Source organism: Erpetoichthys calabaricus, chromosome 12 (assembly GCF_900747795.2).
Source record: "Erpetoichthys calabaricus chromosome 12, fErpCal1.3, whole genome shotgun sequence".
NCBI lineage: Eukaryota > Metazoa > Chordata > Cladistia > Polypteriformes > Polypteridae > Erpetoichthys > Erpetoichthys calabaricus.
The window spans coordinates 10108863-10164257 of NC_041405.2; the positions used below are offsets into that span (position 1 = coordinate 10108863).

Consider the following 55395-nt stretch of genomic DNA (forward strand, 5'->3'; position numbering starts at 1 on the left):
CTCACTCAGGATGGGAATCATAAGGCATATCTATCTATCTATCTATCTATCTATCTATCTATCTATCTATCTATCTATCTATCTATCTATCTATCTATCTATCTATCTATCTATCTATCTATCTATCTATTGTAAGAAATAACACAAAATAGCATAAAGATTTGGGGTATCAAATGATGAACCCTGTATAACTGGTTGGGGATTTTAGGGTTAGGTTTAGGCTTAGGGTCAGGGTTAAAATGTTTTATCTATCTATCTATCTATCTATCTATCTATCTATCTATCTATCTATCTATCTATCTATCTATCTATCTATCTATCTATCTATCTATCTATCTATCATAGTGGGTATGTAAGGCTTTTTTATAAGCAAACCTCTCTGTTTTTGAATTATAGCCCCTGTCTCTAAATCTTTGCATTAAATAAATGGCACAAGGTGTGCATTCAGGACATGTGCAGCGAATCGACCAGTATCTAAAATATTGTGAAAGCAGTAAGTGGTTGATTTGGGACAAAAGATGATAGCTGGACGTGTGCAGAAGAGTGTTTCTACCTGTGGGTTTCCAGTTAAATGTACATGTAAACACACGACTGTTGCACTTGATCTATACATCCAAAAATCAACTTTGGATGAACAAGTTATTTCTTTATTCCATGACCTACCACTAGTTTTCTATTATTATTATTATTATTATTATTATTATTATTATTATTATTATTATTATTATTATTATTTAATTAAGTGTGCCCAATTTTAAAGAAAGTTTTGCTATCTTTATATGTGCTAATTTATTATGTGCAGCAGGTTATTATTTGGGATGGTTAACTAAGCCTTAAACTCTTACCCTATGTAAAACTGAATTGAATTATCTTTGTATAAATAAATTTTTCAAAACTTCACTTTCAATTGAAAAAAAATGAAAAGTAAAACATTGAAGTTAGTTCTGATTCTTAACCCCAGGTTAATCAAATAATTAAGAGTAACTGAATAACATCATTGTAACACTTTGATAAAGTAATATTGGCACAATGGGCAGAGAGGGTAGCGGATGCCACCAAGGTGAAGGTGTTAGTCTTTTAGCCACAAGAATGGTGGAGAGTCATGTCCAAGTTCTGTTCCACCCTCCATCTAGTTGAAATGTAACAATTCAGCAGTATAAATAACTTACTTAGTGTCACATACAGAGTGGGAGGCTAAGACCAAACTTTAACCACTAGAAGAAGAAGCTCCTCCATGTCCCCAATTATCATAAACAAAAATTTCATGAATCCATTAGAGCAGTGGTTCTCAAACTGTGGGGCAGGCCCCCCTAGGGGGGCACAAAGTAACAAAAAGGAGGGTGCGAAGATGTGAAAAAAAGAAAACAAGAATCGAAAATATGAAAAATACATCTATTGAAACCAAAACAAATGAACTTAAACTACATTCTGATACTAGAAAAATAAATATAGAGTTAGATAAATGTCAATAAAAGTTAAGTAGATATAATAAAATATACACCTATGATATATCATTAATTAAAAAGAACAAATTGGTATTAGTGGGCTCCTTTCAAAAAACTGTTAGGGGGGCGCGATTAAAACTGTTATGAAAACTCGGGTCACAAATACTTAAAGGTTGAGAAACACTGCATTAGACAGAAATTAAAACTGTTTAGCAAAGCAATCAGGATATGAACAGCACTGTAAAGTCAAAGAGCAGATTTTAAAGAACCACACGCTTATCGATTTAGTTATCATTAGGACATATCTAACTTACCTATGACCGTCAGGCTGACCAAGTTGTTTGTCTCTGTGACTCTCATGTTCTCTGGTGTCATTGTCCCATAGAAGCACATGTAGTTGCCCGCTTGTGCCATTGTGATGCCCTTCAGCTTGAAGGTGGTAATACCCAGCTCTATGTCACTTGGCTCTATTTCCACTTTCTCACCGTTTCTGTACAGGTGAACTAAGTTGTTGACTTCTGAGTTCTGTGATTCTGTTCGACATTTAAAGGAGACCGTGTCTCCTTCTCTGACAAAGTTTTTATCCACTAGAAGATTTCCTAACTGGAAAGGCTCTGAAAAAAAAATGTTTTAGTAGACCAATGTCTAAATCCACCATTAAGCTTTTGAGTATGGAAGACCTCTGCTGTGCTAACTCTTGACATATCCAAGTCATCTTTTAAGAATGTTGGCTTTCCTGTGTTTTTAAAGTATCCAATTTATAAAGGATAAGATTATCATTTACCAGAAAACTTGTAATTAAATCTCACTGTAGTGCTTGCATTCACTTAAGCTTTACTGTGCATAGCTGGTGGTTACAATTTCAATGAAGGACCTAAATACAGAAAAGCCCAGCAAAGACTAACTCGGTGTTACTCATCTACTTAACGTGACTACTTCAGAAACGCACTTACCTGCTGGCACGATCAGAATCACTGCAGCTGTAAAAATCAAAGAATTATTAATATGAGAAAGCAAGTAACAAGCCTTTTAAACCCAAAAATGGAAAGTAAAGATGTCAGGCTCACTAAGAGTGACGAAGAAAGCTGCCCACAGGACCACCTTTGGTCCGTCAGTTTCTGAAGGTCGATATGAACGCTGAGACATTGTGAAGTGTTGAGCTTAGCACAAAGTGAATAGAAGGTCTACTCACACACGGGGTTAAATGGTCCCACGTTATCAGCTCTGGGCATCATACTTCCTTCTGGTTAACTTTGCTCTCAGTCCATCTCTGTAATGTATTGTGCACTTCTGACATACTTACCAGTGGTTTGGCACGCAAGTCTAACTTTTATTTTTGTTTTTTTTTTGCAAATAATACAGCTTTGTGTAGGCAGTTGGAATAACTGTGGAGCAAATCTGATGGTTAGTTAGATTAAAAAGTAGTCAGATAAATCATTAGGACTGCTATGTCACACTTCCATGGGCCTAGCCCCAAATCTCAGCCCAGTTGTTGCCTAAATGAAACGTACATCAGACCCTCCAACAGGCTATTTTATATTTCATATTTATAATTTAGAAATATTTAATATTTATATCATATTTCACTGCGAGATGAAGTTAGGCCTGGACATTGACTGCAGTTTTGTAAATTCATATTTAGGATATTGATAATTGTTTGTAAATTGCCATATAAGAATTAATCTTGACTTTAAGAAAGAAGCAGCTTCCTAGAAATAAGCCATTCTAATCTTCTTCCCTCTAAGCTTTAGGAATGCTACATTTAAGACTTTATTACTGGCCATTTGTGACACAAAGAGTTAGTTTTTATGGCCCAGTAGTTTCTTTGAAGTTGCATTTGTGCATTCCTTTTAAATAAGAGAAAATATCAGCAAGGAAGGCTACTGAACAAACCAGCTAGTGAATGGTTTGTACCTCAGGAAAGGAACAAGTAGACTCATTCTATTTGTCACTAGAAATAGATTGTGATAGAAATAGGATTAGATGAACCAAGGGAGCTGCCTGCTCCCATTGATCTAGAGACACAACAAACGAAGTTGGAAAAGTGTAAGACCAGGCTCACCCACCAGTCTCTCTCTGTCCTCTCCTGTGTTCCCTCCATGAAGAGAAGACAACTCTGTATGAACAGCCTGGACTTGTGCAGAGGATGAGTTGACAAGGAGGAATCAAATGTAACTACAAGTTATTGTGCCATCTGAAACTTCACACCTAATACATCATTAGATTGTAACCAACACTCACTGCATTCTGCTTCCTTACATATTGCACATATTATCCATAATAGATTACAACAACAACAACAGATAAATAATTAAAAGTGTCACTCTCTCTTGTTTAATCTATTGCTCTATCTTGTTGCCTGAGGCCATAGGTATTAACTGTGGTGTAACATATGAAGGCTAAAGGCTAGGAATGGAGACATTTTGATGGGGTCGACACAATAAGGAGTATAAAGATAGATAGATAGATAGATAGATAGATAGATAGATAGATAGATAGATAGATAGATAGATAGATAGATAGATAGATAGATAGATAGATAGATAGATAGATAGATAGATAGATAGATAGATAGATAGATAGATAGATAGATAGATACTTTATTAATCCCAAGGGGAAATTTGCATACTCCAGCAGCAGCAGATTGATAAAAAACAATATTAAATTAAAGAGTGATAACAATGCAGGTATACAGACAGACAATAACTTTGTATAATGTTAACGTTTACCCCACCGGGGTGGAACTTAAGAGTCGCTTGGTTTGGTGGAGGAACGATCTCCTCAGTCTGTCAGTGGAGCAGGAATTGTCAGCAGTCTGTCGCTGAAGCTGCTCCTCTGTCTGGAGATGATCCTGTTCAGTGGATGCAGTGGATTCTCCATGATTGACAGGAGTCTGCTCAGCGCCCGTCACTCTGCCATGGATGTCAAACTGTCCAGCTCCGTGCCTGCAATAGAGCCTGCCTTCCTTACCAGTTTGTCCAGGCGTGACGCGTCCCTCTTCTTTATGCTGCCTCCCCAGCACACCACCATGTAGAAGAGGGCGCTCGCCACAACCGTCTGATAGAACATCTGCAGCATCTTATTGCAGATGTTGAAGGACGCCAGTCTTCTAAGGAAGTATAGTCGGCTCTGTCCTCTCTTACACAGAGCATCAGTATTGGCAGTCTAGTCCAATTTATCATCCAGCTGCACTCCCAGGTATTTATAGGTCTGCACCCTCTGCACACAGTCACCTCTGATGATCACGGAGTCCATGAGGGGCCTGGTCCTCCTAAAATCTACCACCAGCTCCTTGGTTTTGCTGGTGTTCAGGTGTAGGTGGTTTGAGTCGCACCATTTAACAAAGTCCTTGATGAGGTACCTATACTCCTCCTCCTGCCCACTTCTGATGCAGCCCTTGGACAGGATCACCTTGGACTCTATACATCAGTTGACTGTATCAAGACAACAGTTGCTTTTCATACTGTACCTGAGTCTGTCTGGGTTTTTCTTGTCTTTACTTCATACATCCTAAAGACGTGTTTGTTAATTAGTGACTCTAAACCATGTGGAGATGTGCAACAGCCATACCACATGCACTTCAGAACAGGTCATCCTCCTGATGCTAACTAAACATGTTTGGGCCTGGACAGTACTTGGATGGGAAATCAACCAGGAAAAGCTTGGGTTGCTGCTGGAAAAATTGTTGGTGAGGCCAGCAGGGAATGTTTACCCTGTGGTCTATGTATGGACCCCAGTGCAGTGACAGGGACACTGCTGTAAAAATGGCACCGTCCTTTGGATGAGACTTAAAACTGAAATTCTGACAATCTCTGTGGTAATTTAAGATCCCTGGGCGTGGTTAGTAACGAGTTGGGTGTATCCTCGTGTCCTGGCTAAATTGCCCTCCATGGCCCAGTCATTCTGGCCCCCTAATCATCTCCTGACTCTAATTGGCTGCCTCTCTCACCACTTCACCACCTAAGAGTGCATGTGTGGTGAGCATACTGACACAAAAATGGCTGCCGTCTCATCATCCATGTGGATGCTACACATTAGTGGTGGTTGAATTGTCTCCCCACTCACTATGTAAAGTGCTTTGAGCAGCGAGAAAAGTGCTATATAAATGTAAAGAATTATTATTTATGATTATTATGAGTTAATAATAATAATAATGCACTGCGAAGGAATGGCACCCCATGTAGGGTTGGTTGGTTCCTGATTTGTTCCCATTGACCTAGAGATGGTCCAGCTGCAAGCCTGTAATGAAATAAATAGTTTCAGTAAATGAATGGAAGGCACGTTCTTCAGTTTTTCAGAACTTCCTTATTTCCTAGATGAGGTTGCATATTTCCAACACAATGCAAATCCTATTTTAATTATCGTTTTCAATTTTCTTCTTGCCAAGCTCAGGAAGTCTTAAAAAACATGAGCCTGTCTTCAGATTTAAAGCAGGGTTGTCAAACTCAAGGACCGCGTGCCAGATCCTACCCTTGGATCTTTTTAATGCGGCCTGAGTCCTCAATATTCAAAACACTTTACTTACGGCCTGCAATTTTCTCGAAAATGTCTTTAATATGCAATTAATATGTAAGCCTGACCTTTAAATGCCCGTCTAATGGTCAACGCATTTGGTGCACAGAACAACACACTGCCGCCCCTAAACCATAGTTGGACTGAAAATAGGCTGTTTATGATGACCCAATAAGTAAAGGTGAAAAGGAGGTGAAATTCTACGCTGCCATAAATAAACTTTAGTGTTTTAACAAGCTGAAAAAGATGCAAACACCTCATGAAGGAAATGCTAGCGCGATTTCACACATGCCACTGCATTCGCTTTTTAAAGCTGCACAGGACTCAGAGCTTCCACTGCCTGCCTGCACTATAAAAAATTTGACGGTAGATTCATCTTTAAAAAAAAAGTCAAGGTGCTAGTAAGTACTGTAAATATAACAACAAGAAACGGTGGCATTGTATGTGGATAGAAACTTCATTTGCATTTCCACTCAAGTTAAATGTTTTTTTGACCAACTCCACATGTGGTCTGTGTGCTCGATCACCAGCGTATTTACAGTACATCGCTTTTCTTAATGTGTTCAGGTGCCATTGATCATGGTGCACAGAGTAATGCCGCTGTAAACGGATTTTCTTTGCTTTAGCAATAAATTCCTGCCTGTGTCCAGACTGCCACTCTCTCTCTCTCACGACTTGTTGTACTGGCCAGGGCACCCATCACAGATGGTCCTCCAAATCCCAAGGTACAAAGTAGAGATTGGGATTTGCTATAATATTAATATTATTCTTAAGCTTTTGCAAAGATTTCATTTCCCTGTGGGGACAAAGTATTGTAACTCCCACAACTAGGCAGGGATGAACAACACCACTACATATTCCAAGTTTAAATCACTGATTAGCCATTATTAATTGCCTTCTGACTGCACTCTCACTATTCTAGCCATGATAAATGCCTTAACTTTTTAACTTTTCACTCAGATTTTTTCATCTCCTCTACACTGTGCATCTTCTGTTTCAGTGTTACAGCCCCAAAATACGCCACTCTTTGGCTCTCATTCTCCACTACTCATTCATTCATTCCATGCTGTTCCAGCACACTGCACTACTTGCTACTCCGTCACCAACAACCTCCACTCCACCATTTTTTCTCCAAGATCTACTCCTCTCCTTTCCACTCTCCCAAGTTCTCCGAGATGTTTCATTTGCTTAATGTGCTGCTCCTTCTGAAAGTACAGTGCTCAGTAGCTGTGCAGCCACATGGCCCTCTGAATACCCAGCAAGATCATTACAATATTATGTTTCTATGTACAGTCATATGAAAAAGTTTGCGAACCCCTCTCAGCCTGCATAATAATTGACTCTCCTTTCAATAAAAAAGATAACAGTGGTATGTCTTTCATTTCCTAGGAATATCTGAGTACTGCGGTGTTTCCTGAGCAAAGATTTTTAGTGAAACAGTGTTTAGTTGTATGAAATTAAATCAAATGTGAAAAACTGGCTGTGCAAAAATGTGGGTCCCCTTGTCATTTTGCTGATTTGAATGCCTGTCACTGCTCAGTGCTGATTACCTGCAACACCAAATTGGCTGGATGAGCTCGTTAAGCCTAGAACTTCATAGACAGGTGTGTCCAATCATGAGATATAAAGGTATTTAAGGTGGTCAATTGCAAGTTGTGCTTCCTTCCCTTTGACTCTCCTCTGAAGAGTGACAGCATGGGATCCTCAAAGTAACTCTCCAAAGATCGGAAAACAAAGATTGTTGAGTCTCCTGGTTTAGGGAAAGGCTACAAAAAGCCATCTCAGAGGTTTAAACTGTCAGTTTCAACTGTAAGGAATGGAATCAGGAAATGGAAGGCCACAGGCACAGTTGCTGTTAAACCCAGCAGGTCTGGCAGGCCAAAAAAAATACAAGAGCGGCATATGAGCAGGATTGTGAGAATGGTTACAGACAACCCACAGATCACCTCCAAAGACCTGCAAGAACATCTTGCTGCAGATGGTGTATCTGTATATCGTTCTACAATTCAGTGCAATTTGCACAAAGAATATCTGTATGGTCGGGTGATGAGAAAGAAGCCCTTTCTGCACTCACGCCACAAACAGAGTCGCTTGTTGTATGCCAATGCTCATTTAAACAAGCCAGATTCATTGTAGAACAAAGTGCTTTGGACTGATGAAACAAAAATGGAGTTATTTGGTCAAAACAAAAAGTGCTTTGCATGGTGGAAGAAGAACACCGCATTCCAAGACAAACACCTGCTACCTACTGTCAAATTTGGTGGAGGTTCCATCATGCTGTGGGGCTGTGTAGCTAGTTCAGGGACTGGGGCCCTTGTTAAAGTCGAGGGTCGGATGAATTCAACCCAGTATCAACAAATTCTTCAGGAATAATGTTCAAGCATCAGTCACAAAGTTGAAGTTATGCAGGGGTTGGATATTCCAACAAGACAATGACCCAAAACACAGTTGGAAATCTACAAAGGCATTCATGCAGAGGAAGAAATACAATGTTCTGGAATGGCCATCACAGTCCCCTGACTTGAATATCATCAAAAATCTATGGGATGATTTGAAGCAGGCTGTCCATCAAATTGAACTGAACTGAAGAGATTTTGTATGGAAGAATGGTCAAAAATACCTCCATCCAGAATCCAGACACTCATCAAAGGCTACATAGGAGGACAGCGTCTAGAGGCTGTTAGATTAGCAAAAGGAGGCTCAACTAAGTATTGATGTCATATCTCTGCTGGGGTGCCCACATTTATGCACCTGTCTAATTTTGTTATGATGCATATCGCATATTTTCTGTTAATCCAATAAACTTAATGTCACTGCTGAAATACTACTGTTTCCATAAGGCATGTCAGATAATAAAAGGAAGTTGCTACTTTGAAAGCTCAGCCAATGAGAAACAAAAATCCAAAGAATTAAGAGGATTTCCCAAACTTTTTCATATGACTGTATCTATCTATCTGAAAAGGAATAAATGTAGGATTTGGTAACAGCGGTGCCAAAAGACCAGCTCTAAAAAGATGCTTTTGCAGGATCTAAATAAATACCATCTGACATGACAGAGATGGACAATTCTCTGAAGATGAGTGGGTCTGATTAACATCCAAACAATGTGTCCATGTCAACGCTCCCTTGAAGACATTTAATTCAAGTTCCTGTCACCAAAGGGTTGCTGTAAGTGACTGAGCAAAGAACAATATTGACTGGTTAACTTTTGCAATGAATAATGAAACTATGATATGCTATCAAATCAGGTTACTTTAATGTCTACAGATATCACACAGAAATCTAGCAATGAGGTGGCCCAGTATTTTCTTTTCAACACTATTTGAGTCCGTTTATGAAAGCTTCAACCACGAAGCAAAGCATTAGAATGAGTGCCAGACCAGTGAAGATCAGCCGGATTATATTTCCTAGAAGATAGGACTCTGCAAAGAAAAGGGAATAGAAAACAAAATTAAAAACAAAAAAAAAACTTAACTTGAATGAAATTTCTGCCCTGTGTGGCAAAGAATGAAATTTATTCTAGGCACCTCACTAAATGTTTTATGAAATGAGCTAAAAATCAGTCCTTTCTTTAAAAAAAACCACAGCAACAATGCAAAACACTTTATGATACACACTAGACAATAATAGAAGAAGAAGAAGGTGTAAAAGAAGATCCTTCAGACCCAAGTTAGCACATACAATTAAAGATGAAAGTGACCAGTTATTAGATTTAAAATATATATATATATACACATAATGTAGAAGCCAGGATGGATGGACTGGTATTCTGACCAGAAGGGAGTGTGATCTGGGCGGGAGGCCATAAGGGAAGCATTTGGATGGACTGGCATTCCTACCAGGTTGATTGCAGGTACCTTCCCTGGCCAGGAAGATATATTGGAAGGACAGGGAAAGACTGTCTCTTGGGGCCACATAGTCCTCCAGTATGTCAGGTGGCAGCATCCCTCAGGTAGAGCTCCTTTTTGTACACCTGCAGCGAAATCTTGGGAATTGTTGTCTACCTCCCTCCTGACTCTGGCTGGTTGATTTTATTTAATACCCAGCAGTGGTTCCAGTGAGTTGACATTGCATGTCTCAAGCACTTCCAGGTGAGGTTGGAGCCCCACAGAGTAGGGACTCCCATATCTCACAGCCCCCCCCTGGCGGCCCACACGGGACCCAACAAGGCCTACAACATCCGCATGCTTTGTGGGCACCCATGCAGGGATTCAAGGGGAGATAATGTCCTGTGCATGCTCTCTCCACCTTTTCTTCCATCCGAAGGACGTCTCGGCCGGGTAGGAACATGGGCCGTCCCTCACAATATACAATGTATCTATATATATAATTCACTAAGCCATCAGCGAGCAAGACACCCATGGAGCATGCAGGATGGAGCCACGCCCACCAACTCTAAGACCATTGGATATGATGACAACTCGCAGAGCCATACCCACCAACTCGGACGCAGCAACTCACAAAACAGGGCATCATTCGCATTCGTCTCTGCTACACTCCACATGCACCTCTGAGCCATGTTGACTTTTCATTATTCTTTTCGGTTACGACGCACGACCGCGTCCACCATCGCAAACTGTTTTACACGCCATGGTCTTAGAGTTGGTGGGCGGGTCTCCGTGAGTTGCTCTTGTGAGCGGGCACATGACCAGGCGGTGTGTATGCTTCGAGAACGAGGGTGGACACGGCAGGACCATCTAAGAAGAAGCATGTTTGTCGCGGATGTGAATCGCTGTATGCAGCGTGTAAAACAGTTTGTTTGTCGCGGATGTGAATTGCAGAATGAGCATGCGATGGCGGTCATCCAATTGTCAGTCACGAACAATTGTATGTTGCCCTCTCCAGAGTTCCATCTTTTCATTCACCTACAGTCGTATCCTCAAACCCACCCCATTTAGACAACTGTGTCTTTCAGGAAGTGTTCACCCATCAATACATAATTATGTGGCAGGGGTTGGCTAGTATATAATAAAACACTAAAGTCAGTGTGTCCAGTCCCTTATACTGATCTGACTGCTTAGTATGATTGGTCAGTTTAGCTTTGATGATGCAATGTGAGACACACACTAGGAGGAGTAAAGGCGCGTACTGAAAGAGTCATCTTCAAAGACAAAATATAAAACCAGACAGGCTTTACAGGGAAACATCTGAGAGAAGAAGTGTCGGTTAAGAGACGTTCACACGCACAGATACAGGCAAAAGGCACTGAAAGTACATATTGGGTAAGAGAGGGCTAATATTTTTAAATTACTCTATTAGTCTGTTTTCAATAGGTACCGTGGCTAGTATATATAGTGTATATACAGTTTATGTGTATATATATATATATATATATATATATATATATATATATATATATATATATATATATATATATATATATATATATATATATATATATATATATATATATTCAGCATCCTAGATTTGAATTCTGCATTAAGAGGCATTGACTCCATGAGCAGTCATGAGTTTCACATGCACTGTATGCCAAATGCGCTTTGCTTTTGATATTCACACTGCAGCTTTAAAATAATAAAGCCGGTTTGCTCACCTGTGATTGCAAAATAAATTGAGGGACTCCATTGGCTCAGACCTGGTGTTTCTCTGTAAGCACATTGATAATTTCCACTGTGGCTTTGGTTGATGTTTTTCAAGTAGAAGGTGCCGGTTGAGGAGTTTCCAGTAGCCTGTGAAGAAACCAGTTCTCCGTTCCTGTAAAGCTCAAAGGTACTGCTGGGAAGGTGAGGCACGATTCTGGATTGGTTATGGCTGTTCACACACGTAATGGCTAAATCTGTCCCATAAACTGAAGTGAGTTTGTGGAAATGAATGTTGAGGAGATTTTGAGCATCTGAAATTCAATAAAATAATGTGTTTAAAGAGCTTTACCTTGGTTTTGGCAGATCTGTAACAAAACTGAGAATTATATGTCACAGGTGCAAATCACAACAGGAGTAGCTGAAACAAGAAGAAGAAGAAGTATGTATATATACATATGGGGTATTTTCTTTAAGGCTTTGTATTACATATCAAAAAGGTGTTCAAACGTGTAAATTTGGCATCTTATACCGGACATCTGTGTAGTTAATCTAGGTAGGGAAAGAACGTTGCATATCCTAAAAATGTGAAATTAAAAAAAATTACATATTGAATCAACTGTTTATATGCTTAAAAATATTGTGACTAATTGTCCAATAAAGTTATTATAATCCAACAAAATGTGTCACCTGTCAATCACAACAACAGATTGTAACAAAACAAATAATATACTGTATGTGATATGTTGTATGCCATGTATGATTTATTTATTTATTATTTTGTTTCCATTGCATTGTAGGAAATTGGAGCATATGGTATACGGCAATTATGTCTGATTCAGCAATAAAGAGCTCCAGGGAAGAAAGAGTTCCTCTTATCTTACAAGAACTGTTTAAGTCCAAGACGTTTTCTCAGCTGTTCCAAGTCTTCCACTACTCAATTAAATAGACATTCATCCAGTTTTAAGTCTTCATATATCATTGGAATTAATTTAAGAATTTCTATTGTCTGTGCAATATTGTCATACACTCTTAAAAATGGTGGATCTCTAATCGCTCTGATAATAGCCTTTTCATTCTCAGAAAGGTTCTTTGCATATGCATATGTTTTTTTAGCTTTGAAAAGGTTCCTAATATCTGGAAAAACAGAAATCTTTAATGTCCACTCTTAAACTTGCTGGTTCTTTAATGGCACATTATGGTTCTTTACTGGGTTGAGTGGTTCCACATAGAACTATTGCTTGACCAAGCACCATTTTATTCTGGGAAGGGTTCTCTGCATATGTGCTTTGAAAAACTTCCTAATAAATCCTAATAGTATCCTTCCTAATAGTATGTGGAAAAAACTGAAATGTTTAATGTTTGGTAGATTACCTAGCAGGACACTAACAGATCAAGAAAACCTGAATTTAGCTTTTATTATTGTATACAGCGAGATTCCTTTTAAAATCAGAAACCCATTGGTGATTCATAAATCTGTTAGCATCTCTTCATGGCTATTTACTGTATGGAGCATGTTACACATCTAAATTAATAAAGGTTAGGAGACCCTGGAGAGGTGGAGATATGCTCTAGAAAGGAGAAGAATGAAGGTCAGTAGGAACAGGACAGAATACATGTGTGTGAATGAGAGGGAGGTCAGTGGAATGGTGAGGATGCAGGTAGTAGAGTTGGCGAAGGTGGATGAGTTTAAATACTTGGGATCAACAGTACAGAGTAATGGGGAGTGTGGAAGAGAAGTGAAGAAGAGAGTGCAGGAAGGACGGAATGGATGGAGAAGAGTGTCAGGAGTGATTTGTGACAGACAGATATCAGCAAGAGTGAAAGGGAAGGTCTACAGGATGGTAGTGAGACCAGCTATGTTATATGGGTTGGAGACGGTGGCACTGACCAGAAAGCAGGAGACAGAGCTGGAGATGGCAGAGTTAAAGATACTAAGATTTGCATTGGGTGTGATGAGGATGGATAGGATTATAAATGAGGATATTAGAGGGTCAGCTCAGGTGGGATGGTTGGGAGACAAAGTCAAAGAGGCGAGATTGCATTGGTTTGGACATGTGCAGAGGAGAGATGCTGGGTATATTGGGAGAAGGGTGCTAAGGATAGAGTGAAGTGAAGGTTTTTGGATGTGGTGAGAGAGGACATGCAGATGATGGGTGTAACAGAAGAAGATGCAGAGCACAGAAAGATGTGGAAGAAGATGATCCGCTGTGGCGACCCCTAACGGGAGCAGCCGAAAGAAGAAGAAGATTTCTGAAACCTTCATGTAGAAGAGACTTTAGGGAGCCAAAAGTGGTTGCCCTATAGCATCGCTCTGAAGAACTGCTCTGGCACCTTCATTTTTAAGAGGGTATAGCAGGCTGCTTATAGGATGGTGATGAATCAAGAAGACCTGAGCTTAGCTTGTGTTACTGTAGACAGCAAGAGATCTGCCTTGTGGTATTGCACAAATCTGTTCTCATCTATTCCTCAGTATTTGAGGAACTTGTTACAAATCTAATAAAACAGAAGTTCCTTCTGGAACCTTCATGTGGATGTTTCTTTTGGGAAACAAAAATGGTTCCCCTATGGTATCACTTTGAGGAACCACTCTGGCACTTTTGTTTTTAAGAGTGTTTGGTCTTAAATGAATACTGATGTTATGGTGAATCTTTTGGAGTATGCTTTTATGATGTTATCTCTGAAAAAATCACCCAATAATTACGCAGATTATTGAAGCAGACCCCAAATATGTCTTCTCAGTGGGAAAATGGTGGGTTTTCTGATACGCAAAGTGCCAGCCAGCTTCCACTCTCTTTGTATTTGTGGGATGGAGACTGAATTCTTCTTCAGGGTGCTATTATTAATTCTGATTGTTTTTAACTGTACAGCCCCCCAGTTTGGCAAGTCTGCATGTTTCTAATAATTAGTTATTCTGTGTTCTGCATGTAAAAGTAGAGCACCACGCTTCATCTCCCTGCCACCAGCCTCATGTCATACAAACCTAGCTGTCACCACTGTTGACTGCATTTTATTTATAGGAATTGTGTTGGTCTTACCCACTTAGAGTAAAATGTTATACTCTTCAAAAACTATCCAGTTCTGTCCCTTTGTTGCTGTTAATTTGCTTAATTGTAGAATGTTTTACCCAAATTCAGTTAATACTCCTCCAGTTAGCTAACTGGAGAGACAACAGATAAATCTAGAATCTTCATTTATTTATTTTTACAGAGAACTGCTACCGTGATAGTTACCAGTTATGATACTGATTGTCATCAAGGGGCTTTTCATTATAAAAACTTATGAGGACCACATTGCGGCACATGCATAAGGGCGTTGTTCTAATTCCTTACCACTTTCACCATCACTTCCCCTAAAAAATTCCACATGTGGCTTCGGGGACGTGATATTATACACACTTGATAGGCTGGCTTACAATATGAGGGATATCTTTTCACAAACTCCTTGATCTTTTTATGCATGTCCATTTCTCAAGCAATAAAGTAATCAACACTGCCAGCTTAAGTGAAAAATTAAGGAAAATGTATTAAGTAATTGCAACACAAACACTGACATAATCAGTTTTAACTCGAAAAGATGTCGAGTGCAAGCGCATCAACCTCTGAGCAAACGAATGGTAAACGTACAGAGAAAGAGTCTGAAACCTAGGAATGCGCAAGTCAAGTGTAACGTGCAGTGCACCATTACAGTTTCTAAAATAAAGTGACAGGTTAATGTGTTTATTAGCGTAGTAGTTTAATCCATTGATTAGCTACTTGACTGCTCAAGTACTTCTCCTTATGGATTGATTAAATGGTAATGTAAAGTGCATCTTACCTGCGCTTGTTTCTCTTGAGGTGCTGCTTTCTGTTACCTTCTCTGCTTCTGAATTGCAAAACACAGTTTTAGGTTATATTTAATAAATGATGAAAAACATTCAATATTTCAACCCAGCCCTCTCCTTTGAAAACTTTAGAGTGTGTGTGTTTTTATCCCCCTCACCTTCATTCCCTACAGACTATAGGAAAATGCAGACTGTTACGTTATCAGCTTAACAAAATGTTTTATTCCATGCTACTTTCACAATATATAGTGTCGTGTGTGTGTGCGTGTGCATGTGTGTGTGTGTGTGTGTGTGTGTGTGTGTGTGTGTGTGTGTGTGTGCATGTGTGTGTGTGTGTGTGTGTGTGCGCATAAGGGACAGTTTAAGTGCTCTGATGTTAGTAATTCTCCACCGCTCCAGGGGTTGGCGTTGTGCTACAATGCCTTCTCTTTTCCTCCCTCTGCAAGCCAGAAGACTGACAGCTTTTCTACCACTGACATCTCTTCTGGTGTCGGTCGGCCTGGACCCGCCTCTTCCTGCCGGAAGTCAATATTTTTGAGCAGTCAGACCCAGACTCCAGTCTGAAAAGATGTCTTTGTTAATGCTATTAATTGTGTTTTGTTTTCTTTCCTAAAGCCAGTTATACACGGTTTGCCCACTGATGGCTCAACACTCTTTACTATCTCTGCTTGTTATCTCTGCTCTGTCTAGGTATGTAATGAACCGCAAAACCAAGAGGGGGCACTAAAACCCTTATGCTATCTTCTCTTACTCTCCCTGCAGTACCGTGAAACAACCCAGAGAGGGCACCTGACTCTGCTCCTTCAGGTACCACTGGACTCCCAGAAAGAGGTGTCATTTCCCAGTTGCCGCTAGACAGCCTCCCGTAACTGACTGCCAGAGAGAACTTTGCTCTAATTTTTGTTCTTATTTCTTAGCCCAAAACCAGGGCAGCTTAACGCCATGAAGGGCAAAACTTCACTTTTGGTGGCCCAAATCATTACTTGCCGGTCTGTCATTCCTGCACCTGGCCACAACATATATATTTATATATACTAGCCATCCTCCATGGCTTTGCCCGCGTATTAATGAAACAGGACAGTGAGGAGAGCCTGCCCAGCTTCCTATCCGCGACGTCACTCTTCTCCCTCCCCTCAGCCCACAGTCTCTGCCTCTGATTAGCACAAATATATCGCTCCTGCAAGCAAACTATGATACTTACAGCAATGAGAGAAGTCGCAAAATCAATGTTCAAGCAAATTATAGAAAAAAAAAAGATCTGAAATCCGTTAAGTAGTTCTCTCGTTCGCTGACTAAGCGGAGTTAAGGTTACGCCCTGAGGCAGACACGTGAGTTTGGAGGGCCTGTGACGATCTTGCTTCTGGGAGCTCTGAACCCGACACCGTCGGTAATGTCACCGATGAGCTGGACAGTGAGGCACAACAATGAAGCAAGGGGATGGTGCAAAAAGTGCAAAAGTACTTTTATTTAAAATCAACAAACCAAAACAAAGTGTCCAGATTAAATAGTGCAGTGCATCAAAGTTAATAAATAAATAATCCATAAAAACCAGTGAAGTGTGGAGGATAAAAACACACTAGAAAAAATCCTTTTAAAACCAACGAGGTTAAAACAATGGCTGGAAGTAGTCTTTTAAAACAAATTCCAGTTCCTTCTTTTACTGGTGACTCCCCTGTTTCTCCCATCCAGGCTATGCGACAGGGTAGTCAGCCTACATGCAGGTGACCTTCTTTACTTCACTGGTCTGGTGGCCTTTCCAATCCCTGGCTCCGGTTCTGCTCACCCAGACCAAGACGTGGGTTCCCCAGCGACCAGGACGCTCCACTGGGGCTTCCACTTCCCAAGTTTCTGACTCCTGATGCCTTCACTGCGGCGAGCCAACCTTCTCTCAGTCACTCCTGCTCCAAACAAGCGCTCAGCAGGAGCAACCACTACCGTCGGCCCTCGGGTGCTGGCCAAACACCCCACTCGGGCTCACCTCTCCCAGCTGCTTGCTAACAGCGCGAGTCTGCACTCTCTCACCGGCTTTCTCCATCCTGCTTCCTTCTTCTCCATTAACCTCCCATTCTTTTTTTTTCTTTCCCCTTCTCTCATCCGTCTTGCTCTTCTATTATATGATCTAGGGACGTGGATCAGGAGTGGCAATCAGCAGTTCCCAGAAACAATTACGGATGCGGACGACTCCTCACCTGTGCATTTAAGCGAGGACCGTCTGCATCACGAATCACATGGGAACTGTTTCGGCCACACTACCACACCCCCTCTCTAAGCCATGAGGGCGGCGATTATTTATTTAAAAAGTGGCCTTTTTGAACTTGAGCCAAAGAGTCTCTCTCGGATTCATGCTAATAAATCGGTACCGCAAGTGAACTATGATACTTAGTGCGATGAGAAAGTCACAAAATCAACGGAATGTTCAAGCAAATTATAGAAAAAAACCCGATCTAAATCCGTTAAGTAGTTCTCTTGTGAAAGGCGGACAGACATACAAACGGGTCTAAAAAACTAAAAGAAATTTCACGCTTGGCCAACGAAATTTTTAAAACCGCTTTTTAGCGAGCACCTATGGGCCAAGGGTAACCTACATTCCAAATTTCAAGTTCCAATTCCTCATGGTTCGGGAGATGTTGTGATGAGTAAGTCAGTGGTATTTGGCTTTTATTTTTATATATATATATACGAGCTGTATATACCCGGCGTTGCCCGGGGCAGAAGTAACCTAATCGGTCAAACACTTATATATATACCAAAGTAAACCTAATCGGTTAAACAGCTTCATATATACAGAAGCGAACCTAATCGGACAAACAGCTAATCTATATACATAAGCAAACCTAATTGGTCAAACAGTTACATAAATACAAAAGCAAACCTAATCGATGAAACAGCTTCATATATACAGAAGCGAACCTAATTGGTCAAACAGTTATGCATGTGCAGAATAATTTTACAAAGATTATGCGTGTTAACAATCATTAAAAAGAAAAGATTGAGGAACTCTTCTTCTATATGTGATGAAGCTGGATGAAGCTGACTTGACGAAGACGTAGGTGGCATAGATTGGTTTTTCTAAAACAGAAGAAAAAAATGAGTATCTATTATTATTTTAAATTAGAATGAAAATGAGAACCTTGATTAGAGATAGATTATCCGTATTAAAATATGTGCATGAATAAACTTTTGGTAACTCTCTAGCAAAAGTTTATTCATACAAATTGGCCATGGGATGGCTTTGTGAAAAAGTAAAAATTAGATAAAAATAAATTGAGAATGCGTACTTCGATTTGACTGAGATTATCTGTAATGATGAAAAAAAAGTTTAGTATGTTTTTTTTTCCATACGGGAAGGATGTAAAACCTTACATAGGCACCCTTCAGCCCGTACTGAAGGGTACTGTCAGATTGTTACTGACTAAAAAACACCCTTTTTATTCCACAGCTACCCCAAAAACCAGTATTAGGCATTACTTTGGGGTGGCAGTAGTTTAGTTATGAAACAGCTGGGTCCTGAAAAAAATCTGTCTTATTAGTGGCTTCATCACATATAGAAGAACAGTTCCTCAATCTTTTCTTTTTAATGATTGTTAACACGCATAATGTTTGTAAAATCATTCTGCACATTCATAACTGTTTGACCAATTAGGTTCGCTTCTGTATATATGAAGCTGTTTAACCGATTAGGTTTACTTTGGTATATATGTAAGTGTTTGACCGATTAGGTTACTTCTGCCCTGGGCAACGCCGGGTATATACAGCTCGTATATATATATATATACATATACACACATACATGCAGTTTTAATAACACAGAAATCAATATAAACATTAACATCATTATCATATGAGAATATGAAGTAATATATAAGAAGCACATTTCATATAAATATAAATTATTAAACAGTAAAATCTTCTGTAATTTGCTACCATGGCAATTTGTGTGTCTGTCCAGGATTTTAAATGACCTGTAGCTCGCAAACCGTTGCACCTATACACTTGAAATGTGGTACACATATAGTACGTCACGTCTACTATCCGCTTTATGGGTGATGATTGTTTTAGTCTTTTTATCTTTATTTTATTTTATTGTACAATCAAGTCCTATCTGCGCACAGCAGGGCAGCCGTGGGCGGATGCGTATGGTGTATTCACTCGATGTTATCGTGCATTGCGCTGTCAGTGGTATTTTGATAAAAGAATTTGAACAACATATAAGAAGCGTATAAATTATTAAACAGTAAAACATTAACATTTAAGAAGTAAAGTTACATTAAGTACTACTGCTGTGCCTTCGGGTATACCTCATTTTTTGTTTGCCCATTACATGGTTAAATGTATACATTTTTTGGTGCACCTACCCGAGAACACGCGACATATAACCGAGCGTGGGAGAAGCATGGATTTTAAACACGCGTTGAGTTGATGTGCTGGTCTCCCTCGTGAAATAACTGGTAATGTTTGACTAAAATCTACAGCGAGTAAAACGACATTAGCTCCTATTTTTTTTTTACGATCTCTGAGATGTTGCTTTTATCGGTTCAAGGCTTCATAAGCTCTTTTATGTTGTATGGTGTACTTATCCCAAACCATCATCTTTGAATGTTGCAAGACTTTCGCCTTGTATGTAGATCGGGGTAATTACATTCATTGCATTCCTAGTCTGAATCACAATGTGATTGTATGGGTGGTTACCTGGCACTGTAGGGTTGCCACCCGTCCTTTAAAATACGGAATCGTGCCGCGTTTGACAATGAAATTGCGCGTCCCGTTTTGAATCAATACTGGACGGGATTTATCCCGTATTTTTTTTATCATTTTTTTTTTAAAGCAGCGTCTCATGCAAATCATCCCACACGCATTTTATGAAGATGCCTCCTTTCCTACTTTTGATTGGGTAATACTTGATGTCATCGTTAGTTTGATTGGTGTTTTTAACTGTCCAGTGAGTAGGGCGTGTCTTTCAACCGTAAGCACATTTTTTGCAGTGGTATCACTGACCTCGACGACGGCGACGTTATACGTCAAAAATAAATTACGAAAAATGACGATTTTAGCGATACTTTATTACGACGGCGGCTACATAGACACGATCAAATAAAAACAAAAAAATCAAATAATCATTCTACATTTTCAAAACGTCGAAAAAACGACGGAATGAAAAAAAGGCCCACCCAACGACCCACCCATTCCATTTTTATATATATAGATATATATATATATATATATATATATACTATATATATATATATATATATATATATATATATATACTGTATATATATATATATATATATATATATATATTCACGGCATTCATAGTCTGTGTCACAATCTGATTGTATGGGTGGTTACCTACCAGGTAACGCTTGTGGTTGGCCAGCAATCTGCTAACATCCGCCACGGTGCCCTCAGTTTGTGAGGAGCAGATCATAGAATGGTTGAAATAGTTTACTGTCAAATAATGTAAAGAGTACACGACACATGTTTTTCGCCCTCATTCTGGGCTCATCAGGTGTACACACTCCACTGCACTCCCTCTCGGGAATCGAACCTTGGACGTCAGCACCAGAGGTGATGCCCCTAACATTGCGCCACGGCGTGTGGTTCGTTTATTTGACAGCATGTAGATCGGGGTAATTACATTCACGGCATTCGTACCGAGAGGGAGTGCAGTGGAGTGTGTACACCTGATGAGCCCAGAATGAGGGCGAAACACGTGTCGTGTACTCTTTGCATTTATTTGACAGTAAACTATTTCAGCCATATATATATATATATATATATATATATATATATATATATATATATATATATATATATATATATATATATATATACAGTATATGTATATACAGTATATATAGTGCGCATGGGAGGCAGCTAAAGGAGTCAAAAGAAGGTAATTCTACACTAATCCTTTCTCTTATCTCCCTGCAGACCAAATGCGGGAAACTCCGCCTTACTCTCAGTGCAATGTCACTTCCGGCTCTGCCCCAGAAGACATCACTTCCAGACCAGCAGAAGAGCCCACCTCCTAATGATGTAATATTCACATCCCAAAAAGTCACAGCCTGATGACCTCATTTCCAGTTCCAGTCCCAAGATCCCTCCTCTTCCTGGTGTTCAATTCTATATCCGCCATGTTTCCTAACCTCTTCAGTTCTGTTTTGGACTCTTGTCTGTAAAGACCTTTTTCCTCAACTTTTGCATCTGCAGTCACTTTCAATTATACGGGAGGCTGCCACAAACCTTTTTTGTTGTATCAAGGCTTGTTTAATTATCACAATATATATACTGTGTGTATATATATACAGTGGAACCTCGGTTTGTGAGTAACTTGATTTACGAGTGCTTTGCAAGACGAGCTAAAATTTTTAATAAATTTTGACTTGATGAACGAGCGACGTCTTGCAATACAATAGTATGTATACGCTTTGTCTGCTGAGCGTCATGTAATCACAACTGAGCTGATGGTTCTTCTCTCTCTCGCTGCGGGATTGTGGGCAATCATCTCCTATTCTCCATCTGAGTTGGCGTGCCTCACTCATATAGTCAACATCCGTACAAGCGTATACTGTTTACTAGAGCATTGTGACTGTGTGTGTGTGTGCGCACGCATGTGTGCTGTGACATGCGAGTCCTCGTCTTGCACCACCAGCTTTATTCAGCTTGAAACAGCAACAGCACGGTTATTTATTGTAGCGGGATCTGCCATTCTCCTATACACAGACACAGCAGTCGGGCAGGGTCGTGGCCAAGTAGTATTGTGCTCTGCGCATTTATAATGTTCCTTATTCTTTGTATCACCCATCGACGGCAGGCGCTTATAGCATGTCTGCGATCTTTTCGGATTCGCTTTTACGGCGAACTGCTACAGTGCTGGGAGACTGCGATTGCTTTGGGACGCTCTTCCGCATGTCGTCCCGTTGGGTGCAATCCCACAAGAGTTTAGAAACTCACTCACACCAGCCATGATTCTTTTCAAAGGTAAAGTGCAGGTTAATTTGTTTTATGTATTTTTACTTTATATTTTGTATTAATCATTTTTATATGAATAGTTTTGGGTTGTGGAACGAATCATCTGAGTTTCCATTATTTCTTATGGGGAAATTCACTTTGATATATGAGTGCTTTGGACTGTGAGCATGTTTCCGGAACGAATTATGCTCGTAAACCGAGGTTCCACTATATATATATATATATATATATATGTATATATATATATATATATATATATATATATATATATATATATATATATATATATATATATATATATATATATATATATATATATATATATATATATATATGAGTGATTGGGTAGAATCTTTCAATGTAATTAGCATTTATTGAAAAGAGTTACCATATGGAATGAAAAAGGTATAAACTGACAGATGTTTTGAAGAGGTCTTTTGAATTGTAATAAATTCTTGATGCAGTACAAGGCTTTTATATTTGGAAACGTGTATGCCTCAGGTAAAGTTAAAAAGTAAATAAAAATCAAAGGAATACTCACCTTAGTTTTCTTATTATTTGATGAAAAAATACATGTATTTTCAATTTTTTGATTATGAAATTTACCTTGACCTTCACTTTAAGGTAATAAAAATGAACTGTAAAATAAAGAAAGACAAACAAGCACCTCAAAGCAAACAGAGAGCAACAATAAAAGATTAAAGGGAAATCAGGTAGTCTACCATGAGACTTATACTGTTATGTTTAATGTGAAAAGTCACAAAGTGAAACACGTATAAAAGTGAATATTTTTTCAACGTAATATGCCTTATCCAATCACTAAAACATTAAGCAGCATAACATGGTGAAAAAATATTGATCTATTAATGTGTAAGAGCACGGAATGATAGTTACATAATATTAAAGTGTCTTTGTGCTAGTAGTTTTCCACAGCTCCCCTAAACCGTTAAGAGTCATCACAAGCTCACCTGCATAAGAGAAGAAGATGGGCCGACTCCTCCTAGTGAAGTTGCTGTCAGTTCTGTAAACACATTCATAGGAGCCCACAAAACTTTGGGTAATGTATTTAAAGTAGAAATTTACGGCCGGTATGCTCTGCATCTTCTGCCGGGACAGTAGCACCTTATCCTGGTAAAGTTCAAAATAGCCGACGTTGGGCTTTGTTAATATAATTTCTCTTTTCTCATGGGGTATGATGCATTTAAAGACGGCATCCAGGCCTTGAGGTGTTTTATGTTTTTCTTCCTGTAGGGTGAGAAAACTGTGCAGTTCTGAAAAGAAAACAAATTAATGACAGTCGGTAAAATGAAAACGCGGGTAGCACCGCTGGTGAGTACATAAATGGTTTTGACAACAACAGGTTACTCAGTCCAACATGGCTTGTTGTTTCTATAGCATCAAGGTGCGATCTATAGATCTCCAAGGAGCTGATGTCCACTGCACTGCTATGATAAATTATCTGAGTTTTTCACAGGGCTGGATTAGGCCATGGTGAGTCCCTAAGTTAAATGAAGCAGAAGAAGCACGATTTGTTAAGTGTTAACAGGAAATAAGTACTGTATGCGTAACAAGTGAACTTCGCAAGAAGAAGAAGTGTAACAGATCTGTATGGTGGGAGGAAGGGTTGTACTATTAGAACTTTAAAAATAAGCATCAAGAGATACACTGTTTAGAAAAATAATGCAGCACATTCTTCCCTTATGCAAAGTCTTACATAAAATTCCTATTGCAAATTAGTCTAAATATCTTAACAATGGACAAATTCTATTGGTCATGCTATTCGGTCCAATCAAAGACATTTGCTTATTAATGCATGCAGCCCTGCAGTGTGAAGGCATTGACAGCACTTGTAGTTATTTGCAAGTCCAACACGCTGGCACACTTGGAGAGCTGGGCATATTGCACTGTCACTATTGAGAAATTAATGAGGGTCTCAGTTTCACTATCACGTATACAAAATTGATTTGAACCAAACGTTGAGTAAACTTGTGGGTAGTTCAGTACTTGCATGCAGCATTAAAGTGTATTTTTATCAATTAATGAGGGTCCTGTGAAGGGATTTTTTTCACAGTATGTGAAACGGTAATGAAATATTTTAGAAAGGCCCTAAGCTAGAGTTTGTTTAGTTTATACCTAAATCCGGTGGTGAATTTATTGTTTCCTGTGAGACATTTTCTAAACCACTTCATCCTGAGCAGAGAGTCGCGGGAGGGCGCTGGAGTCTATCCCAGCTAGCATAGGGCACAAGGCAGGAACAAACCCTGGACACGGTGCCAGTCCAGCACAGGGCAAGCACACACACACATACACTAGGGCCAATTTAGTCTCACCAATCCACCTAACCTGCATGACTTTTTACAGTGGGCGTGAAACAGGGCACCCAGAGGAGACCCACACAGACAAAGGGACAACATGCCAGCTCCACACAGGGAGGACCCAGGATGCAAACCCTGAACCTCTCACTGCAAGGCAGCAGCACTACCACTGCTTCATCAATTTTAACTGTTAAAAAAAATACCACAACACTTGTGGAAAAAATTGCCCCTAACCAGAATCCATCTGTCTCCCAATATTATTATCTAGGAAATCATTTTAAATGAACAACCTGAACCCACCACAATAATAATAATGATAAAAAAATGTAAACAGCTCTTTCATAACATAAGGTCTCATTAGAAGGTCGTGTGGAACGGGATACAATTTACGCAAGGCATGAATGAGACCCTCACAACCCGTGTCATGCCGTTGTCTAACCCGCTTAGTCCAGAATAGGGTTGTGGGAGGACTGGAGCCTATCCCAGCCAGCATAGGACACAAGGCAGGATCAATCCTTGGACATGGTGCCAGTCCATCACAGAACACACACACATTATCCAATTTAGCGTCAATCAGTTCACTTAATCTGTGTGTCTTTGGATTGTGGGAGGAAACTACAGAGAGTACCCAGAGGAAATTCACGCAGACACGAGGAGAACATGCAGACTCCATGCAGGCAGGACCTGGGATGTGAACCCTGGTCTCCTTACTTTGAGACAGCAGCACCTCCACGCTGCCCTCCCACACACCCAAACTCTACCAAGTTTGGTGTTGACTCTCTACTCACAAGCATAAAAAGTCCTCCACCTCACCTTTCACCTCGAGGTTCACTGAATTGCTCCCAGCTGCCCCTTGCAGCAGCTCCATGCTCTCCTGGCTGTAGACACATTCATAACGTCCAGCCTTCTCCAAGGTGACTTGTTCTATCTTGAAATTGGCACCGCCCAGATGGCTAGAGCCCATGTCCTGCTGGACCCGCCTCCCGTTCTGCAACAGGTAGACCCTGTACTGCTCTCGTTGTCTGCGGTGATCAGCAGCGAGCAGACATTTCAGGGTGACTGTCTCGCCTTCTTGGACCACTTCTTTGTTGGCTGTGATTTTTCCCGGGTGGATGAGCTCTGCAAGAATGTAAAGATTGGTTTAAGATAACTAATGACTGTGCCATAACCAAAATGAAAAGTTTAGAAGCCATGGAGAGAATATCTGAGAACTGAAAGTGCATTGTGTAGTGGCTGCTGTAGTTGCAGCTCATATATTTAAGAAGGTGGTCACCAAGTAGTCCAAAATAGAAAATCAGCTCGACTTCACACATTTCTTTTGAGCTGACATTTCTATTTGTGAGTGTACAGATGCTATCATGTGTATGAAGGGCAGGCCTTTACTTGTAAAAGAATACTTGCATCAGATCAGGCCTGGCTTGGCTTTACTTAATGTATTTTGTACAATTTAAGACAAATGAGAAGGAACCATTCAGTCCATCAAGCTGGTAAAGTTTTAGATGGTTGTGTTAAGAATAAGGGAGAGAAAACAATTATTACATATTGTAGTAAATTTTCTTTAAATTAGAAAAGCTGTACGGAAATAAACTTTTGTCATGACATCTCATTATTGTACATTTCTTTATTTCTAATATTAGAATCAATATTGGACTTTAGAATTTATTTTTGACTAGTCATCCCCCGCGGTTCCACCTGCGTAGTAGTGAAACAAGACAAACTTTAAAAATCAATAATCAAAAAGGTATCTCTAGCTAAGCGGAGGCAAGTTACACTCCAAAAAGCAGATGTAGACCGACTCCCCACTCCTGATGTCACGCTTCCCCCTGCCCTCGGCCCGCTGCATGTCTCTCAGATTCACGTAAATAAATCGGTACCGCAAGCGAATTATGATACCGGAATGTTGAAGCAAATTCCAGAACAAAACCTGATCTAAATCCGTTAAGTAGTTCTCTCGTGAAAAGACAGACAGATGTTGGATTTTATATATATAGAGATGGTCCTTGTCCTCCTAATGCTTTCATTTTTCTTTTTTTGTGTATTTCCCAACCACTTCAAACACAGATAAGCACTTTATAAAAAATGTTTTGTTCTTTTTATGATTATTATTAACTTCATATTAAAAGACAGAAAAACGTGGGCCTTAAGCGGGTCACCGGACTAACTGTCAATGGACGCTTTCCCACTGCAGGAGCAGGGACTTTATAGACTTTATAGAAACACAGTAGCATTCACTCCACAGGACAGTTGTAGATCCTGGTACTTTTTCCAGCCAGGAACTATTGTGGGTGGGGCTTGGGCAATGAACTGTGCTGATTGGGTGAATACAAGCACTGACATCATCTTACAAGCCTGTCAAGGAGAGTTATCGGTGAAGATGGAGTGCCGCACTTCGCACCACATCACTGTTCATGGCCGCCTCTCATGGTGCACCACGTAATGCACCGCATCAAAACAATAATCTTCCCCATGAACTTGCGATTCTTTCGAAGTAATAAGGCACATTGGTCCCCTTGAACTCCTGAACACACCTCACTTCATATGTCATTACTTTTATTTTTGAACATCACATATTTTGGATAAAAGTTGCAGTTCCTTCTGTGCAGTGGGAACACAACACTAGAAAGTGTCCAGGAAACACAAGTGGCCCAGGGCCTACATCATACAGTCGTTCCTGAAAACAAAGTTCCTGCAGTGAAAAACATCTTATGTGTATTTTTGTGTCCGACAATTATTTAGGGTTCCTTCTGTTCTGCTTTGTCATTATGTCATTAATAATTGTTCAAAATAAAAGGGGGAAAAATTCAAGGATCTTATTGAAGCTTGGCCATAATTGAAGATGTGAAAATGATTGTCTTCATACTTGCATTCTCAAACCTAAGTAATACATTTCAGGATTGCAGTGGGTAAACACATACTTTGGTGTCATCAGACTCAAGGCAGGAAACCATCCTAGACTGAGTGCCAGACCACCACGGTGCTAATAATTAACATCAGCAAAATAAAGAGCACATTACAATTCCATCCACTGACTTCCTTTACATTATCTGTCTTCATTAGGGTTGTGGTAAACCGAATTTCACCCAGGCAGCAATGGATGGGTGATGTGAACATTTGAACACGACAACATGAGACAGGAGCAGGGCATTCTGGCCTAGATATTTTTTTTAGTATAGTAGATAGATAGATAGATAGATAGATAGATAGATAGATAGATAGATAGATAGATAGATAGATAGATAGATAGATAGATAGATAGATAGATAGATAGATAGATAGATAGATAGATAGATATTAATGTTAGTGTAGTAGGCAGGATAGATAGATAGATAGATAGATAGATAGATAGATAGATAGATAGATAGATAGATAGATAGATAGATAGATAGATAGATATTAATTAATTTATGTTTAGTTAGAACAATCACAAAATTGGCTGATTTGAAAAATATGGAAGGAATTATATAATAAATAAATAGATGCTTCAAGGCATTCGTTTCCAAAACGCTATCTGTCCAAGTGGGAGTAATAAAACTTTTTTTCTTTCATTAATTATTGCATCTATACTTACATTTACTTCAATTTTCTTTTTTCCTTACTTTTGTCCTCTTTCTATAAAAGGTGAAACCTGCTGTTAGCAGTACACTGTTGGGCAAATTGTTAATATTGGTAGATTTATAAAGAGTTTTAAAAACGGGAACTAAAAATAGCTCCGTTTATTTGCATTAACTTAAAAAGAAATAAAGGATCTGAAAGTAGCATTGCTCATCATTTATGGAAATCAAAATAATGTCCTTGTTCCACTTTATTTTAGGTTTCAATAATCGCAGTGTTCTTGCATGGTCATTATAATTCATATGCTGTATGACTGCAGTGTGAATGCTGTCTTGGTGAGTTCCTTCAGTGGATGAACGCAGTTTCACACTATACTCAACATACACTTCAGTGTAAATGCTGGTTTTTAGTATCATTCTTCCTCATTTTAGTTCTCACTGCTTCTTCAAAATCCAAAACATGCTAAAAGTAGAAACAGGACCTACCTAGTGACACCTGCAGAATCTCTCCAACTGCAAGACATAAAAGAAAAGAAGTTAGCAGTACACAGAAACCCTGCTGAGCGACTGCTCCATGTTGTATAACTTTGAGAGACACGGGACTTACGAATCAGTACTGACAAGACAATCTCCCGCATGTTGTTTGTTACGTGTCTTTGTGTTTGGTGAGCTGTGGGCCATTTGAGGCTCTTCGGCACTGGTGCAGCTCCTTCTGAGTGTGTTGAAGTCAGCTGACAGTAAAGAGAGGTTTCTGAGAGTTTCATCCACATCAGTGATTGGTGGCTCACAAAGTGTGCGTCTTTCTATTTTTAAATAGAAGCTGCTTTACAGTAACTCTTTGCTCAGCATCACTATATTGCGGTACCATCTGAAGCACAGGGCTACAGTTGCATGTTGATTAGCACACACAATAAGTGTTTCACTGTAGTCTGATCACGTAACAATAAGGACCCTATAAACTGCAGTTTTCATGATGTAAACCCTGGACACACTGGAAGCTGTTGTGGAAATGAAGATGTTGGCAAAATTGGATGCCATCATTAAAAATCTCCTTGGGGAGGTGCTCTTTTGGAGCCATAGGCTCATTCCACCACCGTGTGCTAAGAAGCATCTCTGGGGGTCTTTTCTGCCCACTGCTATCATTCAAGTGAAAGCTTCCACCCAATTTACTTGTTTGTATTTATTTATTTACATATTGATTGATTGGCTGTATTATTTGTCCAGTGAGTCTGTTATTTATGTTTCTGCTGCAGGATGCATCTGAATCTCCCCTTGGAATTAATAACGTTCATCTAATCTAATCCTGCAGTGTGCTTGCACCCTGCCCCAGGGTTGTTTCCTGCCTTGCACCCTGTGTTGACTGGGATTGGCTCCAGCAGACCCCCATGACCCTGTAGTTAGGATATAGTGGGTTGGATAATGGATGGATGGATGGATGGATGGATGGATGGATGGATGGATGGATGGATGGATGGATGGATGGATGGATGGATGGATCTAATCTAATCTAACTTTAACATCTTAAATCGGAAAGCCCTTCATCTGCCCAGTGATTATGCACTCACACCAATCTGTGGCCAATTTGGACCTTCATCTGCAGAAGTACTCCTTTTTAGGGCAAGGGTCTCACCTGAAATTACAAACAAAAGTGAAATGAACTTCGGTGTAAATGTGATGTGGGTATTACACTGCAGTAATCTGCATTATTACTGGGATCCCTCTATCCTAATGATTGATGTTTTTGCACAATTTGCTTTAAAACACATTTTTTCCCCTTTACCTTTCCCTACTGCAATGTTCATATTGATGTAATATAATTTTGCTTTAAACATGGTGGCAGTGTGAAAAGTCCTGCTGAACAGTTCAATCCTGAATCCTTTGATAAGTTACACTGGGAGTGAAGTTCACACATCTTCCCTTCTTCTATTTTTTGCTGTATTCCTAATACAGACCATATAGTTATACCACAGTGCCAATTAGAACATCGCATAAGGGGATCATTTTCCTGCAGATCATCTAATGTGGTCCACCTAATTCTCTGCATGAAATGTTCTGACACTGCACTCTATGTGGGAGAAACTGGACACACACTCCACCAGAGAATGAATTTACACAGATGCCACATCAAGCATGGCAACACAGATGTTCCTGTAGCAGCCCACTTCAACAGCCATGGACACTGTGAGAGGGGCTTTAAAGTCACAGGGCTTATGGGCAACTTCAGAATACAGCAAGAGAGAAAAGAATTGGAAGTTAAACTCGTGCTAAAATTTAACACATTACAACATGGTTTGAATAGAGACATGAGTCTAATGGCCAGGTATGAGGATTGTTTGCATCACTGACCCAGACAACTTGTCTACAGACCCGCATTATATGGAAAAACTCATCAGAAACTTCCAAAGACTTTGTTGGACAGTCATCTTATCCAAAGATCTTGACCATACTTTGTTCTCCTCTCTTGCTAAATAAATCTTAGCCTGAAGAGGTCTATTAATTTTTTACATTTAAGATGTCTCACTTAAAGGTTTTCTAGTGTTATATCTGTCCTAGTGTGTATATAAACACAGGGAACTCCAGTTTATGAAGAAGGGGCCTGAGTTGCCTCGAAAGCTTGCATATTGTAATCTTTTTAGTTAGACAATAAAAGGGGTCATTTTGCTTGACTTCTCACTACATTCCTACATCCCCAAAGACATGCGTGTTCAGTTAAATGATGATTTAAAATTTGCCTCGTGAGAGTTTGGATGAATTTAGGAATAGACTGGCACCCCATCCAGGGTTGATTCCTACCTTACATTTAATGTTACTTCTGGCCTTCCGTGAACATGAACTGGATAGAAAGCGTTATATTATTATAAAGTAACAACCAGGCTAAAAAATATAAAAGTTCAGCTTGGACACGGTTCAAACTCAGCTAAGCCAAATCATAATTACCTTCCAAATGTGAATCTCAACATACAGATTCAGAGCAGCGCTTGAATTGGATATCGATGTGTACCAGTATATTCTCCATTTAAGATCAATTTTTTTAAATAAACAGCAGTTCACTCTTAGAGTTTGAAGCACAGGATTACAGAGCATGAGGGTGCGTGATGTGAGCTGCTCAAAAACACTGCTTGTATAAAAAATGGAGAAGTGCCATTACTCCATACCGTAGAGTACAAACCCACTCCAAGCCCTGATCCCAAGTCAATAATAAATAAATAATGAAAGTGACCAACGAATGATCTCTCTATTATATAAAAAAAATCCTGGGACGAGATAAGACTTTTTTCAAGAGAATTTTTCAAGTCCCGCAAGACGACACTATGGCCATGACATTTTTTCAAGTCATGCCCTCCTCTCAGTTATATTCAACCACGCACACTGTACTGTTATCAACAGAAAAAATGACTACACGGGCAATCCTAGCACCGAGAAACGATGAAGTCAAACGGATTAATGCCAAAAATGACGATCGGTTACACAGCAAATTGGTTAAATGTGTATCAATACACTCTGCTGAAACAGTTGGTGGTGATCATGTGTGGAAGATGAAAACATCAACTTACAATATCACGAAGAATATCTACAACCGTTAATACCGTCCAGTCTTCCACCACACAAATTGCTGTAGAAAGCAAGATGTATCCAAGAAACGTAATGTAGTACATCTTCAGTGGATACCATTAGACAACAAAGGAGATCTTGATATGCCTTTTGTATTAAAGCATTAACAGTTTCCCATTAGAATAGCTTTTGCAAAGACAATTAACAAATCACAGAAACAAACATTCGAAAAAGTCAGTTTATTTAAAAGAGAGAAAGAAATGAAATTCAATCACGGGCAGTTATACTTTGCGTTGTCATGATGAAAGTCCAAACACAGAATCAAAATTCAGTGCTATATTGACAAAAATGTAATTCAAAAAATCGTTTTTACTGAAGTTTTACAGTAAAATTGTAAGTTTAAAAAGTATTTGCGTGTTAATTTCAAAGCCAAACAAAATGAAATCGAATTACAAAACAAATAACTCTAACGCAAAATGAAATATAATTTATTTTCAAACTATTACGTTTTACTAATTTTTAAATATGGTTAGTTACTCACTGTAATGAAAAAGTTATTTCTATTATGCATATGCAACAATTCCCATGAAAATAACAAGCTGTTTAAATTATACATCCGTATCCCCATACGCAAGCGGAAGAACCACAAAGAGGCTAGCACATAGCGCAGGCCCAGGGGTTGACGAGCAAAGCGAGCGTGAAGTGAGCAGGGGGCAAGGCCCCCTAGTACATATTGAAAAATGAGTGAAATAAATTCAGTCACACACAATCTTTCTCCGATACCCCCAAAGGTATATATGCACATTATCAAACACATGCGGTTAGGGCTCCTATAGGTGCCATTGTCACTAATGCCATTTTCTTTTCCATCCACAGCTCAGAGGGATGACATCAGGAAGACAAGTGACCTCACTTCCTCTCCAACCCAGGAAGTCTCTGCTATGAAACCTCATTGGCTCCTGGGAGTAGGCTTTCACGTTAAGATCTGTGACTGAGGGCGATGAAACTACCACACAGATGCACCTCAATTTTTTGTTTGTTTTACTTTTTCTTTGACTGCAGCAGATGTAATTTTGCACCCTCAGGTGCTATTTATTTAAATTCAAGAACCATTGTTAAACAGGATTACCAGGTTGGTACCCCAACCCTTTGGGCTGACTTACTCTCTTTTACTTTGCAATACATACAGAGCTAAAAAAAATCCCATCCTTTCTTTTCCTAATTATGAAACAATTAATTCTATGAAATGAAAAATAAATTCTAAAACACCAAAAAGTCCGATATAGATTACAATTACTCTAGCAGATGGAAAAGGGATGAACGACAGCAAGTTCTTGAAATGCAGATTAAAGAGATTGGCCAAATGACGCATTATAAAAATTAAGCCAAAAGAGTCCTGAAAACACATCCTTCCCTCGAGGAGGCATCTCGCCAGAACCTAATGATTTTTTTTCCTCGAATGATCAAAGCTTCAGTATTGGTGGTTTCTGTTTACATGGAGTTTTTCGGGAACTTGATTGTATAACACTTAAACAACAGAAAAAACACATTAACATTTCACGTAGTCCTACCCCATCCCCAGTTGTGGATAACTGGAGGACCACGGTAGAGTTTGAAGTCAGCCAGATGAATAAAACTATGCGTCTGTGGGCACTGTGGTGAACTAACAAGCTGGCAAGGATTTGATGCCTGCTTTGACTCTAATGCTTCTGCAGTGGGCAACAGCTTCATGACCATAAATTGTAATTTACTGAAAAATGAATGAATATTCATCTAAAAGGTCTAATATGAAATGCTTGATGTTTTCCAGAATTATATGAGAATGGAGGCGTCCAGCTGAGGTGCCCAGAGGTAAAGGGCACCTTGGTGACTAAAGAAGAGCTTGCCGGCACATGTGTATTTTGCACAATGAAGGTCAGTCTGTGTGCCCAAAGACGTTTTAATTGTTAAGTGGATAGGACTGGCGAGCTTTGTTGGGCTGAAAGGCCTGTTCTCGTCTAGATTGTTCTAATGTTCTAATGTTAGGAAATATCAAAGAAAAGTCATTGAAAAATGTATGACAATGAGTCTGACTCAGTCCCTCACCCACACAGAACAAGCTGATGGCCTCCACTTATTTGGGAGCTGGCCTTTAATAAATGCATGTAGTTTTTCTTAGTGCAGCCAGGAGGCAGCACTGAGTAAAAACTGTGCAATGAGATATTTGACTTGCCTGCAGAAATGAGACACAGCAGCAGATATGAAAAAGTTGGACGTGAGTCACAGCCAAGGCTCTTCTGGTGGGCTGGAAGTGACAAGAGGTCAAAAGGAGAACAAAAGCAGTTTTGCATTTAGGTTAAGGCAGTGAGTCTCCATGCAGCAGGCTAAAGAAAGCTGAGGAGAACCAGGGAGGTGCACGCATTTTCTGTTCCTCTGTGTTTAAATCGGTCTGTTGAATCTGACCTCAAAGTTTCCTTTTATGTGTGTATATAAAATAAGAAGAAACAGACAAAAAAAACACTGAGCTTGGTTTTACATTTATATATATTGTGGCAAACGGCTGGAGGTGGTACCCAGCTGGGACGCCCAGAAGGACCGGAGGAGGGATTACGCCTTTTTTTATATAATTGTAAATAAATTTAGGCAACAAGGGGTTAAGAATATGGTGAGGAGCTCATCTATCCACTGAATATTGCAGTTTCTTGAAGACAATCAGCTGGGTTACAGGCTATCATCAGATGCCTGTGGTATAGCGGGTCCACAGCTAATGTCAAAAGGGCCAGTTTTAAATAAATAATCGACGCACTTGCAGCTTAGAGACGGGGCGTGGTAAGTGTGGCAGATCGGTTCCCAGGGTGATTCGTTGATGCGGGCAATTCTCACTTAAGTGCACAGGTGAGGAATCGTCCCCATCTGTAATTGTTCCCAGGAGTTGTTGATTGCCACAGCTGATCTACGTCCCTGTAATTAAATAGAAGTGCGAGGCGGCTAGCAGGAAGATGAAAAAAAAATCAAACAAAAGAAAGACGGAGGTTGCAGAGGAAGAAAATAGAAAGTAGGAAGCAGTGTGGAGAAAGTCGGTGCGTGGGTGAGAGGGAGAAAGAGAGAGAAAGCGAACGAGTGAGCACTCGTAGGCAGCTGGACAGTGAGCCCTAGCGGGATGTTTGGCCGACACCTAGGGCAGTTGGTAGTGGTCGCTCCTGCTGAGCATTTTGAGAGGAGCGGGAGTGACCAGCAGAAGGATGGTAGACAGCAGGAGTCGGGAGGCTTGGGTGATGGATTCCCCAACGTGAGCGTCCTGGCCACTGGGGAGAAGCTAAGTCTCAGTCTGGAGGGAGCGCAACCGAAGCCAGGGATCGGGAGGCCTCCAGATCAGGAGTGGAAAGAAGGTCAGCTGCAGATAGGGCGACTCTCCTGTTGCGAAGCCCGATGGAAGAAGCAGGTAAAAAGATGACAGCGGGCTTTGTGTTTTTAAAAGACTGCTTCCAGCTTTGTTTTAACCTCGTTTTAAAGGATTTATTTATTGTTTTAACCTCCACCATCTCACTTCTGTTTTTACTGGATTATTTATTGAAGAAACTGTGATGCACTGCACTATTTATTTATTTATATTGTGAATTTCCCCTTAGATAGATAGATAGATAGATAGATAGATAGATAGATAGATAGATAGATAGATAGATAGATAGATAGATAGATAGATAGATAGATAGATAGATAGATAGATAGATAGATAGATAGATAGATAGGATTAATAAAGTATCTATCTATCTATCTATTTATTTATTTGGACACTTTGTTTTAGTTGTTGTTTTAATAAAAGCACTTGGCACTTTTTGACACCATCCCCTTGCTCCATTTGTTGTGGCTCACTGCCGAGCTCATCGGTGACATTACCGATAGTGTCGGGTTCAAGGGCTCCCAAACGCAAAATGGGAGCATGGAGCGAACCTGCATCATCACAATGCCATGTTAAAGGTGTAAACCTAATGAGACACACACACATGCACACACATCGCTCACAACACCCTCAATTCCCCACGTGGTGTTATAAGCAGCATTCCAAATGAAATACTAATGGCTCAGTGACTAAAACAGCCAGCAAGTGAGTAAAAATGCAACTCTGTTTTCCCTTTTCTGTTCTCCACGATTGTGGTTAATGCGTCATTCCAAACCAGACAGAGAACCAAACTCTCAAAAAGAAAACACCCAAGTTCCTCACCGAACAAACCTAAGGGAGGAGAGCAGAGTGCACAGCATCCTTCAGTAGAGCTGGGCAGCAGTGAAACTCTTACTGAGGCATTGATTTGTGAACATCAGGTAGGGAGGCTGAGCTGAGTTGTTCACTGAGGGCAGGCAGGTATGGCTATTGCAGTAGGTGCTTCTTACATTATATGTAAATGCACCTTAAGTCTATATATCCAAAAAGGGCGAGGGAAACCATAAAGCTACTGCTTAAAGAACAAAACATCGTTTTTTTTATTATTACAATAATACGCATTCAAACTTGATGGAAAAAGGCAAACAAGAATAGTTTCCCAAAATACAAAATGAAGTTTCGAAAAGTAAAACCAAGTCTTAAATCTAAAAATTCAAAAACAAAACTTTAAAAACCAAAGAAAACAGTAAAAGTACATTACCTTAAAGAGAAAGGAATCCAAAATGAGGTGAGCGACACAAGCAGGAGCTTACGGTGCAACAATTGTTATGGTAGTGAGGAATAGTAGATGAATATAGCCAATAAACAAAACCAGAGTCAAAGCCATGGAAATCAAAAAGATCGACAAAACTAGTATTTTAAGCAAAAATCATAGATGAAGAGTTCAAAACCAAAGAGATATCTTTACAAAGCAAAAGGTTTGTGTTATCTGCTCAAACCTCAGAGGAGGAAACAATGTTAATTGCCAATCTTTGAACCCATTGCATCGTAACGTCAACCCCTCAAGGATAAGCAACCTAGAAACCGGGAGATGCACCCTAGCAATCAAAGCACCGTGATGTCCCTACATTGATGGATTAAAGGCCAGAAGTCCACATGACGTCAACAGGACCTTCATCATCAAGTCCTTCCATGTGAACGCTGAATACCATGAGGACTGATTGAGAGGTCGTTTATGTTAGGTAGAATGCCTAGCGGGGGCTGGCTGGGTGGTCTCGTGGCCTCGGTTCCCCTGCAGATCTTTTTTTCTCCAGGCGTCTGGAGTTTTTTTTTTTTTTTTGCTTGTTTTTTCTGTCCTCCTAGGCCATCAGACCTTACTTTTATTCTATGTTAATTAATATCGCCTAATTTTATTTCTTATATATTTTGGGGTTTTTTTTTTTTTGCCTTCTTTATCCTGTAAAGCACTTTCAGCTACATCATTTTTTATGAAAATGTGCTATAGAAATAAATATTGTTGTTGTTACCAGTTCTGCATGATTCTGCTCAGAAGTACAGGGTAGAATTGGTTTTATTTGCAGAGTGTGTATTTGTGTGTGATGTCCTAACTCACAGCATTCTCCAGAGGTAATTTAATGAAAATTCCATATACCAGAGTCCATGTTCAGCCCATACTGGAGCAGTAATGGGTCCCTTGATCACAATTTCTCACACTATATAAAATTATAAATTACTAAACAAAAGTGGCTTTCTATCTATGGCAGGGGTCCCAACTTCATTCCTGGAGGGCTCCAGTGGCTGCAGGTTTTCATTCTAACCCTTTTCTTAATTAGTGACCTGTTTTTGCTGCTAATTAACTTCTTTTGAATTCATTTTAATTGATTTGTTTGTTTTTTAAGATTTCTTTCCCCTGAATTTCTTCATTGTTCCTCTGATTTGCTTCTTTTCTTTCCTTAAATGGCACCGAAACAGAAATTAAATGAGACGTGAGCGAGCCAACTAAGTCAGGGCCTGAAACTCCAACCAGTTGCTTCATTAGGCGCGGATTCTTGTTCTTAATTAAACCTGTTCTTTAATTGTGTAATAGAATACATATCCGACATTGTGGATTTTCTCTTTTCTAAGAGCACTGTTAAAATGATTTGGGGACCTGAACGGATCGACATTTCTGAGATCTTCATCTTTCTTTTCTTTTCAGATATTGTATTATGGACACCAGTTGTTTTGGCTCATTTTATATCTCATGATTGTTTGCCTGCTAATTAAGGAAAAAGAAACAATTAAGGGGTCTGAGTCTTCAATAATTAAAATGAATTCAAAAGAAGTTAATTAGCAGCAAAAACAGGTCACTCATTAAGAAAAGGGTGAGAATGAAAACCTGCAGCCATTGCGGTTCCCCAGGACCAGAGTTGGGGACCCCTGGTCTGTGTTATACGGTATACAGTGAAGTTTTAAAACTAAACTAACATTCAGATGTTTATCAAAGGGAGGAGAAACTGATGTAAAAAAAATAAGCCTGTGGTACAACATTCAAGAATTCAGAAGAAATGGCAGGAAACAAACAGTGAAACCACATACGTTTATTAACACATAGTATCTTTTAAAACAAATCTAGATATCAGCCTCATTTGCTCTCTCTATATAATTTTTTTGTTATCTAATGGCAACCACATCTCAAAGAAAGGTCTGGCTGTCCTGAAGTGTCTGGTGGAGTCGTTCAAGATCATCTGCTGTGAAATCAAATGGAGATATTTAATTAGAACAAACATCGCCATAGACTAAGGCCACACATTACATGCCTACTTCATTTTTCTAAACTGAGGCTCATCAATTGTGACTCTTTATATTTAGGAGCTGCAGTCACTCTCTGTTTAAATTTCTTGAGTCAAGCACTGCACTCTGACCTGTCATGAAGCAGATGGTACCACAAAAGAAATCAATTCAGTTTGTGCCAAGAGCTCTGTGTTACAAAGTGTGGCACCCAAAAGTGTTTCTCAGGTATTTTCACATTAGACCAAATAAACCATCTTACCATAACAGAGCTCTGGCCACTGTTTAAAGAAGCAAGCAGAAGACAGAACTCAAGACTAAGGCCAAGGAGGATGCGATGCAGTTTCCCAAGGAAGCTGAAATAAAATACAGAGCAACGATTAAAATGAGAAAACAACAAGACCAGTAGGAGTTCATGTTAAAAAAAGATATGCATACTGTGAAAGAAATGACTTTTGATATATTTTTCTCGATATTTTATATGTATAATCTTAGATCATTTTTTTTTTTACATATACAGACAGTATATTGCTATTACGAGAACAAAGGATCTCCACCAGCCTCCCCCAAACACTGTGCTGGCTTCAATGTGTGATAAGTTGTTTTTCTTATCTTCCCAACTCTTTCACAGTCAATAAGATGGTTTTGCTGCTTTACTTTCTCTAAGGACCATACGGTGGAACCTCGGTTTGCGAGCATAATTTGTTCCGGGAACGTGCTTGTAGTCCAAAGTACTTGTACAGTGGTGTGAAAAACTATTTGCCCCCTTCCTGATTTCTTATTCTTTTGCATGTTTGTCACACAAAATGTTTCTGATCATCAAACACATTTAACCATTAGTCAAATATAACACAAGTAAACACAAAATGCAGTTTTTAAATGATGGTTTTTATTATTTAGGGAGAAAAAAAATCCAAACCTACATGGCCCTGTGTGAAAAAGTAATTGCCCCCTTGTTAAAAAAATAACCTAACTGTGGTGTATCACACCTGAGTTCAATTTCCGTAGCCACCCCCAGGCCTGATTACTGCCACACCTGTTTCAATCAAGAAATCACTTAAATAGGAGCTGCCTGACACAGAGAAGTAGACCAAAAGCACCTCAAAAGCTAGACATCATGCCAAGATCCAAAGAAATTCAGGAACAAATGAGAACAGAAGTAATTGAGATCTATCAGTCTGGTAAAGGTTATAAAGCCATTTCTAAAGCTTTGGGACTCCAGCGAACCACAGTGAGAGCCATTATCCACAAATGGCAAAAACATGGAACAGTGGTGAACCTTCCCAGGAGTGGCTGGCCGACCAAAATTACCCCAAGAGCGCAGAGACGACTCATCCGAGAGGTCACAAAAGACCCCAGGACAACGTCTAAAGAACTGCAGGCCTCACTTGCCTCAATTAAGGTCAGTGTTCACGACTCCACCATAAGAAAGAGACTGGGCAAAAATGGCCTGCATGGCAGATGTCCAAGACGCAAACCACTGTTAAGCAAAAAGAACATTAGGGCTCGTCTCAATTTTGCTAAGAAACATCTCAATGATTGCCAAGACTTTTGGGAAAATACCTTGTGGACTGATGAGACAAAAGTTGAACTTTTTGGAAGGCAAATGTCCCGTTACATCTGGCGTAAAAGGAACACAGTATTTCAGAAAAAGAACATCATACCAACAGTAAAATATGGTGGTGGTAGTGTGATGGTCTGGGGTTGTTTTGCTGCTTCAGGACCTGGAAGGCTTGCTGTGATAGATGGAACCATGAATTCTACTGTCTACCAAAAAATCCTGAAGGAGAATGTTCGGCCATCTGTTTGTCAACTCAAGCTGAAGCGATCTTGGGTGCTGCAACAGGACAATGACCCAAAACACACCAGCAAATCCACCTCTGAATGGCTGAAGAAAAACAAAATGAAGACTTTGGAGTGGCATAGTCAAAGTCCTGACCTGAATCCAATTGAGATGCTATGGCATGACCTTAAAAAGGCGGTTCATGCTAGAAAACCCTCAAATAAAGCTGAATTACAACAATTTTGCAAAGATGAGTGGGCCAAAATTCCTCCAGAGCGCTGTAATAGACTCATTGCAAGTTATCGCAAACGCTTGATTGCAGTTATTGCTGCTAAGGGTGGCCCAACCAGTTATTAGGTTCAGGGGGCAATTACTTTTTCACACAGGGCCATGTAGGTTTGGATTTTTTTTTTCTCCCTAAATAATAAAAACCACCATTTACAAACTGCATTTTGTGTTTACTTGTGTTATATTTGACTAATGGTTAAATGTGTTTGATGATCAGAAACATTTTGTGTGACAAACATGCAAAAGAATAAGAAATCAGGAAGGGGGCAAATAGTTTTTCACACCACTGTATATCAAAGTGAATTTCCCCATAAGAAATAATGGAAACTCAGATGATTTGTTCCACAACCCAAAACTATTCATATAAAAATGATTAATACAAAATATAAAGTAAAAATACATAAAACAAATTAACCTGCACTTTACCTTTGAAAAGAATCATGGCTGGTGTGAGTGAGTTTCTAAACTCTTGTGGGATTGCACCCAACGGGACGACACGCGGAAGAGCGTCCCAAAGCAATCGCAGTCTCCCAGCGCTGTAGCAGTTCTCCATAAAACCGAATCTGAAAAGATCGCAGACATGCTATAAGCACCTGCCGTCGATGGGTGATACAAGGAACAAGGAACATTATAAATGCGCAGGGCCCTGCCTGACTGCTGTGTCTGTGTTTAGGAGAGCGGCAGATCTCGCTACAGTAAATAACTGCGCTGTTGCTGTTTCAAGCTGAATAAAGCTGGTGTTGCTAAAGTACTGAGACTCAGCTTTGTGTTTTAGGGTGTAAGATGGGGACTCGCACGTCACAGCACACACACACATACACACACACGCAAGCGAGCACACACACACACAGTCACAATGCTAATGCTGTAGTAAACAGTATACGCTCGGACGGATGTTGACTATATGAGTGAGGCACGCCGACTCAGACGGAGAATAGGAGACGATTGCCTACAATCCTGCAGCGAGAGAGAGAGAAGAACCATCAGCTATGATCACATGATGCTCAGCAGACAAAGCGTATACATACTACTCGTATTGCAAGACCTCGCTCGTTTATCAAGTCAAAATTTATTAAAAATTTTTGCTCGTCTTGCAAAACACTCGTAAACCAAGTTACTCGCAAACCGAGGTTCCACTGCACAAGTAAACCCTAAAGGAATGCCTTTGTTAACAGGTTGGGGTCCCAAGCCTAAGCCTAGGCCTAGTCTCTCTCTCTCTCTGGATCCGTTGAATAAATAAATCAATCAATAAATAAATAAATAAATAAAAAACAAACCCACTGCAGAATGACTTGAAAGCAAATATCTAAAAGACTTGGGGGCTTTGCCCCCGGCTTGCTTCGCTCGCCCACCCCCGGGTTTGGTTTACCGGATATACAAATTAAAGAGATTGTTATTTTCATGGGATTGTTACATATGCATTATTTTCACTTTTACTTTAAAACTTTTTAATACTTGTCCTTTATTTCTGGCCCCGGGCATGGTTAAATCTCTTTCTCGCAGGACGTATAACGCTACTCGCGTTGTGTTTGGGAGCGACTGAATGCACGCTAAGGAGATGCCATCAGATCTTGTTGCTTTGCTGCTGCTGCTGGCGAGCTGCCATGTCACGCTGCACGTCGATCATTTTAAAACCTGTACAGCAGCTGTCCTTTTGCCACTTCGTGTTTCTGCCGCTCGCGTTGTGTGGTGGATGGGGGTGTTTCTGAACGCACGCTAAGGAGACGCAATCGGATCATCTGCTGGCTTGTTGCTGCTGGCGAGCTGCGTGTTCTGCTTGTCATTGTTTTAAAAGCTGGGAGCACATGAAGCGTGTCTGTCAAAAGCATTCCAACAACTGCTAGGTTAGATGTCCGTGAACTTGTTTTAAATGTTGTCTCACTGCCTTGTCTCGCAGGACGTCAAATTGTCTTCTGAGAAGATCACATCTCATCTCCCTAGTCCCCCTCCCAAGAATTTTTTTTATAATAGAGAGAAATTAATGACCCATGCACGAGAATTTATGAGACTTTTACCCCAAACCCCCCTAACATGAATCTTAACTTTGTAACAGTCCATCTAGTTTGGAACCAATTTGATTTAGTTTGGTGTTAAGGGAGCTGAAGCCAATATCAGCAAAACTGGTGCAAGGTAGGAGCTAGTGGGTGGGCTTCCAGTCCATTACAGGAAAGACACACACACATACACACACACACACACACACATACACACACACACACTGTCCCATGACAATTTCATTTATATGCATGTCTTTAGAATGTGGGAAGAAAATCCGTGCACACACACAAAGAAAATGTGCAATCTCCACACTCACTATGCTCATTTTAAAGCCTGCACTATAGGAAACTACTGCTTTGCCCTAATTGAATGTACCTTTACTTTTATTTATTAACTAGACATTAAGCCCGTTACAATAACGGACGCTAGAACAGTAGTGCATAAACATTAGTAGGAACAGTCTATATTAAATGGCAAGGGACCTTGACCTGATTCTGTGTCGGTGTCTGTGAGCGTTCTTCCAGGAGATGTGGCTTATATAGATTGATTGTGTCTTTTGTCCTACTTGACGTGTCCTTGTTTTTGGGTGGCATGTTATTAGTAGATAGTCACAGTAATATAGGCTTGTATGTCCATAATATTTTCTGTTACAGTAATACTGGCTTGTATGTGGCTGTAATATGCGTCACTGTATTGTGTGCCTTTAATTTTCTCTCGCAGTAATACTGGTTTGTATTTCCGTAAAATGCTTGTAATTTTCTCTGACAGTAATACTGGCTTTGATGTCCGTAATATGCATTTAATTTTCTTTCATAACAGTGGGCAATCAGCAGAGTCTCCCCAGCAACTGATGTAATGTGTGGCGTGCAGCTGATAATCGTGCACCCCTTCAACGACTGACACTTTACACTTTACCGGGCCTAGCTTCTTAATTGCAAATCTGACATCCTCAGAGTGAACATTTGCACAACAACAAACACTAATCCCACCTCTTTGAGGAAGCTGGTCTTCGCGTCTCAGTACCCGATTGGATTTTTCGTGTCTTATGTTTTAGGTCTTACCTCATTTACCGAAATCCGATTGGATCGGCCACGCGATATTTTATAGGTCCCGCCCTCTCGGCCTTGTGTGATGCGTCAGGCAGCCTTTGAAGCATCTGCATTGAAGCATCGCACCGTACCCCGCGCATGCACACTTCACCAGAAGACACACATACACGGACACTGGACGCGCACAGGGGTTTTATTAAAGAGGATGATCTCTTTGAGCCAAAACTATTTCTAAGATAAACTCCAGGGACTGTACCTAAGGTAATGATCCATCCATCCATTATCCAACCTGCTATATCCTAACTACAGGGTCATGGGGGTCTGCTGAAGCCAACACAGGGCACAAGGCAGGAAACAAACCCCGGGCAGGGGCGCCAGGGCACACACACACACCAAGTACACACTAGGGACAATTTAGAATCACCAATGCACCTAACCTGCATGTCTTTGGACTGTGGGAGGAAACCCACGCAGACACGGGGAGAACATGCAAAATCCACACAGGGAGGACCCGGGAGGCGAACCCGAGTCTCCTAACTGAGAGGCAGCAGCGCTACCACTGCACCACCATGCCACCCTTAGGTAATGATTTAGATATAAAATGAAATATATTGTAATATACCTCAAAAATATGACGTCACATCTCTCAACATAATCTGACATATATTTAATTTAAATATATATTTTTAAGATTACTGTTTATCTGAAATATAGTGAAACACATATTTTCATTGATATATTGTAACAAGTATACTTCCAAATATATTGTCTATCTTGGAGGCAAATAAAGTTTAGCTATCTATCTATCTTCTTATATAATACACTACCATGGCTGTCCGTTTGTATGTGTGGTTTTAAATCACATGTAGCTCGCAAACCGTTTGACCTACTGACCTGAAATTCAGTACACATATATTACGTGACTTCTACTGTTTGCTTTTGGGGTGATGATTTGTATTCCTCTTTTATTTTTATTTTATTTTCTTGTAGAATCTACTCTCAGCAGCACGCAGCGGGGTGGCCATGCGGTGCCTGCATTTGTGCGCCGTTCTCATTCCTACCACCTTCGCCGTCACTTCCCCTACCTCTTCATATCTTAAATCATTCTTGAGGCAGATTGAAGACTTACCATAAGTACCAGCTTAAGTGAAAAATTAAGAAAAACGTACTAATTGCAACACAAACATGGACTTAATCAGTTTTAACGCGAAAAGATGCCGACGGAAGAAGAGAAGAAGCGGGCCACTAGGGTGGAGTAAAGAAGAGCTGCCCAGGAAACAGCAAGCGCATCAACCTCTGAGCAAATGGATGCTAAACATACAGAGAAAGAGTCAGAAAACTAGGAATGATCAAGTCAACAGTCCTGGACTGGACAGGACTGGAGGGTGAGGAGATAGGGTGCAGTCTCTCTACCGGGCACCTCAGCGGAAAGAGGGAAGCAGGAGAGCCATCTGCGACAGCTCAGAGGCTGCAGAGAAAACCTTCAAGTGGCTCTGGATCAAGAGAGCAAATCCATGGGAGACTTCTGCTAGGGCACAAGCCAAGACTTTGTCATCTTCAGCCGGGATGAGAAAGTCTGAGGTTCAAAATCTCCAGAAATATTCAATGAACCCAAATGCCATCATTGATGACGTGCCCAAATTCAGCATAAGAAAGTCACTTATTGGACAATTCAAACAAAATTACTGACCGGATTCTTTTAAACTGCTGGGGTCCTCTTCATTTCCTGGATTTGGAATATCTTTGTGATCTGTTAAAATAATGACACAGAATGTAATATAATTGTGATAAAAATGAGTATTTGTCTTTGTAAATCTTGATCTGTTAAGTACCTTGATAGGTAGCTTACAATACATTAAAGATTTCTGTTTTGTCCACATATTAGGAACCTAAGAAAGAAAGAAAGAAAGAAAGAAAGAAAGAAAGAAAGAAAGAAAGAAAGAAAGAAAGAAAGAAAGAAAGAAAGAAAGAAAGAAAGAAAGAAAGAAAGAAAGAAAGAAAGAAACCCCCTCAGAATTAAATAGTTCTTTGTCTAAATAAAGCTATCAGAAGAGCTAAAAGGGCTCATGGAAAGAAAATAGAGAGTCATTTTCAAGATCACAGGAACAGCAGAAGATTGTGGCAGGGGATTAAATCTGTGACAGATTACAAAACAGTTTCTTACCCCTGTGATGATAGCTTCAACTTCCTGAATGACCTAAATAAGTACTTTGGACGGTTTGAAGCATTGAATGATACATCACCAGTGAAGGCCACCCCTCATCCTGATGAGAAGGCACTGTGTCTGGAACCGGATGATGTTCTACGGACTTTGAGGAGAATTAATCCAAGGAAAGCTGCGGGACCAGACCAGATACCAGGTTGTGTACTCAAAGGATGTGCGGAGCAGCTGACACATGTCCTTACGGATATATTTAACATCTCTCTGTGTCAAGCTGTTGTGCCATCTTGCTTTAAAACCTCAGAAATCATCCCAGTTCCGAAAAAACCCATAGTCACAACCATGAATGACTATCGCCCTGCAGCCTTAACATCAATAGTGATGAAATGTTTCGAGAGGCTGATCAAGGACCACATTACTTCTGTCCTACCCTCCTCTTTTGACCCACTCCAATTCGCCTACCGCTCCAACCGTGCCACAGAGGATGCCATATCTATTGCACTCCATTTTTCATTGGAACATCTGGAGAATAGAGACGCTATGGTCCGCATGTTGTTTGTTGATTTTAGTTCGGCTTTTAATACCATCATCCCTCAGAATTTGATCAGCAAACTGGGCCCATTGGGACTGGGCATACCTATGCAAAACTGGATATTGGACTTTCTAATGGATAGGCCACAGTACGTAAGGGTAGGAAAGAATAAATCAGATACCATCTCCTTGAGCACAGGTTCTCCACAGGGGTGTGTTCTAAGTCCCCTCCTCTTCACGCTCATGACCCACGATTGTTGTGCCAAGTTCAGCACAAACCAAATTATTAAGTATGCGGACGACACAACAGTGGTGGGTCTCATTCGAGGTGACGAGGAAGGGGATTACAGAGAGGAGGTGAAGTCATTTGTGGAATGGTGTGATAAAAACAATCTGATACTGAATGTCGAAAAAACAAAAGAACTGGTCATCGACTTCAGGAAGAAACAGCTGATACACATCCCGGTCTACATTAAGAACACTGCTGTGGAAATTGTGCAGTCTACTAAGTTCCTGGGAGTTAATGTGACGAACAACCTCACCTGGTCCCTGCACACCTCCTCCGTCATCAAGAAAGCTCACCAGCGCTTGATCTTTCTGCGGAGGCTAAAGAGGGCCCATCTCAGTAAGTCAGTCCTCACCACTTTTTACAGAGGGACCATAGAGAGTGTGCTAACCAGCAGCAGCTCTCTGTGGCAGGAGAGCTGCAGCGCTTCGGACTGGAAAGCACTGAGGAAAGTGGTGAGGGCTGCGGAGAGGATCATTGGAGCCCCGTTGCCTAATGTACAAGATTTGGCAAAACAACGCTGTCTGGCCAGAGCTGTGCGGATTTCTAGAGACCCTACTTATCCTGCCTCTGAACTCTTTTCCCTCATGCCCTCAAGCAGAAGGTACCGCAGCCTGAAATGTAGAACTACCAGGTTTAAAAACAGTTTTTTTCCTACTGCCGTTCGTCTTTTAAATGAAGCATTTTAGTATTTTATTGTAGGCTGATTTTAACTATGTGTTTTTATTAAAGTCTTGTGCATCGTATTTTCGTTCTGCAGCACATCTTGGATGTTCTGTTAAATGACAAATAAAATTGAATTGAATTGAATTGAATTGAATTGAATCTACCGGGAATCATACAACCCACTAAATTGCGAAATACAGAATCGGTATTTTTAAGACTGTACTTCATCCAACCAGTAGATGGCAGTAATTCTCTTATTGAAATTTAAACGCTTCAAGTCAAAGAAGAAGCAGCGCCTGGAGGAATTCAAACCGATTTAATAAGCGGTCAAGCCTTTCTTCAATGTCCGAAGCTAAACGTAACTATCGTCTGCTTTCTAAATATGCATCCATCCATCCATTTTCCAACCCGCTGAATCCGAACACAGGGTCACGGGAGTCTGCTGGAGCCAATCCCAGCCAACACAGGGCACAAGGCAGGAACCAATCCCAGGCAGGGTGCCAACCCACCGCAGGCTTTCTAAATATAATATAAGGTTTGTTAGTCCTTCTTCTGGGTTACACAGCCGGCGAACGCGAAGGGGCTGCGCAGAGAGCATGCGCAGTAATCATTAACAGAGCAGCCCTGTAAGTAGGACATCGGCGCAGCGACATGAGAAAATTTAAGAAGCTGACCAGGAAAACTTTAAAATACAGTCTGATGTGGGGGAAATGTTAGAAATGAAACTCTCTGAGTGGGTTACACTTAACTGTTCATTGAAAAGGCACTGCTTTTTATAACATGGTTATAGTTAATTCTTACAATACCGTTTATTCATCTAGCGCATTTTCTTGCATACGTGTATCAATAATCAGGGAAAGAAACGCACATTTTTTAATTTTACATTTTTTAAAGAGCTGTCCAAAATTCTGTTAACATTACTTTATTTGTGGATGTTGGTATTGTTCTTCAATGTATATAATAAACCTAGCTTTATGCATTTATTTTTCATTAGGCAAAGTGGTCTTCAAGAAAAACGTTGTTTGCGTGGTGCAAATAAAGTGAAGCCATTTTGGAAGGAGGTCCTGGGACCCCTTATGGCTGCCGGATTTCACGGAGGCGTAACAGAACATCCGCGAAACAGCCCACCGCACGCACGCAGTGTCCACGCACTACCACGGGGCCGGCAGAAGAGCCGATTGAGATGGCCAGGGCGTTGAGGGGGGCGTGAGGAGTCCAAACGGACAATTCGTTTTAATGTTGTATTAGCTGCCCGACCTTGTAACTACCCCCTTGTCCTAAAGAAGTGAAATTTGTATTTAACCGAAAAAGAACCGTACGTCAAGAATTTAAACAAAAAACAGATTCCATATATTAGAGTACGCACTTTTGGGGAAAACTTTAAAATTATAATAGTTAATTTGACACAATGATCCTGCTGTGTATTTTTATCTTTTATCGTTTTATTATTTTTAATTCATCTTTTCGGTGCTGCTCATTTGCTTAAATGCATCTAAACAGAACTTTCTGAATCCCGCTGAATTCAGATTCGGGTCGCTATAAACGATGGCTTTTAGACCCTCTTAAAAATAACTGTACTGAGATGTATGGTCATCTTTTTAACAAAGAACCTTTTGATTCTGGGAAGAATTTTTTTAATATGATATTGTTTTTTACGCTCGGTTCCCATTATATGGACAAAACGTAAATTTGAGATGTATAAAGGGTACTTTATTAGGAAACAAACAGATCATCCTGTGGTATTGCATGTAGCCTTTTAAAATCAGGAGCCCATTGTATTTCACAAATCTGCTATCACCTATTCGTGGTTATTTATAAGACTTCTTACGGATTTAAATAAACGAAAGTTCTTTCTGAAACTTCCAGCTCGTTCTTTTGGAAATAGAAACTGTTCCCCTAAGACACCGCTCTGGAGAAACTCCTCTCCACCTTTATTTTTTAAGATCAACTTATCTCTGGAAAGTTCGCCACAAAATCATTAAATAGGAACGTGAAGAGGAGAAGAGTTTGCCTGTCAGGACTTTTTTTTTCTATGAGAAATAATTTGGTTTTGTTCAACGTCGTTTGCAGTTCTTCTGACGGGAGTGCACCGTACATCAGAGGATCAGTCCGACTACTCCGTGGAGGAATATTGTAAAAATAAATACATAAATAAATAAATAAAAAGTACTGTGAAAGTTGATAATAAATAAAAAAGAGCACCAAAGCACTCGTTAGTGCTCGCCCTCTCGGCTTTGACGAGTGACAGTGACCGTTTTAAATTCAAGTCCTATTTCATATTTGGAGAAATATTATAATGAACAAAAACATGCTAGCAAATGAAGAAACAAACAAACAAACAAATAGATAAATAAATAATCAACCAAAAACATATCCCGTGGCACGTATTTATTTACGGCCACATCCGACGCTGTTTTACTTTATTTATTGATACATTTCACAAAACAGTACTGTACTTTGATTTATCTGCGCATTTACTTATTTTATTTTATTTTAACCGAAATATTTCTCCATAGTGTACTCGGGAAGGATGGCATTGATTCAATCATCAGCCGCATGTCTCCGGTTAGTGTTGGCTCATTTAATCTTAGTATGAGATTTATATTTGTTTCAGTGTGCGTCTGTCTGTTCTGCTCTGTTGAAATTACTTTGTTTCTCATTTTTTATTAATTCTATTGTAATTTCTTAAATATTTAAAAATGGATACAACAAACTGATCCAGGGATTGATATTTGATTAAAAATGGAGATAAAGGATATGGAACGAATCGGATAGATAGATAGATAGATAGATAGATAGATAGATAGATAGATAGATAGATAGATAGATAGATAGATAGATAGATGTTAATTTTAGTATAGTTGGCAGGATCACAAAATTACTATAAAGATAGATATTATTTTTAATTTATTTTGAAGGTTTGCCAAATTGCATAAATGGCTATGGAGAGAAGTCTCCAAGATTACAATATGCAAAATTTGGAGGCAAATCAGGTCCCTTCTTCAGGCAAGACATCAGACAAGAAAGCTTGCATATTGTTAATCTTTTTTGTTAGCCCATAAAAGGTGTAATTTTTCTTAACTTCTCACTACATCCATAATGGCTAACACGGTACAACACCCTATAAATGACTGTGAAAAACATTCCGTATAACAGGTAAATGGTTAAATAAAAATGAAAGAGATTACATAATAAATTGATAGAAGCTCAAAGGCATTGATTCCTAAAAAGTATCACCTGTCCAAAAAAGGAATATTAAGCCCCTTTTGTGTTTCATTTATCCTTGCATCCAGAGGCGGATTGACCATTAGGGCATTTGGGCCAGTCTGGTCATGAAATCATTTTTATGTACTGCTTGCTGTTTGACATTAAAATTCATTTTCTAAACTACTAAACATTATCTGTCCGGTACTGCGATTTCTAGTCCTGTATAATATACCGTATCACGTCATCAAGTTGTTTTAGTTGTCAGAACACAACGTTGTAGCGAAACATTTGGTCAAAACTGCCTTTTGTCGATTTCTGTTTCGACACCGCTACATTTCGGTTAGCATATACATTACAAGGTGCTACTCCGGTTGAGCCTCTTAACTGATGCTTACAAGAGCATTGGGCTTACCTACAGTACAAGCTCCTGGTAACGCTGCCTGTGTCGGAAGCACAGTGTGAAAGGTCAGTCTCTGCGGTGAAGAGAATCAAAAGCCGCCTGAGAAGCATAATGATGCAAGAACTTCTGGAGGCGTTCATGTTGATGTCGGTGGAGAAAAGTATCATATAGCCAAACTTGACCCTAACAGTATTGGTGATGATGTGGCTGCTAAAAGCAGCGAACTGCTTAAGCTACTAGGGTTCTGGCACTTGGACATGACATTGACATGTACTCTAATAACGTGCAAGCCGTGTTACTAAATTTTTATTTTTCATCCATCCATTGTCCCACCCGCTGAATCCAAACACAGGGTCACGGGGGTCTGCTGGAGCCAATCCCAGCCAACACAGGGCACAAGGCAGGAACCAATCCCGGGCAGGGTGCCAACCCACCGCAGGGCACACACAAACACACCAAGCACACACTAGGGACAATTTAGAATCGCCAATCCACCTAACCTGCATGTCTTTGGACTGTGGGAGGAAACCCATGCAGACACGGGGAGAACATGCAAACTCCACGCAGGGAGGACCCGGGAAGCGAACCACTGCGCCATCGTGCTGCTCTGAATTTATTGTTCTTCTTGAAAATAAATGGACCCAGGTCCCCAGGTCTCCCAACTGCGAGGCAGCAGCGCCACCCACTGCGCCACCGTGCCGTCCTTTATTTTTCATAATAATTTTATTTCTAAGCATCGTCAACTTTTAAGTTGTGTCTAAACAACAGTGTACAGATTAAGGTTGGCAACAATAGAGTTCATATCATAGGCTCATAGCAAGTAGCGAGCCGCGTAGTCGTCACAAATTTTAAGAAAATTACAATGAATAAGGGGCCGAGTGGGTTAACCTCGTCACCTTACTCGTTGAAGGAGGCCCGAGCCGGTTTTGAGATCCAGTCCGGTCCTGCCTTCATCGTGTATTTATTTCAATTTCCCTTTAATCCTCCTTTTGATTTAATACAAACTCTGTTTTTAGCAGTATACTGCTGGGTTAATAGTTAATTTAGGCAAATTCTAAAAGGCGCTATACAAAACGAATGGAGTAGACAAAGAGAAGGAGAGAGAGACGCACCTGTTAGCCTGAGGCTGACCGTCTCGCTGATTATGTTCTGCTCCTCCAGGCTCACGTCAGCATTCCCGTAGGCACACGTGTAGTTCCCGAAGTCTTTTTCGCTGATGTTTTTGAAGGGAAATGTGGCGCCCGGCAATACGTGTCTTTTTTGTTTGGAAATCAGTTGTTCATCTTTGTAGAGACAGAAGTGTAGATTTTGAACGATTTCCTGTTCATCTCTATGCTTCTGGACAAAGAGACACCTAAATGAATTGTCCATGCCTTCACTTACGATTTCCTTTTCCAGTCCCAGTGTAAGCCATACCTTTTTATCTGCAAATAAAGTGAGTACAAACGTAAATCATAAAACTCGATTCGTTGAGTGTCCACCGTGCTAGTGTCTGATCGTATTGCTTATACTGTACACACAATGCTGAGTTTTCAATTAATAATTTACCAACTGTCAGTACAAGTTGAAAAATGGTCTGCGCTATCATTGAAACGTGACTGTCACTTTTTGTAACCGTACGGAGTTCTTGATGTACAGAAAACGATGTCTTAAATAAGAGTTTGATTATTACATGCCTGACGCCAGCATCCAAGTCGAAATCCAGCATTTCAGATAAATTTCTTTTTCTTTTTCCAGTCGCAAAGGTAAAGCAACTTGCCCCCTGGTCACAGAATGTTAATATCGGACTTTGAACCGACAACTTCATCAGCGCTGCACTGTCTGCCTGAGTGACTGATGGATTAATTGATGACAACGCAGACCCGTCCAGACCACCACACCCGATCCCCTTTGTAGGGTACCACAGGGTATTTTTAAAAATCGATATAATATTAAAATCTAATGACAACATTTACGGTCATTCGTTTAAATTTGTTTACAAGTTTTAAGACGTCCTCATAGCGGAGGTATTTCAATCGGGATGAAGTCCCGTTACTTGTATTTTTAAGTAATCTTATTTCTATTATCCTTTTAAAACAATAAAGTCCCGTCAAGTATAGCGCCGTCGTCCACCTCAAACCCTTCTTTTGTTACTTTCTTGAGGCTTCTTCTATTTCTGGATTTGTAATCTAAACACATTAAGCCAGTTAATTAACAACGTCGAAGAAGAAATGGTTTTACCTGACGAGCAGACGAGTAGAAATTCGCCATCTGTAATAAAAGATCAGATTTCTATTATTCGAATTGTCATAAAATGCAAGGGAAAAGCACTAAAAGCACTTTATACTTACAAATCACAAACAGAAAAATAGTCCAATTCATTATTTTTGTCTGTCAAGAACAAAAAAAAAATCCTCTATTTCATTACAATATCGTGCGAGCACAAAGCGAGAGGCGGTCTGCCGTCTGCACACCCCGGCGCTGGGAGTGGCTGAGGTTTTTGTGTGTAATGAAACCCACATCGAGGGCAAACAAAAAAATACAAAAAAAATTTTAAAAAAAGAAAGAAAGACTTTCGGTCTAAAAGGAATCACGTGACTTCAACTTGCCATTTTTATTCAGCATTTTTCAAAAGAAGTTATAAATAAGGATTTCACCTGCAAAGCTATAAAATGGCTTGAATGCCCCCTCTCTGTCATTTTTTTTTTTTAAATTACAAATACTGTTAACTCTTCCATTTATTTTCAAGAAGAACAATAAATTCAGAGCAGCACGGTTGCACAGTGGTTCGCTTCCCGGGCCCTCCCAGCATGGAGTTTGCATGTTCTCCTCGTGTCTGCGTGGGTTTTCTCCGGGTGCTCTGGTATCCTCCCACAGTCCAAAGAAATGCAGGTTAGTGCATTGGCGATCCTAAATTGTCCCTACTGTGTGTGCTTGGTGTGTGTGTGCCTTGTGGTGGGCTTGGTGCCCTGCCCGGGGATTTGTTCCTGCCTTGTGCCCTGTGCTGGCTGCGATTGGCTCCAGCAGACCCCCCGTGACCCTGTGTTAGGATATAGCGGGTTGGGAAATGACTGACAATAAATTAATTGTCAAATTCTCATCAATGTTACAGTTTACTGTTTTTGTAACTGAAATGCCACCATCCACCCTTCACTGCCTGCAGTCACAGCACCAGTATTAGGCCCTGGTAGGCCCACCCACTTTGCTTTTTGACCTGCCCTCCTTTGTATTATTATTTTTTTAATAATAATTATTTATCTTTTTTTACTATATTGCAAAAATGCATTTTAATATACACTCACTGGTCAAATTATTATGGACAACTGCTTATCCATGCAATTCTTTAATCAGCCAATCACATGGCAGCAGCACAATGCATAAGCTCATGCAGATACAGGTCAGGAGCTTCAGTTAATGTTCCCATCAAATATCAAAAGGGGGGAAAAATGTGATCTCCATGTTTTCGACTGTGGCATAATTGTTGCAGCCATGCGGGCTGGTTTGAGTGTCTCTGTAACTGTTGATCTACTGGGATTTTCACGCACAACAGTCTCTCGTCTTTACTCTGAATGGTGCCACAAACTAAAGACATCAAGTGAGTGGCAATTCTGTGTCTGGAAAGGTAGTGTGGATAATAATAATAATAATAATAATACATTTTATTTATATAGCGCCTTTCCCATGCTCAAGGCACTTACAGAATAAATAAAGAACGGCAGAATATACAGTATATAGCATTGTACAAACCAGATAAATAAATAAATAAGATTACAGAGGTGGCTGGCTTGACTGGATTGAGCTGGCAGAGTGGTTATATGGTAACTCAACTAACCACTCAGGATAACAACAGCAGAAGACCACATCGGCCTCCAATCCTGTCACCCAAGAACAGAAAGCTGGGTGGGGCCGCAGTGGGCCAAAACTGGGCTGCTCTGATGACTCTCAAATGTCTGCTGAGGCACACAGATGGTATAATGTGCTAGTTCTTTAATGGCACTTTGCGTTCCTGGGTTGTGTGGTTCCTCAGCGAACCGTTTCTTAACAAAGAACCATTTTGTTCTTTGCAGATTAAGTTGCTTCTTTGTGCTTTGAAAAATTCCTGATATGTCCAAAAAAAAAAAAATGAAATCTTTAATGTATGGAGGTCACAAATAGATTAAGACAACCTGAATTTAGCCTCTGTCACTGGACTTGTGCAGCAAGAGTCCTTTAAAAATCACGAGCCATTCACAAATCTGTTATAATCTGTTATTCACTGTATGGAGCCAGATCTAAATAAATAAACAGTTCTTTTGGGAACCTTCGTGTGGATGGGTCTATTGGAAACCAAAACTGGTTACCCAATATGGCATCGCTCTGAAGTACAGCTCAGGCACATCTCGTTTTTTGGTCAGAATGGTGCCAACACCTTATGCTGGTACTCGTGTGCCTCTCTAAACAACGTCCAGTCAATTCAAATTTCCACAAGTGGATTTTAATGAAGATCTCGTCACATCTCAAGAAGAAGCAAAGGATACAGAAAGCCCACAAGCACAATTTGCAGGACCACAGCAAAGGGCCTGAATACTTCCAGAAATGAGACATTTCAGTTTTTAATTTTCAGTATTTGTGCAAACCTTTCTGAAAACATGATTTCACTTTGTCAGTACGGGTTATTGAATGTAGAGTGATAGGCAAAGTGATCGATTGATCCATTTAAGATGAAA

The 55395-nt window shown here is 40.0% G+C and overlaps 2 protein-coding genes across 2 annotated transcripts in view; both read right to left on the reverse strand.

The window, feature by feature from the left end:
• Window positions 1–2956, reverse strand: part of LOC127529854 (uncharacterized) — a 6941-nt gene extending 3985 nt beyond the window's left edge. Inside the window, exons 1-3 of the mRNA XM_051934900.1 lie at window positions 2513–2956; window positions 2399–2425; window positions 1760–2059 (exon numbers count right to left, since the gene is read on the reverse strand). Of these exons, the coding sequence (XP_051790860.1) occupies window positions 1760–2059; window positions 2399–2425; window positions 2513–2591 (406 nt within the window). The 5' untranslated portion in view covers window positions 2592–2956. The remainder of the gene's footprint in view (window positions 1–1759; window positions 2060–2398; window positions 2426–2512) is intronic.
• Window positions 2957–9201: 6245 nt separating this feature from the next.
• On the reverse strand, window positions 9202–28988 carry LOC114663231 (uncharacterized). Its single transcript, XM_051934603.1, has 5 exons — window positions 28769–28988; window positions 28648–28674; window positions 25424–25729; window positions 23264–23566; window positions 9202–9379 (listed from the first exon to the last, which is right to left on the reverse strand). Exons 1-5 carry the CDS (start codon window positions 28929–28931, stop codon window positions 9276–9278), a joined length of 903 nt encoding a protein of 300 aa, XP_051790563.1. The 5' UTR covers window positions 28932–28988; the 3' UTR covers window positions 9202–9275.
• Between the last annotated feature and the right edge of the window lie 26407 nt (window positions 28989–55395).

Coding starts and splice junctions, on each gene's coding strand:
- LOC114663231 (XM_051934603.1), bottom strand. CDS start 28,931: ATGTGGATGAAACTCTCAGAAACCTCTCTTTACTGTCAGCTGACTTCA. Junction 28,675..28,768: donor TGTCTTGTCAGTACTGATTC/GTAAGTCCCGTG, acceptor TATGTCTTGCAG/TTGGAGAGATTCTGCAGGTG. Junction 9,380..23,263: donor CATCTTCTTCTCTTATGCAG/GTGAGCTTGTGA, acceptor TTTTCTTTGCAG/AGTCCTATCTTCTAGGAAAT.